We start from the raw sequence: 66,438 nt of genomic DNA on the forward strand, positions 1-66,438 counted from the left end.
CCTGTCGAGCAAGCAATTAGCCTGCTTGAATACATTAAATGTGAGATTTGTATGTCAGCTTGAAATCAAATAACCAGCGGGGTAATAACTCAGCAGCTCGGCGCTGTGTGTTCCACTGGTGATCAATTTGAGAAAAAATAAAAAAATAAAAAAATAAAACATTTACATAATCCTTTATATCTATGCAATAATTAGGATTATTATTACAGAAATCAGCCCACAAGCAATACTTTCCTGTGATCATTTTTTTAATTAGTTTACTTATTACATACCTGGATAAGAGAGGATGTATTGAATTATAGATAATTTGATTCCTCAGTGCTCAAGAGCTCTTCTGGAAAAATGGGAATTACTTATAGTTACTTAGAAAATGAGTGGATCGGTTACGTTGAAACATGTAATTTGTGATTCGTTTGCAGAGGTTACATAATGTGAGTTATGAGTTATTAGTATTGTATTACTGTAATGGATATTTGAGCATATTGTTAATTATAAAACATAATGGTGCAGTGTAGTTTTCCTGTTGGAGGGAAGTTTGTAGTTTTAATGTGGCTGCCGTGGCTGTGCAGTTGCAACGTTCAAATTTAACTCTGAGAGCACTGTGGTGGCTCTGGAGATGATGGTGTTCATTTTCCTTTGTCAAAACCAACACGAGCGGCTCCTTTGTCGGACAAAAATGACATCAATCCTCACGGTGAGCTGTGCAATCTGAAACACCAGGAGCGTTTCATGATTGAAACACAACTCTGAAACTCTCGTCCGCCTCTCCCTGCTTTTCCAGCAGATTGGAGACGGAGTGCCTTGTTTTTATGCCCGTGTCAGTGCGGTTTGATTGTGGATCAAGTGCCTTTCTCGTGGGCATGTCAGCGGAGTTTGAGGCCAGGGAGGGGAGAGTGGAGTCTCTCAAGGCGGCAGGATACGTGGAAACATAAGAAGAAACAATGACAGAAGCACTGGTGAGCCTATCTGCTGTATAATCAGGAACAAATCTGTGTCTTTTGGGGAGGAAAGAGAGACATGCATGTTCAAGGTACAGACAGGCTGACAGGCCAAACAGATAGGCTTTATGTCTGTGTGTGTGCACTCGACAGAACACAGCAAGCAGAAATTTCAGCCTGTGAGTAACGCTGTTGATCCCGTTGTGCCTTACGATCTTGCACACACAGCCCTAGACACGTCAGTCAAAGTGCAGCTTGTAGCACGGAAATTTCCCCGGAGACTGATGACGCACGCGGGTGTGTCTGGCTCTTAAAAAACAAGGACTGGACACTGAAGTGCACCGAAATACCCAAAGTGTGCAGGACATGGTAAGCGCAGTTACCCGCAAAAAAAGTCATATTGAATTTTTATTCACATTTAAAGTGGTTTGTGTGGAGATGAGGCATGACTGTAACTCGTTGCAAGAATAGCTACAGCACAGTGATAGAAATTGGTGTTGCACCCTTCAGATTTGGGACCAACAAACAGAATGACTTATACTGGCTGCTACAAAGTGTTTACATATCAGCAACTTGATTTTTTTTTTATTTATTTTTTTTTTATTCTTGAGGTAGGAAACTATGCAGAAAATCAAAGATCAAAATCAAAACTCAGTCACTGACTTGGGTTTCTCAGTAATGCCAGTTATTTAGTGCCAGTTAATTACCTATCACTGTATAGGGTCTTTATGGTGTCCTTACTTATGTTTCAAAGACTGCTGTGTGATGTAAATTCAGAATATATACTTATGTAAAAAGTATAGACACAAATTTTTATAAAAAGTACATGAATTTGTTTTTATTTTCTGCTACCGATCATGTAACTAAGGTTTAACTTTTGACAAACACGGATTCTGCCTCATTTTGGAGAGCAAATGCAGTGGTACACTTAGCTTAAACATCACTTTACATCTGAGTTTTTCCCTTAGCTTCCTTTTTTGATAAAGAAAAGCAAATGTAAAGTTGTTCTGAAATATGTTATGAATAAAGTATACAACGGTGTCAAACAGCCTGAGGTCTAATTCAGTCGTTTAGCTTGTCTGCTTTACCTCCAACATGTCGTGCCTGCCGCCCTTATTGATCACACAGAGGGATTTTCAAAGTTTTGTAAAGCATGATTCATTTGTAATCAAAGTTAAGAATTAGAAATTTCAAATATGGGTAGAATTGGGTCTACATGGTTCTCATCATCACGCCGCTGACATTATTCCCCTGTTTTCTACGCTTGCTCCACATTTTTGCCAAACGAATCAAAGTTTGTCCTCGCTTCCATTGACCATCTGCAATTCTTCAGTGTGCACCTTTTATTGAAAATCTGGAAATGACAAAAAGTAGAAGCAACAAAGCAGAAGCAAATTCCTCTTCTCATCTTTGTTGACTGGGTGTTTTATTGTGAAAGGTACCACAAGTCGTCATTGGTCATTTGTTCTCTGTAATGGATATGATTTAACATGCAGTGAAGTACAAAAATGTACTTAAAAAAATACATAGTACACAAAAAAGCTATCCAATTACAGTAATATGAGTAAATGTAATTAGTTACTTCCACTTCTGTGTAAAATGGCATCATTTCATTCTGACGACTGGTTTCAAAGATGTGATTAGCCTGGTCTAATGACTGTAGTGTGTTTTGTATTGCGTGCTTGCACTGTGTGTGAGGGCCTGTTGTCGTGTCAGTACGTGCTGTGCAACATTTTGCAGTAATATGACCAAGACAATATTCCTGTACATTTATCAGACCCACAGGTGTGGCCAGTCAGCAGTGGCATCAGTTGGGCAGAAATTGCTCATTGCTTATGGCGGTAAATACCCGTTAAAGAGAAATTCAAACCTGCTCACTTTTGGTCATCATCTAGAAATGATGAATATTTATTGGACTGCAGTGTGCTCCTTCTTGGGAGTGTCTTAATGGGATTTGTTGGCCTTCCAGACTCTCAGGCCTCTCTGTTCAGCATGCGGCAACCTGACACTACAAAGCACAAAACAGCCCTGCTTATGTTAAAGTGCGAGGCCCCGTAATGAACTTCAGTGTGCTGGAGGACATGTAAACAAGTCAACTAACAATCTACCAGGCCCTGCAGCTAGAAAACTGACCAGCCGACTGAGACCGGCTCATTAAGACCAAATTCTGATTGATCTATACCGCTGCCCGGCTCAAATTAAACCTAATGGAGTAAACTGAGCAAGACAACTATCACGTTTGAAGTGTAAGATCTCTAATCAACCCTGATTTATCCTGCAGATGTGTACAAAATCAATAAATACGAGCGGCTGGAGCTTGGTAGTTGACAATGATGTGTGGGTTGCCTTATTAGATCAAATATGTTGTGGAAATTACATGAAACAAATAACGGTGATTGATGGTGAAATGCTCTCTTTAAAAAAACTGAAGTAAGAAAGGTTGCTTTTCTATACAAAATTATAAAAATGAAGCGGTCTTAAAGGGCCAGTTCACCAAAAATACACTCGCTTTACCCCAATACGACGGGGCTGCAAGGCTGTTGGTAGAGCTCAAGCTATTAAAAATTTACATGTGACAAACTCAACAGCAACACAATGACACAGATACCCGACATAATCCAAAGCCCCCGGGGTGAAAAGTTTTGCTGGGAACTATTTCCTGCCAAAGAACACCAGGACACCATATCTATCCACCCCCAGTGAGTACAAATTAGAGGCCGATAGATGCAGTTTGCTGGTGTTCTTTGGCAGTAAATAACTGAGCTGGATGGACATGGCATTTTGGGTGAAGTGCTCCTTTATCTGTCATCTAGCTCATGAACAGTATTAAAAATCAGTTGATAGAATGCAACATATGGTGAGTGTCTCGGAGGATGCTGTAAGAGCCAGCGCTCGGTTTTCGTTTCCATGAGCCATAAAGTTTGATCACTCGCACGCAGCAATTCCCAAGCCGCAAGTCAGGATCCAAAAACGGACCGCAGCCCTGGGTGGTTTGTTTTTGGAAACCTGCATCATGGAAACAGCATTTGCATGTTTCAATGGGCTTCGGTTTCAGCACAGAGCCACACCACAGGTACCTCCCTCCCCCTTCCTCCCTCCCCCAGTGCTGATGTTTTTTTTTTTTTCTCTGGTTTAGTTGGGCCGAAATTTTACACAGCATTTTATGTGCGTAGTCAGTTTCATGGTCCGTTAAAAACCCATTGTAAAGTTTTGCAAAAGGCGAAGGAGTCAATGCTATTATCTTGTTTCTCTGTTCCCCCCCCCAAAAGTGTGTTTTGTAGACACAAGCAGCAATATCATCCAGCATGTAGAGCAGGGCAGGGTTCACACACTCCTTTTTTTTTTTTTTTTTTTTTTTTGCTTTTCCATGACTTTGCCATAAATTTTAGCTAAACTTCCATATCCAAAAGAAACTTTTACTAGTGTTGCCACAATTATATGTTTTAACACTATAGATGTATGTCTCTATTTTGAATATTGTGTATGAACATCCCATGACATATTCTCACTAATTTCCAATGCTAATCAATTTGATTTCAGAATTTTGTTGAATCAAACGTCTTTTTTCTTGATCCTAGTGACCTGCCTCATTCTGCCTTGTTTCCACATAATACTTGTTCCCAGAGAAAAATCCTGAACCAAATGAAACAGCACTGGAAACAAGTGAGATTTTCTCCTCCTGCAGGTAGTTGTTTTTTTACTTATCTTAAGAAAAACTTGATATGATATTAAATAACATGCTTTAACATAATAACAAGCAATTTTTTTTTGTTTGTTTGATTTTTTTTTTTTTTTTTTTTTTTTTTTTGCAGCGGATAAATGTTTTCATGGTTTCATTCCAGTCCAAACCGAAGCAGCACAGTTTGCAATTTGTAGTTTTAAACTGGCAAATCAAACTCTAACAGAGCTGTTCCTGCTTCAGCCAGATTTCCATGTCTTTACCAAGGTCTAGGAATTGTATTTTCAAATTTACTATCTTGTCAAGGCTTTTCATGAGCGTGTGAACCCTTCAGGGTTAGGGTTTCTACACTGAGGCCGGGCCAGAGTAAAACACGCTCACAGCTCTATCAGGGCCTTGAGGATAAAAGTGTCCACTGAATGGCAGACAACACTGTCCCACTAGTGGAAGTAATAATTGTTTTTTATGATTCAGACTGTGTCAGAGCAGATGTAGGTGCTGTTTGAAAGCAGAATGCTGACTCCCCACTGTGCAGCGTGCGAATGGTAAAATAGATATTCTCCGGGGAATGAGAGAGAGAGTAGAAATAGGTTGTTGAGGGGACAAAGATATCACACAGGCACCCAAAAATTAAGGAGGGGAGGAAAAGTTATTTATATGGTGTTATCTATCCTTCTCTCCGCGCCTCTCCTCTCAGTCTTATGTAACTTTAAAAGGGTCCCTGCCTGATTTGGAGGCGTGGAGGGTGCAGCGGAGGCTCTGGAATATAATCTATTTGCTAATTATAAACCAAGGCTAAAGCACGACCAAGCTGCCGCTCGACTGAGCTCAGGGCTGTACCCAGAGGCTGGGGAAGAATTAGCATAGTCTGTACAGACACACACAAACACACACACACATAGAGCTTCAGTGATTAGACCCTCCCTAGATTTGAACAGCAATTAACTGCAATCAGAGCCCTGTCTCTTTGCTCCCGAGAACTCCCACCTTCTCTCCCTCTGTCTCCCATCTCACGCTTTTTCATCCGCATGACAGCCATCACATTTGTGTCTTTCTTGATTATTCTAAAAGCGATCCCTGGATATTTTGAATACCAGTTGCTTTCATTGCTTTTCAACAAGTGTGTCATATTATTGGAGGAGTCTCGGGCGCCACGAGCTCGGAAAAGCTGGGGATTCCTGACAGTGATGTTTTAAAAATGTAAAGGTATCCCCCTCGGCCGCTCCCACTCCAGGCGATGGTAAACAACGTGAGGCTGAAAACTCATCAAGAAGAACCACACAGCCTCTCTCGGTTGAATAATATCCTTTCTCCCACATCGCTCTCCTCTACTCGATCAGTGTTGTTTCCTTTCCTAGCATTTCCCTCTCACTTCACTGCTCGGTGGTCACAGAAATGTTAGCCCGGCACTGCAGATCTGATCCTTGCACTCTTTCTTGTGATGTTGTGATGGTGGTGATCTGGGAATTGAACTGTCCGGAAACACAGCAGCAGCTCTTTGACCCTGTTGCCCAGTTTGTTGTCTGTTGCTGGAGGTGCCTCTTATAATAAATAATGTCATCCTCCAAGAAACAAGCTCTTCTCTACTATCATCAGCATAGGATTCCTTTGGTCTATAACACACCAAACAACCAAATTTACTCCTTCTTAGATGTTTTATGTTACAACTATTAACAATTTAACCCGTAACCCGAGGACGCTCACTTTCCCAAAAACCATAAATGTTGTATCATGTACAAACTGTCATGGAAAAAAGTTTGAATCTCATGCCTCATGGGGAACAAAGGATCCAACAAAAACTCTCAAACTCTTCATCATACTTAATCCAAGTCTCAATTTTCCATTTGAATGTTCGGTACGTCCCGAATTAATGTACTTGCATTGCAAAAGTGCTAAATAAACCCCATTCCTCCACCAAACTGAAGACCAACCTCTGACTTGTTTAGTGGCAGAGTCTTACTCACCCATTGGCTACAGCGACTGACTAAATGGGAAGCGTCAGCATTGCCAGTGAGAGAGTAGGACCCCTGATCAATGAACAAGCCAGAGGCGGGTCTTCAGTTTTAACCGTAATGACTTTGGTCTGGGACGTTTTGAATATATGACTTGAGAGCTGAGGCTTGTTCTACACTGAAAGAAGAGTTTTAGAATATGAAACATTTTCTCGTCCTTTTTTCAAAGTCACTGGTCAACTCCATTCTAACAGACACGGCTACATTTTTTGAACCCCTCGTTCTTCATGAGGCATACAACTCGAAGCCTTTTCCCTCAAACACCGGGGTGAGAAAATGATACAAAATATGTAGTTTTGGGTGAAGAACTCCTTTAAAAGTGGACCATGCAGTTTCAAATAGGAGGTCAAATTGTTATGATGTGGTGAAGAATGAGGAATGACACTCAACTTTCAAAATACTAGAACTTAGAAATGCCTCTGGAGTTCAGGACAACTCTTTTACCCCAAAACACAAGAGCATTTTTCTCTATTGTTTCTGTTTTTATGTACATTTGACATCAAAAAAGTGTTTGATTGATATTATGGATTATTAGTCTCGGCATGAACCTGAGGGGTTTTAGCCTTTCTCAACCTCATCCTTAACATGAGTCAAAAAAGTTATGTGCCCTCCCTTTTCAAACTCCATCATCTTCCTTAAAGTTTGAGACACTATCCTGCAAAATCCCAATAGCTCACCATGTTCCCTCACCTCGTCCCTCCCTCCCTGCTGCCATCTTCTTGACTATGCCAACTTTTAGACCTTCAAACTCTGCAGCCACCTTCCTTCCTCCGCATCTTGCCTCCCTTCCCCCCTTTTTCCACTCTCTCCATCCCACAAGGCCCCGTTCCTCCATCTGTTACCATCTTCCTCAGCCCCCCCCCATTTCTCAATGTCTTCTCCTCCTAACCTCTCTTTCCCTCATGATCCCTCCATTCATGCAGTTTCAACTAAAAATTTGCGTGTCTCCTCACTCTATCCCTCATCCGTCCCTCCTGCGACTTGCCTTCCAGACCTCCAGAACCTCTGCCCTCCGAGCTCATTTCACATCTTCCTCCTTCCTCCTTCCATCTTCCGGTCCCTCCATCCATCCGTTCAACCTTTAAACCCGACCGACCCCCTCTGCCCTGTGGCCATCTGTCTCCCTGTCGCTCTCCCCTCATCTGTATTTTCTAAATCGCCTGTCCCTTTCCATCTTTGCTTTTCATCAACCTCGTGACACCATCTCAGGAAGCAAAAATGAAAAGAGCATTGCTGACAGCACCTTTAGAAAAAGAGAAGGAGTGAGAAATAGAGGAGAATTGAGAGGCAGGGAGAAAGTGTGTTTGTGTGTGTGTGTGGGTGTGTGTGTGTGTGTGTGCGTGTGAAAGAGCGAGGATATGCATGCGAGAGACAAACTAAATGGAGAGCACCAGCGAGAGCAAACAAGACTGAATGGGAAAACAAAACAGATATGAAAAGCGAGGAAACAGGAGAGAGAGAGGGAGCAAAATAAAAAGAGAAAAGCAAAGAAATGGGAAGAGAAAAAAACAAGAGAGGGAGAGAGATTAAGAGAGCGCGAGAAAAAAGAGAGGGAGTGCAAATAAGAGAGGAGAAGAGCAAACAGTGGAGAGAGAGCGAGAGAGAGAAGGTCGGATTAAAAAGTGCTCAGTTGAAACTGAATCAGGGCAACTGTGGATCTATAACCTGCTGAGCTGCAAAGACACAGAGGTAGCAGCCAGATAGAGCATACACAATAAAAAAAAAAAAAAAAATACTATTCCCTGGGCTATCATGCACATATAAACACACACACACAATAACACATACACACACATGAACACACTCTGTTCTCCCACCACGCACAAAGAAATCAGCATTCACTGGCTTATAAAATACATATGTGCACAAACACATTCTGTTACAATGCATAGAGAAAATAATATGACTATAGGGCATAGGGGCTGTGAGTACACACACACAAAATACACACACACACACACTCACGCACGCACGCACGCTCACTTTCGATCAACAGCAAATTAAGCTAAGGGAAAGAAGCATTATCATGGTGCTCACACACACACTCACCTGCTCTCTCTTGCATACATGAGCAGACACACACACACACACACGCTCGCGCACACACACACACACACACACGCACACGCACGTCGACCGCAGAAGTAGTGGGAGAAGTGTGAAGTCATTTGAAATTCTTGGAAAAACAACGTTGCAGTTTTTGGAGGCTGGTGTTGAGGGATGCGCTCGGAGAAGCGGAAGCAGCAGGAGGAGAGCAAAGGGGAGGCGATATCTGTCTTTTAAATGAAACCGCTCCCTCTTTTCTTGCATCTTTCCCAGCCCTCCCCTTCATTTTGAGATCATTTACACAACTTAGATGCCGGGTTTGATATCACCACGCAAAGAGTGAAGGAAACACTCAGTGAGGTCTTGCTATATCACATTAAGGGTTATGTGTTTGAGGCAGAAAAACACACACATATATATATAAGGTTTCGCACTGCAGAAGTGCACACACACACACGACGTTGATTCATTCAAACCCTCACTCTGTTGGTATGTGTGTGTGTGTGTGTATGTCATGTCTCCTACATTTGCCTGTTTATACAGTATACTGGTGGCTGATGCACACACAACTAGGAGCAAACAGTTTAAGTTCAACAAATGGAGATTTACACACACGCTCACACAAACACACACATATACATGTGTACCAGTGGACATGCATGCATGCATACACACACACACACACACACACACACACACATATGCACACGCACATACTGTACAGCATTCGTTGTGCATGAGTATGAATAACAAATAGTCACAGTACACACACACACACACACAGATACAAGCACATACATACATATATACATATATACATACAGTAAGCCTATATAATTGATCATGCATGAGCATGACCACCACAGACAGTGCTCTAGATAAGCAACTGTACACACACACACACACACGCACACACACACACACACACACACACACACTTTAGATATTGACGGAGCAGAGAGGATCAAAGTAGAGCAGTAGTGTATCTTTTTACTCCATCTTTTCTGTTTGATGGTGCAGGCCTTGTGGCGCTCACTCTCTCTCTCTCTCTCTCTCTCTCTCTCTCTCTCTCTCTCTCTCTCTCTCTCTCTCGCTCTCTCTCGCTCTCTCTCGCTCTCTCTCTCTCTCACTGTGTGTGTGTTATGCATTATAATTGTTTGCAAACTTGAGAATGAGTGCAGATCCAGTTATTGATCGAAATCACACAAATAAGCTCTCTGTCTCTTTCTCAATCAATTCCTCCGTCTCTGTCCCTCTGTCTGTGTCTTCTCGCTCTATTTTTCTGTCCTGCTCTTCCAAAAGATATTAGAGCCCAAACTGCTCACCTTTTCTAGTCCTCTCCCCCTTCAGCTGTATGTTACACCATATGCCATTTCTTTTGCGGTTTATCTGAACCTAGCGATCTGCAGCTTGACAAGTTGAAAGTCCCAAGAGATTCGGCCGCAGTGAGGATTTTGTTTGCAGGAAAACTTTCACTTTTCTCTGCTTTTCAGCTCCGCTCCATCCAGAGCACCTGCTTTAGGGAACTGATCGGATTACACGCCTGCGCTATCTTTACTATATGATGCACATTCTGTGAGGTTCACACCATCAAAAGAAATGAATTTAAAACATTATCACCCTCAAATGCGACTTGAAACAGGGAAAAAAAGTCTTTTTACTTTTTATATTTTTTGCTATACTGCTGTTATTGAAAAACTCTCTAGGTGATCGTGTGTGTGTTTTCTGGAATGAGTCAGTTACCCACACTGTTAGAGGCACTGTCACAGAGCATGTTGCAAGCCATTTTGGCCTAAAGTTGGCCTAAAGTTTCCAAGGTTCCCTGGTTTTTACCAGTAAAAACTCTAATTAGTGAACATTTGTACCAATAAAACTCTTGTATAATGCAGTTCTCTTCCAGTCATGTAGGTCTAAATACTATATCCATACAGAGCTTGTATGCATTTTACTATTAGTCATAACTCAATTACAGAAATTTCAGTTTAGTATTTTTATGAATCTCCATAACAGTGTTGATGTCTAGACAATTTCCATCAGTAAAGATGTAATTAACAACTTAACTGTAGGTCAAAAAGAATGAGATTCCATGTAAGTCAATGGCATTATGGATATGTTGCCTTGGTGACATGACTAGTCAAAATTACTGTGTGGATATGTGGACCTGACATTATGACTAGTAAAACCTGCAGTGAAGATAATTTGAATGAGAGATTGCAGGAAAAAAAACATGCTAATGGAACAGGGCTGAACAAGTATTTAAAATATTATCAACATCGAAATATAGCAAAGTGTAAGATCCAAAATGCAGGAGTTCCCTTTTTTTTGGATAAAAGGCAAAAAGTGTCACAGAAAAGCATTATAAATAAAGTATCGCAGTCCTACAGAGATTCTCTATACTAAAAAAATCATACTCACACACGCACATGTAAGAGAACATGTTTGTTTGGTACAGAGCCCAGCAAAAATCACATCATCATCATTTTCATTGATTTGTCAGTGAAATTTTAAAACATGATGCAAAAATGATCATTCGCAATATCTGTAAAATTAATCGCAAAATTACATTTCGTCTATTCGATGTATTTACAAAAGTGAGTGGAGTAAATGGGTGCATCCTTGCATTCCTAAATCTGAGACTGAGGGGAGGCCTGGCTGTGGAGGCTTGACCTATCAATGAACATCCATGCACTGAGGGCTTTTATTGTGGAGGACTATCACTCCTGTGTGAGTGATCAGAGTGAGCTGTGTGCTGCTGGCCCACTTCCATTACAATGGGGTGCAACCTGATTCTGAAAAAAAAAAAAAAAAAAAAAAAAAAATCCCCTTTTCCCTGACATGACTTTTCATAACCCAAAAAGGTTCTGCACGCAGATGTGTGTGTGTGTGTGTGTGTGTGTGTGTGTGTGTGTGATTGAGATAGAGAGCAACAGAGAGTAAGACAGCAAGTGGGAGGTGGAGGGGGGTGGAGGGAGGGGGTCCTCTGGGAGCCTCCACTGCCAGACTCATTACAACCAAGCACCCCGCCCCCCACCCCCCCTCCTCTGGTCTGTAGTGACCCAGAAACTCCATGTGGGTCAGATCATACACTGCACCCTCAACTCCCACTGCTGGCACACACACACAGATAGAATGCACGCGCGTGTGTGTGTGTGCATGTGTGTGTGTGCATGTGCGTGTGTGTGTCTTATTTTACAGCCCATCCTTGCACACCCTCAACAACATATACAGCCGTCTCCCCCCCTCCCCTTCATTATTTTAGTCTTTTCTCCTCACCTTTTCTCTCTTTCAACCTGTCAGTCCCACTCCCTCTGCTTCTGTCTGCATCTCCCAAACCTCTCTCTCTTTCTCTCTCTCTTTCTCTCTCTCTGTCTCTCTCTCATGCCCATCCAGACACTGTACTCCTACGAAGCGTCATATCTATTCCTACACTCTTAATCTCCACTGCCAGCGTGTCCACAGTCCCTTTGAGGAAGGCTTGAAAGACACTGACTGCCTTTGCTGCCATCTGCTGTCCATAAACAGCACTACACCCAGAAACACTGACGAGACAAGTTTGTCTGTAACATGTAGTTTTCACTGGCAGGTCTTAAATAATAGCTAAAAAAAAGGATGACTTGTAGATTCAAATTTTGGATATTAGATTGGAATACTTTAGTGCTGAAAACTGTGTAAAATTTAATTTATCAAAGAGCAGCCAGATTGAGGTGTGGCGTCTTGCCTTTGCATCTGGAAACTGAAGGTTATTTTGGTAACTGATGAACAAGACGGGCTCTTATAGGTATGTGCACTTCAAGACACTGAAAGGGAGTTACAGTTTCTTTTGCATTGTCCGTTGTTTCATGATTTAAGGAGTTTTATTTAATTTGCTCATGAATCATTACTATTTTCTTACTTGAGGACTATGAAATAATGAAAAATCTTTGTGATAAAGAAACTATTGCATTTGCAGACTTCTGGGAAAAGTGTGGACATTAAGAAGTAACATGTTGTATAAGCTTTTTGAATTCTGAAAGACAGATGTTTAATTACGGGGTATTGTTTATGGGAACCTTATTAATCCCATACAGGATGTACCATGGACACCCTGGTATGATACAATGATAAAAATTCATTCATTCATTCAAGTTGTCTGATAATCCCAACACACTGTTTTTCTTTTTTCACCTCAATATTATAGTGCATGCCAAGCTCTATGCCTTTTATGGTTTAAAGGGCCATTTCACCAGTTATACTGATGTAGACGTAATGACACTGAGAATTGGAATTAAATAAGTCCAGCCTTCAGTGTCATTGATTCTCCAAGCACAATTCTATCTCCTGCTTTGGTTCACTAAACAACTAATTGCAATTTTCTGCTTTATTTTAAAAATCACAAAAACAGCCTCATTTGTATCCTATGAAATATTCCACGGACTTGAAAACTATATTTCTCTGACAGTTTCCCTCCACGAGGCTGGGAAAATTAGTTGTGTTGTTTCATTTACATCGCGCCGCTGAGCAAAATTCAACACGACAGGCGCGTTGTGCAAACCGGCGCTCTGCTTGCTCCCGATGTTGTACCAATCGGCTCAGAGCATTATCTCTTCAGAATGCATCTTGCTTGTTTGGTTAATTGTTTGATTGGTTAATTGTTAGTCTGGTTACTTCCTTCTTCGTTTGCTCGGTCGGTCGGCTGTTCCTTTGCTCGTTTGTTTGGGTGACTGTTTGTTCACTTGTGCGTTTGTTTGGCTTGTTCTTTCCGTCTTTACTATAGGCCTACTCCACAGGCATGGTGGCCATATGGTGCATGCATAGAAAAGGCTGTTTGCAGGAAACAGTTAGTGGTAAGTTCAGCGAGGAGGGTTATGTTTTCCCCAGACACTGTGGCTGCAGCCGTTTTGTCGGCTAAGGTGAAGATTTAAAAGCTGATCCCAAAACAACACTTAGGGGCAACTTCAATCCCTCAGTGTTAATTGATGGTTTTGTGTGCTGCGAAGGAAGCTTCTCGGTGTGTGCATATACTGTATCTGTCTGTGATGTCTGCAAGAGAGTGTGTATATATTATATATATATATATATATATATGCCTGTGTGGTTTAATTGGCCAAACCGCAGGGGGGTTCTAAGCAGACTTTTGTGTTTAAGCCTCCCACTAACTGTCTTCTTCTCTCTGTGGGTTCTTGTTAGGGAGTGAAACAGTGATCAACCTGACAGTAATGGGAGGGGAAAGAAAGAAAGAAGGATAGAAAAAGAAAGAAAGTAAAGACTACGTGAGAATTCAGGCATGGAACATAAGATACTGGAGAAACATAACAAGGGGATTTTGGAGGGAGAGAGAAAGGAAGCGGAAAAACAAGATGAAAGGGCTGGGTTGTATGTGTGGAGTAGAGAGAGGGAGTGAGAGAGGGCGAAAGAGGAGGAGGGTCAGCTGCGATTTCCTGGCCAGCAGACAGAGGTAGGGCGGGACCCTCCCCTGGGCCGGAGCAGGAAGAAACACAACAACAACAGCAAGAGTGGAGGAGAAGACAGAGGTGAAGAAATACAGCAGGGAGAGGAGAGGAGAGGAGGAGAGAGGAGGAGAGAAGAGGGTTAGGAAAGTGATTCTTCACGCTTGTCTGCCTGTTACTGTACATTAGAGCTACACACTGACCTCTGTATTCAGGACTATAGAGCTGTGCAGTACCACTGTGTGCAGCCTCCACTCTCAAAAAGGGTTCAATATAGCACCAGCAAGTGGTACTACTAGTGTAACGGCTGTAACTCCCATGATGCTCTGAGTGCAACCATCGCACCAGCACCGACTGTATTATATCTCACCTCTGATAATATGGCTGGGTATCGTTCAGAAATTTGCAATACCACAACCAGTATCAATACCCTGACTTCGATATCATGGCATTTTTCGATATTTGATAGTATTGAAGCAGTTTGGTTTGGTTGCTATTTATTATGCCTCTTTAAGTGCAACTATGCTGTTATTCTCATCACTGTGACTGTGGCAGTTCCTTATTTTACTCTGACCCACCCCTTTTTCTTCCTCAAGTGCAACAATCTGCTCTGTGCAATATTATGCATTAATAGATTTTTTTTTTTTTTTTTTTTTTAATCTTATACTCCAAGTGTCATACTTTTTACTTCTGTGATGTTCATAGTTCCCTTATTCTTGATTAGGCATCCACGAGCTTTCTCCACATTAAATCCCAATAAAGGCATCTTGTATCCTGCATCTTGTAAATGGTTTTTAAGCAGAAACCCCTTTTGGTGGACTAAAGAGACATTTTATAAAGATCTTGTGTGGCAACAAGCTCAAATAATTCTTCATAATACCTTTAAAGAAGCCTTTAAAGGGGTAGTCTGTCCAATCAAACAGTGTGGGCGGGGCTGGCTTTGTCCTTGGCTTTTCTATTGATGTTTGAGTTTCTGTAGGTGGCGCTCTTCTCGGTGTCTGTGTCACTGCTCATGCTAACCACCCAGTTGCTGTTGCTGGGAATGTGAAACGCATCACTTCCTGTGGGCCAGAGGATTTTTGCTAAGCAGGGCCTACCAGATGGCAGATTGGAAACAGTAAATGTAAAAGCTTTCATGTACTGACAATAAGATGAATCACTGGTGTGCTACATCAACTGATAATCAAGTAGCAAGATTTATTTATATGAAAAATTCACAGAATACCACTTTAAATATGGATGAAATGTCCCGAATCAGCACCAGTAAAACCCCTTTTAGTGCCAGTTATTCTGATTTTTTTTTTTTTTTAATTTATTGTAACAACTCACATGGCTCTTTGTGTCATTATGGTTGTACATAGATCCACTCTGCTGACAAAAAACAAAAACAACTTCTTTTGTGTTGCACATCACACAGGGGGTCCTTAGGGTGCGGTTGTCCGCTGTAATGCCTGAATCTACCTGCCTGTCTGCTCCAATCAGGATTAGCGTCCCACAAGCCTGTGCCGAAGCAAAGCATGATGGGTAATAGCGAGGTGGTTATGGACCTGCGGGATGTGATAACGAGACAGACGGGACTCCACGCACACAGACAGATATGCGCACACATACACACACACACACACATAAACACGCAATTCTCACTCTCCCACACCCGATGAAAGGTTGTCAATGTTGATAAATTCTACAATTCTAAAACCAATCTCCAACAAAACGCAGACCCTCCCTTGGTTTCACGCCCACACACGCATGCACGCACACACACAAACACACACACACACACAGCCCAGAGAAGGGATAAATCAAGTGGGCAACATGTCACAGGCTGCCTGCTTTTGTATGTAGCTGGAGGCAGCATATTACACCAAATTGCCAATCACAGAGAGAAATGCAGAGCCAAGGAAAAACTTGTCTTATTAGACATCGAATTGGAAAACAGTTGAGGCTGGCCTTACAGCTTTGAAATCAAATTCTATCTATCTATCCATCAACGTTTATATTTTTAGGGAAACCTCCCAAAATATATCCACAATATTAACTTCAGTAGTTAGAATACCGAAAATGGGAAAATATCACCCCGAAAAAGGTATCATTTTAACAGCTAAATTATGGTCCATTAGCAGTCCTCGGCGTTCTAACATAGCACCTGGCCTGACACGGCAAAATGGAGACCTGCTTTCAGTGAATTAATGCAGAACTGCCTGCCTTGACGTTATAATAAAAAAAAATTCGAAATACGAAAAAATTCATGTTATGCTCCAGGATCACTGTCAAAGCACTGGGCGACCGCCGTGTTTGCATCAAGCTGTGACACAGCTGGGCGTTTTCCGCTGTCTTGTCCTCAGCTGTTTGTTTGTGGGGCTTTTTTTCCTATTCATGTGGGTTGAAATGCGGGTTTCTTGGATATACAGTATACAGTATGTACATGTTAAACTGTGGGAGTCTGCCCAGGAGGGTCTCAGACACAGAGACAGATTTAGCCGCTGACAGAGAATGCAGTACACACTGTAAAGAGCAACCTGGGTGGTAAAATATGACAGAGAGAGAGAGAGAGAGAGAGAGAGAGAGAGAGAGAGAGAGAGAGAGAGAGAGAGAGAGAGAGAGAGAGAGAGAGAGAGAGAGAGAGAGAGAGAGAGAGAGAGAGAGACTTGGAGGCAAAGTTAAGAGTCACAGGGATAAATTGAGAGACAAAAAAACAGTGATAGTGATAGAAAGAAAGAGAGAAAGAAAGAGAGAGAGAGAGAGAGTGACAGAGAGAGAAGGAGGAGAAGGGGGCGGGGGGCATGGCAGCCTCCCAAACTAGGCTATCTGAAACCGCACACCAGCCACCATCACGCCAGCTGACCGCTATTTCCAGCATGAGATGACCCACCAGCTGCACCATGGGGGGAGTGGGCAAGAGAGATAGACTGAGAGAAGGGGGAGAGAGAGAGAGCGAGAGTGAGCGAGAGCGTGGAGGAGATAGGGAATGAGGGCTTTATTTATTTATTGAACCTTTATTTAAGCAGGCAGGTCACTTGAGGAAAAGAAAAAAAAAGTTATTTACGCAGACAGGCTGGCAAGAGGAAATACACCTCTTGAGAAGAGAGAGAGAGAGAGAGAGAGAGAGAGAGATGACCTGTCCCAGTTCTCCGTTGGCGTAAATACACTCGACCCTGCTGCGCGTCTTTGAACGCAACACAATAATTAATTATCGAAATGGAACGGGCTTTGAAGGCCAGCCGCGGCCCGATAATGACTGGGTCTGTCCGTCTGTCTGTTGAGGTGTGTGTCTGTCTGTTGCGGTGCGTGTGTGTCCCACTGTCAGGCTGATGGACCAGTCGAGGTCATCCACTATTTACAAGCTCTATAATGGGAAATAAAACCTCCTTGGCTTCTGGCCTATCCCACCTCGCTGCTTCGGTGTCACGCACGCACACAAACTTTCGGCCTGCACATTTTTAGCCCCGGGTTGAGCTTGGTGGAGCGTTAGCCCAAGGCCAATTTATTCTCCTTTTTCCACACTGAGCTCTGCATATATTTTTACACTGTTAATCCTAAAATTGCCAAGGTAACAAATTTAGGGAAACTTTGGTGAGGCCTGGACTATGGGCACAAAGTTAGCCCAGCATTAGAGGAGTAGTGTCTCCTGCGATAAAGGTGCTAAGTTTTAAAGGATAATACCAGTGATTTTCAATGTTTGGCCTGTTTACTACTACCATTACAATTACAATTTACCTGCGTTCTGCATTGCAACAAACCATTTCTCAAGTCATGAAAGGGCATTAAAAATTTCGCATTTAATCAAAATCCCTTGATTTTTAATTCTATTTCTGGTTGAAACACCAATCTTGACAGAACTGATAACTGGCTGTGCGAAGCAAATGTTTCCCCAAGGACTATTTTCCCTGGTGGAGGGACTGTTTCACTCTGCCCAATTTCAAGTCGTCAAAACACAACAGTGCTGCTGCTTTTAGGAAAACTAATGCGGAGGACTTTGGAATACTGGCGTGAAGAAAGTTTGACGTCTCTGAAAGTTCATTTTCATATCGTAGAGGAATGAATGGAAACCACCAGCTGGATAGAAGTTAGAAATGAGAAGTTTATACATTTTCTAGATCTTACACTCAATGTGCAGGTCCTTCAAAGGTGCTATACAGCATTTTAACATAAAGAAATTATTACCACATTATTTTGAGACATAAGTATGACTACTGACAACAAGACCATCACCAAGGAGACTGGCAGCTGGTACTGAAGTTTACCTGTGTAACACTGGGTGGTGTCAGGTAGGAAGCTGCTGTACTGCTTTACAGCACAAAAATGGATTCTGCTTTATGTCACAAATAGGAAGAGGGTGCTGTTCTTCGAGTGCAGACGTATGGTGTGTCTGAAAATGTGTTCTTATGTGTTCCTGTGTCCACGATACGTTTGACAGCATATTTAAGCCAACGTACAATTTCAAAACAAAAGAACTTGCCTCGGTTGGTGAACTGGAACAAATGGAAACTACAATATCACATACAATCAATGCTTTAGTTTATAGTAGCCTACAGCACCAGCTCAAACAGCTGTGAAAATAAGAGTCATGCACAAAATTCATCTGAAACAACAGCCTAATGATGCGTCTGTTTGCACACCTTCATAAGAAGTTTATTATCTCTCACACAACTTGAGAAAACTGCTCTCTACAAGGAAACAAATGTCATCTTGCCACTCTTAGATTTGATAATCAGCTACAGCAACACCCCGGTCTTAACTTTTTACCAAGAATTACACCAAGAACCATGACGAAGCAGTTCACAAAATACAAAAAGGATATTTTCCCACTCACCGATAGTGCAATCTATCTCCAGATAGTTTCTGTTTGATTTGACAAGATTTCTGCACCTATCAGCCTCTTTTGTACTTGTTCGGGGCTGAAAGATAACAGTTTGCCGCACAATTATCTTTTTCATTATGAACCGTGAACTAACCAAGAGAACTGCACGATTACACCAATGGATCACATCGCAACTGAAACAACATGCAGTGCAAACCTCCCCAAACTCCCCTCAGACACACTAAAGTACATCTGGCAAAGTGAAAGTAGCATGGATAGAGCAATAACAAAAACAATAACTGTAACGGCGCAGAGTGGAAAAAGGTCAGCTCTACAGACACCACAACTTCTTTTACAGGCAGTACACAGAATATAAACATATACCTAGTGGCTTGATTGCAGTTACCCTTGAAATTTATGGCATGAGGTGGTGACAGTCTCTCCTCCCCACAGCCTCCACCTCATTTAGGAGTATCACCACCTATCAGCCTAACTACAACTGACATATACAGGCCTATAGCTGGGGCTCCTGAGCTGTATTCCCATCACTCCCACCTCATCCAGTCCTCGACTGCCAGAACAGTCAGCACTCTTGCTGGCTGGAGTCTGAAGGGGATGCTATAGTCAAAATAAGGGCAGTGTAAGAGGAGGAAAAGCACATTTTTATCTCCTATTTATATTTCATGTGGTGTTCGGATCAATATGTTGCTGTGTGAAGCTGCTCCTCGCTTATTGGAAAAGTTTAGGATGACTGCTGATTTGTTGCCATTGGTAACAAGTGTCCTTGACATTTGCACATCATGGGACAGAGAGGGGTTTAATGAGATGACAGTCACTGCAAAACACACACCACTCTCTCTCCTTCTCTCTCTCTCTCTCTCTCTCTCACACACACACACACACACACACAGGGGAGGCAATTTCAGCTGGATCAATACCTAATGATCTTCCAGACGCGCGTACACAGCATAAACACACACACATACACACATAACCCAACTTTCCCTCATATGCGCGAACACACACACATACACACATTTCATCCCCCTCCCCCGCCCCCCACACACCACCCCCCCAGAGTAGAGAAAGCTTCCTCTCCTACCAGATCGACACTTGATGATCTCTCCAAACTCGTCCTCCACCGCCTCGTCGCAGTAGTCCTCGGGGCGCACACCCTCCGCCATCGGTAACGGGGCACCGGGAATAAAAAAAAAAAGTCAAGTAAAATCCACCAGGGGGGACAGGGAGAGAAAGTGCAAATCCAGGACCAACAGCCGGAGGATGAAGAGAGGGAGAAGGGAGAGCACACGATATGGACAAGAACCGAGCTCCGGGGGGAAGACAGGGGAGGACGCAGGGAGGAGGACCGGGCTGTCAGAGAGGGACAGACGGAGAGGAGCAGGTGTGCAGGGAGGGGGGGCTGGGTGTCGGAGCATTCCCACCTCTAAATAGGGTGCGAGGCTAGGATGTGGCTTCCCGTGGGCCCCTGTCCCTTTTGACGGACGCCATGCGTAAAACCCGACACCCCGGAGACGCATATCAGTCGTCACCCATTTCCGCACCGGCCTCAACTTCAGCGCTTGTAAATAAGAAGTCAACTTTGACCCACAGTGGGTGAGCATCACGGTGTATAAACAAAAATCTCTATGATGTCCACCAGAAAAAAGCCGGATTTCACCGAGCAGCGCACCTTCAACCAGAGCGGAACTGCAATCAGTGAAACACCTGTTGTGTTTTGATTGGACTCAAACCGCACACCTGCCCTGCGTTCCACATCGCATACTTTTTACTTTTAGTATGTACTGCAGCTGCCCTTACAAAGTATGTAGTTTAGTATGAAATATGCATGCTAATTCTTTTTTCCCCTACTAAATAGTATGGTAGTATGAGTATTGGAACGCAGGGACTTTGTGTTTGGCACTTCATGGCGCATGTTGCTCATCCGTGCTGCACATGAATCTAATCTACATTCAGATTTATGCCATCTTAAAAACTGGTCATGTCTCTGCAAAGGAAAAAGATGAGTAAAGTGACTGCCTGTTTGTCCGCCCTCCTGTTGCTGCCCCTTCCCGCTCCATAATGCTTATTGTGGCTGCATTGCACATTTAGTATTATTAGATCCGCTGATATAATAAAAGCATGCACTTTGGGCTACTGTTTCCCAGCTATTCAGAAAGGGGGCTAGGTTTACTGTAACGGCTCCATGACGCACGGCGGGGAGGGTTTATATTATTAGTTTGAGATGTGCTATTATTAGATGGGGTGATGTGATGGACCCAGGCGGTCCTCCAGGCTGGAGTCTCCCGGCTACTCGCTGCTGCTGCAGACCCGGAGGCGACCTGACAACTGAGTGAGGTATTCCAAAATCGGAAACTAACCTCGACCCTGCTGGCATCCCAGGCTGCCGCCGTCTGGACCCTGGAGTTTGTGTGGACAAGGAGAACCGCTGAGAGTAGCTGAGTGTGTGTGTGTGTGTGTGGGCGGACAGGGGGCTGGGGGGTGCAGGGGGCGGGGTCAGCCAGGGACACAGCTGTCTCACCGCTGGAGGAGGGAGAGAGAGCAAGTCACCTGTCTGCCTGTCTGCGCCGCTCAGACTCCAACATGTGGCGTGTGACTGAAGCTGTTGATAGACACGTTTAAAATAACCAAAATAAACATGCTGGCGATTTATTGGCATCGCTCCGCCTCCATGTTTTCATAGCTGACTTTAACCACTGTAACTGCCCTGGTCATGTCGCAAAGCTCTCAAATACACACACACAAATAGATAAATAAAGTGTGAAATATCCCTTTAAGGTCACTATGAAGGTCATTAACTCCAGTGATCCCTATAGCAGGAATCAGAGAGCCCTATAATAGACAGAGCTTGGATTTTGAGGAGTAATATTCTTGTTCAAACAGGAATTTGTATTACTGATGTGATTTATTTTCTTTGAAAAACACATCAAAGTACATTTTGGTTGTTTTGGAGGTGCCCTAGTTTGAAAGGCAGAAATAACAGTGATTTGATTTGATTTGCACTTTGATTGCTGGCCGGTGGCAGTCGACTGAATATAAAGTTTGGAATTTTAGGAACATCAGCCAGTCATTGTTTTTTTTTTTCCTGCTTTGAAGTTAAACAGCTTCAAATGTATCAGTGCATCAGTGTCTATCGATTAATTTTACAAAAGTGTTGAAAATAGGACTCTTTTGTGTCTTGTAGTAAACACAGATTATCAGATAACCTCAAATCAGATGCTGGGTTGAGTGTGGATTCCCCAAACCACAGAAAAACAAGAGAGAAAAAATCCTCAGAGTTAAGTAAATCAGTAAATTGGTATACTGTTCACTGCCAGCTGCAACATGATAGAGAAAATTTTAATGAGAGGTTATTATGCATCGCATTTTATATTATATATTCAAAAATGGACAAGTGTGCACTATGTCCATTGAAAGCATGAGCACAAAGAAATCAAGAAAAAGATGAGTCTGTATCATGCAGCCAACAACTTTTTGTCTGTTGTGAAGGTCAAAGGTCAAGACTGGAGTTTAGCCTGTAAATGGAATAAGAAATACGCCAATAAGTGGTGTTAAATTATATCCACATCATTTTGTTTCTGCTGTTTGTCTTAAGCCCATAGTTTTCATCGCTGACCCGTAGATTGATTTTGGCCACCGTGGTCTTCAGCTGCAGCCGTCTTGGTTCCACAGTAATTACCCATGATCCCACACCAGCTGATTTTTAGAAGGTCAGGGATGTTTTGGTGGGTGCAACATAAGCCCCTTTTATACTTGCATTTATTAGCCCTCTGTTACAGTAAACCCTGAGCTTAGGTTAGCCTCAGTTTGCACCCACACTTATTAATCAAGGCCAAACAGGAAGCCCCGGGTAAAGGAATCACAACTGAAAATCCCAGGTTTAACATGATCATATAGAACTGTAGTTTTGATTGCACAGCAAATATTCAATTTCAACTTTGGATGTGAGTCTGAGTAACAAGATTGAGTCCAAGCAACCCATGCAAATGAATTTAACAGTATCTCTAAATTTATGAGGTACCAGGTGACGTGTTTTCCATTTACTTTTTGGCAGAACTTGTCACGCCACCCGGTGCGAAATCCAGGACTCAGGTACCAAAACACTGACTTACAGCCTACCACAGGGCCAGTCTATTGTATCTTTTGCTATAGAGAGGGATAAATCACATGCACCCTAATCCTCAATGGCAGGTGATGGACAGAATCCAAAATAAGATGGGGGAGTAGAGCCAGCACACTGCTCTGTGCTGCCAGGTCCATAAATTTATCAACACCTGCAGGGCTGAGGAGTTCTAGTCGCACTCCCACAGAGGTCTTTATAAATTAATACATCCTTAGAGTATAGGCAAGAGCGCAGGGCTATTTTTTTCCTCAAGCTCTCTCTGGTCAGATTCGAGTCCATATGCACCGACCTCCCCAGAGATTTTGTGCACATATGAGAAATGCAAATGATAATGATTTGACTCACAGAAATCTTAATAAAATGTACTCAACGTGTTTGAAAGTCCTTGCTCTTCCTGTATAGGCTATGTAAGTCTCCCCAGTTGGCTCTTGGTTGCCATAAATTAAATTGGACAACAGGGGGCAGTATCACCACAGAATAAGGGGTAAGATTATGAATCCCCCTCACCCTGCTGTTAAATAGGCCAGTGAGTCTTGGAAAAGTGTTTGCTAAAGACTTTTCCCCCCCAGGCCTGAGTAAACAAAAAAAGGCGCTGAAGTTTAAGGTGAAAAACTAAATGGAGCATGAGAGGTGTAAATTATCCAGTGTGGTAAATTTATTGTCGGGTAATTTGGAAACCCTGTGTTGTCAGTATCTCTTTGATTACGAGTCGACATGGAAAAAAATAAATAAATAAATGAAAGAAAATACTGACTGTGGTGCATGTTTGGTGTACTTACAGAGATGATCCAGGCTGACAGGGTGGGCTGCTCCTTAACAACCTCACATTCTCCTGCCAGTGCGCTTTTTTTTTCTTTTCCTTTTTCAGGAGCAGCAGCAGCAGCAGCAGCAGCAGCAGGGTGGCAGAGGTAATTTTCACTGCCAGAGCCTCAGTTTCCAATTTCCAGCATCAGCTGTGGTGTAAAATTAGGTCTTACTTGCATACTGAATAATTGTGCTGTATCTGCTATTTCCTGTGAATGAGCAATGAGGGCAGGTGAGGAAGGACTCATTGTTTTTTTCCCTTTTTGGCAATGAGGGCAATTTGTAAAGGGAGTGGAGGCGCTGGGCCAGAAACACATGTAGTGTACAGTAATCCCTGCTTATACATATTATATTGCTATTCATGCAGAATCCAGCTGTTATGTAACTTTATGACTTTATCTTCTCTGGTGGTGATCTGTATCTTTGCTGCAGTGTAGCGTGGACTGAAATCTGCCTGTCACTGCAGCAGCTGTGAGGCATTTTATTTCAAACAGCAGGTCATCATGATGTTATTGTCACTCAACCTGCACTGCAAAATGCCCCCAACGAGTCATGTGATCTCATTTTCAGTCTTACTTTAGAGTCTTGCTTTCTTGCTATCAAGAAAATGACACTTGATTCGAGAAAAGTCCAGAAGCAAGTTGATTAGCATTGGAAAAAAGTGGGATTATCACATCTCACTAGTAGATTTTTTTCCCCACCTTGGTTAAAAAAAAAAAAAAAAAAAAATCTTTTTACACTGAATATGAGACTAAATGACTTGTTAAAATTGAGATTTTTTTTATTTATTTATTTTTTTTTTAGCAGTGTACTTACAGTTGCCCTTTTAGCCAGCTTTGGGTCCTTAGTGGGGCTAATTGTTAAATGTTTAAATGATGTGGATTTGTTTGATGCTGGATATGTTAACTTGTTGTTTTGGTCAAGTGCTTGCATCTGGCCCCGTGGAGCCTCCTCTCCAGCTTTTAATTGGCACCGCTGGTCCTAATTGGCAGGAGGAGTGTTTTTCAGGAGGGGAGGCCCTCAGAGCAAATTAGCCACAAAATGGTAATGAGTACAATCCCTGATTTCTACAGACAGATACGACTAACTCTCTTCCTCAAGCACTCTGGGTACCTGGGATTCTGAACCAAATGAAAGGAAATGTATTTAAAGGAACAGTTCACCCAAATGCTAAATACAAAAAAGAAGACATTCTCTCTCTTACACCCAGAGTAGTCTTTCTATCAGTCTAAATAGTTCCTGTGTGATTTGGTGAGGTTTCCAGTCTCTCCGCACTTGAATATAATGTGCATATTTATCCACTTTAGGAGATAGTTCTTAATAAAACTCTTTACTGTTGCTGTTTTTAACTCTGCTCTGCAAACAAAAATTCATGCTGCCCCCGTTGTATTGAGGTAAAGAGAGACAGACTGGAAACCTCACCAAATCACACAGGAACTATCTGGATGGGTAGGTTGCATTAGGGGAAAATGGGAAAATATATTTTATAGTTTGGGTGAACTGTTCCTTTAACAGTGAAACCCCCTGCGTTGACACAGCCAGTTTCACAACAGAGGGCATCACGGTGTAGTTATCAGGCTGAGTGGGTTTCAGAGCTTCCTGTGCTTGGTTTTGGTCACCATGACGATGGCACTTTCACTCTCGACAGTGCCGCTGCGCTGTCTCCGTCTCTGACAAGTTTAAATAAGCACTCCCTCAAACCTTGAAATGAATGAATGTTGCACTGACTTAACTTCTCAAACATGTCCTGTTCTGAAAAACAATTGAGAAAGCAAAAGCGGCGTGACGGTAATTATAGCAGAGCTGAAGGATAAGAAAACAAAAGAAAAAAAAAAACAAAACAAAACAACAATACCAGAGAACGTGACAACAAAACGAGATAGAGAGGGAGACGGAGACATTCTGTTCAGTGCTTTAATGTGTCAACGTACAAAGAGATAAATGCTGATTACTGACATCTCTACTATGGCATCTAAAACATGCCAACACACATGCACACAAGCGCACACACACCGTCACACTCTCTCTCTCTCCCTCTCTCACACACACACACACACACACACACTTCTGCTCTCACTGTGTCATTCACACACACATACAGGCTTCCTAAATCCCTATGCACATCATTAGACAGTGTTTCTCTCCAGTCTACTGGGAGATGATGCATAAAACAGAGCTATCTCTGTTTGTGAGCCTCTACTTTTCATCAGTAAATTAATTACCAAACAAATGCTAATATCTACGACTCAGACCTGGGCCGAAATATACCAGGAATCGACAGGGCTCGGGTGCAGTCCCAGGACAGCGAATAGCAAGAGGAAAGCAGTAGAAAGAAATGGTAGCTGCATTTTTTTTTTTTTAAACAGATGCCAGATACAGGGGGAAGAGATTAGTCACAACTGCTATAGTAGCCATGCTAGTGTAGATCCATATGGAAGTTACATGGAGGGGTTTTCAGTATAAACACACACACAAAGCAAATAATCTTATTTCCTCAGATGCATGAGGCACTGCTTCATTAAAAATCAAAGCATGTAGGTCATTTTTGAGACTTGTGAAAACATATTAGCGTTGTCATTTAGAATCAGAGGCTCATAATTGCAAACGACGTGACACTGATTTCAGTTCCCAATTACGGGAGTCAGTCATGTGGCACCTTTAACAGTGTTTGTTCATTGCTAAAGGCAGCAGGCATGGCAATTTAAGGTATGGTTCATTTTGCACTCCAAAAACTTTGCATCTTAACGGGCTGTTCTGTCTCATATTCAGTTGTAAAATCTTTTTTTTTTTTTTTTCTTAAAACAAGTGAAAAAAAAAATCTGGATAATCTCACTTTTTTCTAATGCAGTTTCACTTGTTTCAGGATTTTTTTTCCTCTGGGAACAAGTATAAATATGTTGAAACAAGCCCACTAGTCTCAAGAAAATGACACGATTTAAGAAAATCCTGCAAACAACTTGATTAGCATTGGCAGCAATCCCACTGGCAGATGTTCTCTCCCATGTTTGAAGAGAAAACCGATGTTAAGACTGACTATGAGACTAAATGAGTTGTTGGGATAGAGATATTGGCAGTGTAGCTCTGTGGTTTTCCACCGACAGCAATATATTATGATGTTGTACTCAAGTGAAATATCTTTCCACCTCAAAATTGTAATAATGTCACTTTTAATATTGCATGGCAAGTGTACAACACGGCAGATGAGCTGTGTTTGGCTACTTGAAGGAATAAAGCTTGGGCTGCTTGAGCTGAACGTATCTGGCAATGGATGCGCCTCCTTTAGAGATTGTTTATCTGCCTGGCAGGTAAATTGAGAATGAGGCTGCTGAAATATTTGGCCGATAAATCAAGAGTGCTCCAAGTACATCAAATATTCATCATCATTTTAATCGACTTGCTGCCCAGACAGCCTCCAAGGTGGCAAAAATATTCCTTACAAGATAAAATAAAGTAAGAACTGATGTGGTGCTTGTTTAGGTTTTGAAATAATCCATGATTTTCTGGTCACTTCATTGGAATATTTCAACTTCATTCCTATATATTTGAACCCAGATCTGTTACAGTATTAGTGCCTAAGGCTCCTCTACACCACCAAAGCACAGAGACATTTCTAGGTAGCAAAAACACCCTCACTAAGCAGTGATCATACAGTATTAAATACAGTAGTGGCCATATCAAATATCATACTGGCATCATGATGATTTCTATTATGGCGCTTCTCCACTGGGTTTGTATCCGGACTTTTATTTTACCCTGGCGATGAAGTAATAATAAGACACCAAATAATATGTGTTGTTTTTTTTTTTTTTTTGTCCGTGACCTGTCAGAATATCCCGTGACCCACATTCGGATCACAGCCAGCCAGAAACAGTAATTAATCTGTGCCGCACCACAGAAGAAGGTGAGTCTGTGACATCTTTTGACCTGCTCAAACACAGAAGAGGAGGGTTACGTGCTGAAATGCATCCACTGACCCGTGCGGCTGCAGTGAGTAATGGGATCATGAATGCATGAGCCAGTGAGTGCTATTCTCTGTTTTCACTCGCACTCAGTGATGGAGTGATGAAATAAAAAAGTGAGTAAACCATGACCTCCAGTGGGTGATCATTGTAAGGCAAACAACCACCTATATGAGCGAATTCAATTATGCTTTCTTGCCTTTGAAAGAGGACTTTCAGCGGTTACAGCAGTTTGATACAACCCTCGAGTATAAACGCTGTGAATGTATGATGTAAAGGTTTGCGATTAGGTGGCTTTACTCTCCACTGTAGTGCCCACGACGTAAAACTTTTCCTCGACAGAAGCAGAGGAAAGGATTTTATCTGCAGTAAACATCAGAGTTCAGTTCACAGAAAATGAATCAACTTCTGTCGTTTTCTTCTGCTGCCTGCTCAGGGCGTGAACACTGAAATAAATCTCTCCAAAGAGTGTGTGAAGTGCTCGGCGGCTGCACAGTTCTACGTACATCGCCTTTGTTGTCGCTGTTAAGGTGGCGAGGGAAACAGCCTCAATCCTATTTTTGGGTGTTGGCTTGCTTGACAGCTCCACAGTAAATATTTGACAGTGGGGAGTTCAGACAAGCGACACCACGCTGCTTGTATCTCCAAAAGGTAAGCAGGAGAATTCTAATTTTACATTTGACACCCATGCACTTTTGAAATTACAGGATGTGTTTTGAATGGGCCTTCACAGATCTCAAAGTGAGAGAACATATTCAGCACGTCAGACTGTAAATTTACACTTCTGAGGAGAAAAAGTAAAAGCATAAAAAAATGAAGTCTGAAGGCAATAAATTGCTTTGTAACCTATATTTTTTTTTTTCAATTTGACCCAGTATTCAAAATTGGTAAACAAGTTCTGATATTCACAAATAGCTTCTTCCAGATCCAACTTCACAGTGCTAAGGATGGATTGGACCCATGTCCACCACCCATAGGAGAAATACTGTTTCTTTTTTCAGAGATACTAATGGTTTTACTAAAGAAATAAGAATACTTATTGTCTGAATGTGTCCACAGCTCCATTAACACTGATGTTAGACACCGACTGACATTTGTTTTCTCTGCGCCAAGAGCCGTTTGTTAGGCTTGTTTTTTAACTAAAAGGTCCACGCACAGGGTGTAGTTCATGGGGCTGATCCCTGAAATGTAGACAAGCAGACATTCGTTTGGTGCAACTGAAACGTGGCCTCAATCTATCAGCAGACAGATTGAGGCCACGTGTCACTGAACCAGTTTAAGGGATATAAGGGATCTCGAGCCTCAATGGCTTAGTTTACATGCACACACAAAAATGCAACTGCTGCTGATGCTACATGTGAGGCAGCAGTCTGATCGAGGCGTTTATATGATTCTGTATTATGCGGCAGTTCTTTGTAATACTGCCATGTACATAAGACGGGTATAGAGAGAATTATGGAAAGCATAAAGGACCATAGCAGTGATTGTAAATGTTTGACCCATTTTCTACAATTTAGCCACATTTTACATTGCAACAAACCATTTTGCAAATAATACAGGGGTACTAAAGATTTCACAACATATAATCAAAATCCCTCCATTTTCAAATGAGAAGATGCCCAATTTCAAGTCATCAAAAAAACAACAGCACTGCTGCTTTTAGTAAAACTAATGTGGACTTTATTACGGTGATGGAGTACCGGTGAAGAAAGTCTGAAGTCTCTGAAAGTTGATTTTCACATCGTAGAGGAATGAATGGAAACCAACAGCTGGATAAAACGTAGAAAAAAAATGCTATCACAGTTCAAAAATCAACTGCTTGCTTTAGGAGAAGATAAGCAGGAATGTGAAGTGTAAACATTTTGTAGCTGTTACGCTAAACATGCAGAATCACTGGGATGGTCCTTTAAGTCAAAAAACAGAGTTGTTTCCTCTACCTGTGCAAAAACAACAAATTGAATGCCCGCCTTGAAAAATGCATGATAATCGTGTCTTGCAACACTCAAAAAATACTGTAAACTCTGTCTCAAAACACTCAAAAATGTGCTGACTCACACTCGTGCGTTCATGCACCACTGAGTAAGTGTGAAAGACCATCTCATGTCTGAAAATGCCCCAAGGAGAGCAAACTTAATCCACACTTAATGAACCCTCACACCGCTCCGGAGCTCTATGTATAGTATCCCAAACTTCATCAGGAATTTGCATGCCGAGAGGAAGGAACAGCAGTTATGATGACAGACAAGAAAACATTCCAGGAAAGTCAAAATTATATCAGGCTATTGTAGCCTCTATTACTGGGCAATATGCCCACTATAAATTAGGCAAGTGCAATCTAGTTATTGGCTCATTTACATACATCTTCATTTGCTTATTAATTAATGTGTTTATTTTTAATTTTGGCCAACGAACCCTGTTGTGTAAATGTTTAGATCACTAATTGGGTTTTTAATTCACATATTTAAACACTTAATTGCTGGAGCAACTGGAAACTTGCTGCAAAACCTCAAGTTGCCAATTGGGTAAGTGCAAAGGCTGCAAGTGTTTTTTTAATCATAAATAAAATCATAGTACTCCACATATGCTTTTTTTGACTGAGTGCACAATCATTATTGCCTCCTCACATTATAATCACGTTTGATGTGCATGTAAACCTGGCCATTTATAGAAGCAGTGTGTGTGGGACTGGGTGGTGAATACAGTGAACACGGCCTCCAAAAACAGGAAGCAGAAGAGCTGGACCAGAGGTGACAGGATGCTCTGAACCTCGCTGTGCAGACAAACTTGGCTCAATAAGGGAATCGAAACACAGCAGACCCTCCAAGGCAAACGAGCACAGTCCCATCTCACACCTCCGACTACGGCTAATCAATCATGACAGCCGCATGTGCACACCCTGCGGGTTGCCACAGTAACAGACAAGTTGGTCGATAACAGCATATTGAGTGAATGTCCTTTTTTTTTTTTTTTTTTTTTTTTTTTTACCCCCCCCCCAACCCAACCCAACCCATTCTGTCTTTGCAAAAGTTGCAGAGCACTGCTGAAGATTCACATCCCCGAGCGATCTGATCCTCCTCCACATCCTTCCACAAGTTCAAGAGCTGAAAAGGACTCTGAGAGAGAAAAAAAAAAAAAAAATCCTAGAACTCTTAGCAAAGTGATGGTGATGGCGATGCATTTGAAATTTAAGTGGAGCGGGACACTGGGAATTTCATTTTTTTTTTTTCTGAGATGTCTGGAGTCTTGCCCGATGCTTTGATGATGATGCAGATGATGCAGTGCACTCAAATAAAATTCATGTCGTGGTCGAGCTGAGCGTCGGCGTGCCCGTGTGTGCATGTGTGTGTGCGTGCACATGCTGTAAAAGCCTCCCACACGTCCCATCCAGGCTCATAACTCAGTTAGTCATTATGTTAGGTAGTCAGTAGTGAGTAATTAAGCAGAAGTCTTTGCAGTTTAGTTCATAGTTTTGGGACTGAGGCAGCAGTATAACCCTAAACCTCTGTTTCTTTCCACCCAGGCCCTTTCCAGCTTTGTTACCGCGGGGTTGCTGGTTCAAATCCCTCCTGACTGTCCAGCAAGAAAAAAAAAACTAGCAGTAATCTTCAAAAGTCTTCACTGAACCAGTAACCTAGCCCCTCCACTTCTGGCTAACTCACCCACCCGCTCGATCCAGGACGCAGTCTGTGACCTTTGGGGTCGTCGGTTCAGATCCCCATGAGCTTGCCAGATGGTACAACAACAGCCATACACGTTGGAGCGCAAAGAGTTCTGGGGATTGAGGCCAAAAACTAAAGAAAATTGATCCAGCAACTTCCAAGCCCTACCAAGGTCAGAGCAGTGTCATTGGTTCATGTCCCAGTTGGTGCAAAACTGAGCTAGAAGAAGTAGTCCTCTCAGTTCTTGGGGTAAATTGAGGCAATAAGACAAAGCCCCACTCTCTCAACCCTCCCCCAACCCTCACTTCACCCCTTGAACACCTGTCCCAGGACGTATCTTGTGGCTGTAGTAGGGCTGTTGGTGTTGAAGCTGAGCTAGTAGTAGTCCTCGTAGTTCTTGGGGTTGAGGCAGTAGAGGATGCCGCCCCCGAAGGAGAAGATGGTCCCGCCCCAGGCCAGGCCGTAGCCCCAGTTGAACTCATGGTAGATCCTCAGGTTGATGCTCTCGATGAACTTGATGGGGTAGAGGACCAAGCTGCACGCCTGGAGGACAACTGGAAGAGAAGTCCAGATGGTAAATATGGTAGACGGCAAGTGATCGTTTCTAAAAGCAAAAGCTACAGGGCAGTCATCAATAAAAAGGAAATTTCACCCAAATACTATACACAGTATTTTGTGTCATGTAGAGTTTGAGATTTTGAAACAGATGTTTTTTATATGCTTGTCAAAGTCAATCAACTCCACTCTAACAAAAAATGGCTACTGTTCCTGGAACCTTCATTCTCTGTGAGGCATATGATTCAAATGTTTTTTTTTCTTCAAATATTCAAGACAACTTGGGGTGAGTAACTGATACAAATTATACAGCTTCTGGGCAAAGCATTCCTTTAATAGACTTAGGGGACGACTAGATGAGGGAGAAGAGAAGTTATAAATCACAAAATCAATGACTATAGGGCTAAAAAGCTCATTTCTAAAACTCTAGCCAAACAACAAGTATACTTTCTGTAGTCATTCCATAATCTATAATTATTAGGGGTAGCAGACCATGATGCATGCCTGGAGGACAACAGGAAGAGTGGGAGGGGTTATAAATTAGACACTGAGGGCAAACTCTCATTTCCAAAACAACAGCTCTAGGATAAATATGTGACCCAGCGTGGAATAACAGGCACATCTTGGGCGATCTTTCCGCTCGGAGCTTTAAAATGCTAGAGTACAAAATGGGTCAATAAATTCTTTTGTTTGGATTATTAATTATTGAATCCAAAAAGTGCACTTGGAGCAAACTTTTTCTGATGTAAAGTCAACCTCCTGTGAAATTTAATGAGTCCTTGGTTCATGGTGTTTGGTCACACTTACTTTTTTGACACTTTTTGTAGCAGCTGCTACCCCAAAAAAAAAAAGTTTATTCCGCATATATTAGAAAAACAGCAGAAATGAACATTGACTGGGTCGGGAACCAAGCGGCACGCCCAGAGGGGGTGTCATTTAGTTGGGCGTAGTTCATTTAGCACAGATAAATAAAATAAATCAAAGCTGATGAGACGCAGGGAATGAAAGACGATGATGAAGGAGAAAAAGAAGACATCCAAGAATAGATGGGAGGATGGAGGGGTGGAGATGTCGCAACTGGTAGGATGAGAAGGTAAATGTGGGAAGGCTGAGGATTAAGGGGAAGGAGAGGGGATGGGTAGGAAGTGCTGGAAAGGACGAGGGGGGGTAAAGTAGAGACGAACGTGTGCCGAATAGAGCAGTGGGAGATAAACTAATGAGTTAAGATGAGGTAAGGGGCGAAGTGAGAGGAGGAGGCAAGAGACGGGAAGAGTTTCAGAAGGAACATAAGGATTATAGAGGGTGAAAGGAGGACGGAGGCAAGGAAAGAGGGGGCGGGGGGCGGCTGGACAGGGAGATAGATGGTTAAGTAAGGGGGGCTGTGGATGGCAGTAGAACAAAGGAGAACACATCAATCGCTATTTCTTCAAAGGGAATTCATCTTGTGGGAACATAAACAAGCCCTGGCACTTTCCTAAAAGACAAGAAAAAAAAAAAAAAAACGTAGAATGCATAATATCCAAAAGACATGCTAATATTAACACAGATGGTGTGGAAAAACAACCTTAAAGGGATAGCTGGTTGTTAACAGGCCTGTATCTGATTTATCATTCACTGAGAGTCCCTTTTTAGTGCATCCAAAAAGCCCTTGCCTCAGTGTTTGGGTTTTTAAGATATCCGAGGAAGAAGTTGTTGGCGTTTGTGACCCGACATAGCACCAAATTGGCACAATGTGGGAGCAAGTGTGTTTTTGATCTTCACGGGTTTCTGATCTGTCATAGCTTTAAAACGATCCATGAATTATGTAGTTTGAATATTTAATCTTTCAATCAAAAGGGTACATTTTGTCCTTCTGATGTCGGAGTCTCTAAAGTTTAGTGCACCTGGGTTCCTGAGCGTCGCAGTTATGGCACACTTGCCTGATTTCAAATCAATAATACTGAAAAATGACCCCACTTCCCAACAGCTTTATGGATGGGTTAGGGTGGCAAGATATGGTAAATGCAATTAAATTGTGCTTTTTTCATAAAGTTTTCAAATTAAAGTAGGGCTCCAATGCACATTCCATTTCAAAATTTTGCCAGAACTTTATTTTTTTAATATTTGAGAAGATGTTCAGTATGTGTGCTAGTGACTGAGCAAAACTAGGTCTCATCACTCTGTAACTGAAGCAAGAAAACATTATTCTTCAGCATTTGTATTATATTCAAAATAACTGTGATTCTAAGGTGACTGAGCAGTCAAATGTCTATCCACTCCTAACAAAGAGTGTTATTATGCATTTCCCACTCTTTTACATGCCTGGAAACTGTTAAATGTATTTTCAATAATAAAAAGGACTCCCAGTTCATGAGCAATAACATAAGCTCCTTAAATGTCTGAACTATCCCTTTAAGGTAAGATGAGTGTTGCATCTCACTTCTGTGGTTTGGGCAGGATGATTGAGAAAAAAGCGTCCGACAGCTGGGAGCACATCCAGCATTGCCAAATGAAACATTTCATGGCTAAAAAAAAAATGAAATTTTCCAATTATTCCACGCAGTGAAAATGGGAAAACGTGGAAAGTTGACAGTTGTCCAATTTGAGAGCGGCGCTGGCTGGGGAAATTAGACGGACAGGCATGACACTTCGCTCCAACCCTGCTGGGCCGAGTCATAAAAATAGTATTTTCTCTAAATGAGTTTGAGGAAGACAGAAATAGTCTGTTTGTGTGTGTGTGTGTGTGTGCACTTTCTGACATCGCTGTATTTGATTCTACGCATATTACATGCATATTTATATGTATTTCAGCGTTTGTATGCCTTTATAATAAGTGTATAGGGATTACCATGCATGACATGAAGTCAGTTTCCGGTGTGTTTGCACTGCATCTGAGTTTGTGTGTGTGTGTGTGTATGTGTATGTATCAGTGTATTTAGTTTGAATACACCACACTGTGCATCTGTATGTGTGTGTGTGTGTGTGTGTGTGTGTGTGTGTGTACCTGCAGCGAAGAGCATGATGGCAACAGGCGCGTAGAATCGCCGTCTCGTGCCGATGCACACGGCAACTAGAGCGACCAGGAATGACATCAACACCAAGGCTCCACCCCCTAGCAACAGGGCCAGCGTAGCAACCTGCCAGTCTGGACAAGGAGGGCAGAAAGGAGGAGACAGAAGGAGGAAAGGGGGAGGAGAAGGAGAACGGGGGGGACAAGGGACAAAAAGGGGAAGAGAGGGGGATGAGGGAGGAAGGAGAGAGAGAGTGAGTGTCCAGAAAGCAAAAGTTCTTGCATAAAAGAGTATGAAGTAGCATTTAGGGAACATTCATGAATAAATGCAATACAGCGATTAAGAGCTGAAAAAGAAAAGCTCAAGACCTTGGAAATGGGAGGAGGTGGAGAAAGAGAGAGAGAGAGAGAGAGAGGAAGCAACAAGAGAATTATTATTTTTTTATTTCATCTTTTATTTTCTCAGCTTTATCAGTGTCAAGTCTATTGATTGAAGAGAAAAGACTCCAAGCTGAGCGAAGCGTGGGGGAGCCTGAGAGAGGCTGAAGGAAACAGGGAAGGGAGGAAGGATGGAAGGAATGAATGAGGGTGGGGAGGGTAAGGAGGACAAAGATGAAGACAACAGAAGTAAGAAAAGCATGAAAGATGGAAGGAATGGAGAGGAAAGAAGAATAAAAGATGAATGGAAACGAGGAGACAGGAGGGGGATGGAAGGAAGGAAAGGAGTGAATGAAAGAATGAAGAGAGCAAAGAAGGGGAGGAATCAGGGCAGATGAAACAAATGAATACAAATCACGAGGCAAGGAACCAACTAAACAACTAAAAGAAGCCGGGAGGAAAGAGTGGAAATAACACCGTGGGGAATAAAAGGCCAGAGAGAGAGGGCTGGGGCCAAGGAAACAACAAGCGACTGAGAGGGTGACGGCCGATTTCAAAAAAAAAAAAAGAGGAGAAGAAGAAGAGGAAGAGAGGAGAACAAGCAAGCAAGTGAAGAGGCACCAGCATAATGTTACAAGGACAGAGAGAGGGCAGCGTGAAAAGAAATGGCACGAGGAAGAGAGGAGGAGGAGGTGGAGAGGGCGAGAGAGGGAGGAGAGAATGAGATGATGAGGAGAGAGAGAGAGAGAGAGAGAGAAAGAGAGAGAGAGAGGGAGAGCACTTAGTATACCTGAGCTGACAAAAAGCCCCAGCTAAAAAGCTTTGCTGGCATCTTATCAAAAATCCGGCCGCATTTATATATAGAAAGCAGGGTGGCGACACACACACACACACACACACACACACACACACACACACACAGAGTATGCCATACATCATGTCATACTCTAGCCACATGAGTTTTCAGCTGCTGTTATGCCTCCTCTTCCTTTCCCGCTGCTCCTGGACTGCTGGACACACACACACACACACACACGCACACACACATGCACACACACACACACACACTTTCTTGTCTAATTCGTGTGGCCGCAGAGGGAGAAAAGACATTTGACCATTTCTCTAACCTTTTATTCCACCTGTCTGCCTCCACACTGCGATCAGACGTGATGCTGTCAGAGTGGCCCCCTGCTCATGTAGCCGCCGCAAAAAAAAAAAAAAAAAAAACTATTTCTCTGCCACGCTGCTAACACCGGGCACATTTTAACACCAGAGGTGGTATATTACAAAAACATGTTCGTCCTCCCGGAGGGCACCGAAACTTCAAACCCTCGAACTTTGGGATAAAACACCAAACAAGTCAAACATCAAGCTCGAAAAAGTGACTTTCAGTGTCTGCAGTGTGGGGCCATTGAAGCTCATTTATTTTTTATTTTACGGCTATTTAAGTCAGCCACGGTGTGTAAATATGCCCGATACACAAACACGCTGCCGGGGAAATAAAAGGATATGAAAGATGGTTTGTGGAAGAGGGAGATAAAGACAGAGGAGGAGGTGAGGGAGAGATTTATAGAGGGATAGAGAGAGGGCGGTAGAGATGGAAATAAGAAATTAAAGATGAGAGAGGGGAGAGGGAACAATGGCCAGAGGAGGGAAAGAAAGAGACAGAGGGGGGGAGAGAGAGAGAGATGTATGGTGCGATCTTCATCTGCGCTACAAATTACAAATGAGCAGCAAGAAAAATCCTTGTTTATTCTCTATCTGAGCGATGTTAGGTCTCAGATATCTTACGGGAGGCTTGTATCCCCCAAGTTTGAGTGATGCTGGTGATTAGGATGGTGAAACAGGAGGCAATTTTCTGGCCAGTGTAGATAGGCAGTGCTCCCACTCTGCTGCAACAGCCCATCCAAGCTCTATTCAAATGTTTCCTGGCAACTAGGTATTCCTATGTGAAAGCCTTATTTCTGTTCTTTAGCCTTCGACAGCGTTTGATCTGTGTGTGCACATATTTGTATCTGTTTGTTCAAGTGATTACAGTCACCACCTGCGTTTTGTTCCCTGTCTGTTCTTTTATTTTTTTTTTCTCTTCCGTTTGCTTTGTGTATTTTGCAAGCGGCACTGAGTGAAAGAAAGCAGATGCAACTTGACACTAACTAGGCAATAGTGATATATGGTGTATATGAGCATCTGTGGCACTACATCAAAAAAACAAAAAAAAACATGTATTTTATTGTATAATGAGATCTTGAGTACACAATGGCAGTACATGACAATATCACAAATAAAGTTTATCAGAAAAGTTTAAAAGGGTTGAGCTTTGGACCTCAGCTTCATCAATTCATGCACTGCAAAAACTCAAAATCTTACCAAGAATGTTTGTCTTATTTCAAGTCAAAATGTCTTATTTCTAGTCAAAATATCTCATTACACTTAAAATAAGACATGATCACCTAAGAAATAACTTGTTTTTAGACAATTTTCACTTGTTTCAGGCTAATTTTCACTTGTTTCAAATGAATTTTCACTTTTTCCACTGCCAAAATTTTGCCAATAAAACAAGCAAATTTTCACTTGTTTCAACTGAATTTTCACTTGAAACAAGTGAAAATTGTCTAAAAAACAAGTTACTTCTGAGGTGATCATGTCTTATTTTAAGTTTAACGAGATATTTTGACTAGAAATAAGACATTTTGACTTGAAATAAGACAAATATTCTTGGTAAGATTTTGAGTTTTTGCAGTGTGGCCATTCCTCAGGCGCAGCTGCACATCAGACTTAACCAAAATGTTGCCCTAACAAGTCATTTAGTGTCATATTGACTATAAAAATCTTGTCTTTCTTCAAAAAACGTAAAAAAAAAAAAAAAAATCTGCTTTCCAACTTGTATCCAACGCTAATCAACTTGATTCTTGACTCAGTTGTCATTTTCATGATATTAGTGGGCTGATCTGTCTTATTCTGCCTTGTTTCAACTGATTTATATTTAATTGAATTGAAAAAAACATGGAAACTGCATTGGAAACAAGGGAATTATCTCACTCCACCGGCATTTTTTTTTTACACTTGGTTGAAGAAAAACAAGATTTTAAAACTCAATATGTGACTATATGATTTGTTACAGTGTAGTTTTTTTTGTTTTTCTTTTTGCAGTGAATGCAGTTGTCTCTCAGACAGACACATGGCTCCACACGTTGACAAATGACAGCCTAATAATCCGTGCGCCTGAGGCTGATATCGGAAGTGAAGGCGGATATTTCATCACGCTTACCCAGAGACAGCCTGATGCACAGCGAGAGTGCTCACTTAGGTTCTTAAGCATGGAAGAAAGCGTAATGGCTACTAACAACCGGCTAAGACGGCGGGAACCATTTTCAGGCTGTCACAGCGATTCTTCGCCGCTGGAATTCCTCACCGTTTTTCCACCACTTGTTATCGGCATTCAGCAACCTTGTTTGAGCAAAGGTAGTGCTGTAAAACTAATCCCTACTGCTGCAAAACCTCGTCTGACCTCCGTCCCGGTCGGGTCTAGATGGTGATCCTAGATTGGTGAAACTCTCGCCAAAGTTTGTAGCCGACAGAATGTTCCAGACACACAGTGAGGTGTGAAATCTAGGGTTACCATCTATAAATGACCCTCTGCCACTAAAAGTTATTTTTTGTTCACGTTCACTGTCTCCATTGAAATACAGTTTGCTCAAGGTGCTAATGTTTGTCTTCTACTGACTTCCATTCAAACATCTGCTTGTGCAGGAGAGGCTTCTTAAACATTTTACACAGAAGTTCAGAAGCTATCCGCGTTGTAGTCATATAAATAAGTCCTGCTTAACAATGTTTTGTTTGGCTGGTTCCAGTGCTGTTATGTCCATGCATCACAGTTTGCACAGGCTGGTTACAAAAAAAAAAACTTAGCCACGGACACCTATGAGTATTGCAATCTCTTGTCTTGGTTGCGTATTTGAGAGGCAACACCTTTTCTCGAACGCTGGCGTGACAGGTTCCAGTTTTGTCTCGTGCTCAAATTTAAGGGCCTGCAGCTGCAGTGTCAACTCTCTCTGGAGAATTTGGAGACGGCGGAGGAGAGGCTGGATTGGAAGACGGTGTGCAACAACGAGGAATGTGGAAACAGAAAAACAGATGAGAGACGGATGGAGGGACATACAGGGCTAAAGTTGAGCTCTTGAGAGGCTGAGGTGGTTTAATTATTGCCAGCAGGCTCCTCTCACCGCCAGCATCCGCGCCCAATCAAATGTCACCATGACCCAACGGATGACTTGCACAACCAATGAGAAGTAAAAAATAAAATGTCAGCGGCCACTGGGAATAAGCAGGAAGCAAAATTAACTTGAGAACGAAATATTTTCTCATTCACACTCACTATGGTACATGTAACTTGGTAATGGTGTGTCTCACTCAGATTATACTTATAGTGACTTGCAAGTTTCTCTCTCTCTCTCTCTCTCTCTCCCTCTCTCTCTCTCTCTCAATCACACACACACTTGGTAGCTTCAGCTGATGCAAATCTCTTTTTTTTTTTGCCCTTTTCTCTTTCACACACATCTGCACATACCTTATGCTAGATTTAAACTATGCAAAGCTCCCACTTTCTTTATCTCTCACATATTCTGTGGCAAATTTGACTTTTGCAAATCTTTTCCTCACACACACACATGCACACACACTCTATGGCTATGGTACATACCAGCTGCAAAGGGATCCCGCCCCGCTTTCTCTCTGTCCCACACACACACAGTCACACACTGCCATGACGTGACTGTTTGCCATGTGACAGGATTACCACAGTAAAATTGTCTTTTGCTTCACTGTAAAGTCACTTTGAACTCTCTTAGGGTGATTAGGTGCTCCGGTACTGAACTTGAACTTCAAACCAAGAGTACATACAGATACTTCCTTCATGTGATTTTAAACAATATGCACGAATATGTCTGTGTGTGTTAGAGAGAGAGTGTGCGCGCACAGGCTATTCTCATGTTTCAGAACCTGACAAATCTTTCACCTGGAGCGGAACAACAGAAAACCAAAATAAAGGGCAAAAATGGCAAAACCAGTCTACTTCCAAATGAAACATGGCTTACAATAGTTTTGAAAGAGGACAACAGGGAATTAATTTTTAGGGGCATAAAGATCAACTTACTTTATTTCCTTTTATATTAGTTTAGCTCAGCCATTATCAATATCAGAGAGTTCAGCATGGGCATTAAAATTAACTGGCAACCAATCATTGCTTTGAATTTACATAATGAATGACACATATTAATTTTATTTTTACAACTGCTCAATAACTGTGTTTAGTAAAACAGGTAACATGAAAATGACTGTAACAGTGGACAGATAGTGCAAAGAAACCTGTTAAAAATAAGAATGGATTAAAGACATGTACACATTTTTAAGGCACTAAATAATGGCGATGCTGTTTTGAGACTTTCTGAGGAGGTTTGGATACCTTGGTGTAGCTACAAAGGTAGCAGCAAGGCACTAACCCTGCTCAGGGTGAAGGGTTTGATTCCCACTAGGGCTGCTCATGAACTCATGCGACGGCAAGGTGTGTGTGTGTGTGTGTGTGTGTGTGTTTGTGTGTGTGCCGGTGGAGGTATGGAGGGGTAGTTTCCGATCTATTTCCCCTGTGTGGTTACCACAGAGCTGAATGCCACATTATTTCCCACTCCTCATTCAGCCGCTGCAAATAGAACAGGAGTCTCTGGAGGCTTGTCTCACTGAGAGGAGAGATGGAGGGAGATGGAGGGGTGGAGACAGAGAGAGAGAGAGAGAGAGAGAGAGAGAGAGAGAGAGAGAGAGAGAGAGAGAGAGAGAGAGAGAGAGAGAGACGAGAAGAGACAGGGAGAAAACAGAGAACGAAGAAGAAGTGGAAAGACTTGTCCCTCTACGAAAACGAGAGACGGGAGAGGCATGACAGCGGAGAGAGAACGAACGAGGAAGGGTGGAGAGAAGGGAGGTGGAGTACAAGTTAGGAGAAACAGGGGCGAGCGGGGAAAGCAAATGAGGGGAGGGGAAGGGGTTGGGAGCAGCGAGGAGGGGAGGTGAAAGGGGTGACGGGGGACAGGACTGAGCTCAGCGAAAAAGGGAGGGAGCGACGGGGAGAAGGGAGGTTGGAAGGAGGCGCAATGAGGAGAGGAAGCAATTAAAATGAGAACTGTAACGACAGGGCCTGGGGGAGAAGAGGAGATGGGAGTGGAGGAGAGGCTGGAGGAGAGGGAGTGCATGTTGCCAAACAAGAAGGAGAGGAAGGTAGAGAAGGAAGAGAAAACAGGGAGGTAGTGGGGCAACATTTCATTTAAGGGTACAGGGACGGAGAGGAAAGGCAGAGTGATCGATAGAGTGATGGGGGGAAAAGTTTTTTTTTTTTTAGGTCCAATCAATGAAAAACAAACTATCAATTTTCAGTGACAACAAAGCTTGGTGAGTGTGGGACAAAATAAGGCACAACCACAAGTGACCCCACCTTGAATCTGTTCAATTGACAGCTGCCCCACTGTCATACTGTATCTCCAGATTGAGAGGACAGCATATCTGGTAACACGTTGCCATTGATTTTTAGGGATGGAGCAATTTTTTTTTTTTTTTTTTTTTGAGGCTGATACCGATATCTTCCCATCCCTGCTCGCCAATACTGATACCATTACCAATACACGATTTTTTGTAAAAACTGCAAGACAAATATAGAAGCAAAACAGGCTTAGCTTTTCAGATAGGCTTGCCAAAAAATTATTAATTGTAAAGAAAACACCTAGTTAATTTTGTTGCTAATCTGTTGTCATCTAATTAATCTAACAAAAATCCCAAATTTCCCAGTCAGCCAAATCCTGGCAATAAAACGTCTTGGACTGATACTGAACCGAGGCTGAGATCTGCTGATACTCGCTTGCTGACATTTCCTTCTGATTTCATGTCAGTGTTTTAACCGAGCTGGTGTTTTAAAGCTTTATAAAGGCATGACATTCACACCAGCAGTTAACGCACAAACATCATATGCATTTGAAAAACCTGTCATTCCTGGCGTTAAGTGGCCTCGATTAACATGAAACCTGGTGCTGCAGACCCCATCATCCCCCGGCCCTTTTTTCATTACCGCTCCCTCATTTACATAATGAGCATATCGCAAAAAAAGCAATGTATGGCTAAACATGAAATTAACATCAAACTGCAAGTACGGCAATATTTCTTTTCAGTGGAGGCTGTAATCAGATGCGACGATGACACCAGAAAATATTCTTTCAAGGTCAGGTGAATGACACGCATATGGATAGCAAGAGTGGGTCTTTTTTCTCAGCCTTTTCGCTTTAATTTATGTAAATGGCATTGTGTTGTCGTTGTTGTTGTTTTTTTTTTTTCAGGAAAAAAGAAACTGACAAAAAACAGATGTGCTTACTTAACTATTGCAAGCATCAGCATCTGAAATCTGAGTTGTGAGTAAAAGAGAGGGATGGGAAGAGGAGGAGGCAAAGGACAAAAGGTGGAGGAGAGGGACTGGAGAGAGGGAAGCCAAGGGGAGAGGAGAAGGAGAGAGGGTTGGATCAATGAGGAGAGGAGAGGAGGTGTGGAGCAACTTATTCATGTGAGGGTCTGCTTTTGACTCCGGCAGGGGAAGGTAAGGAGGGATGGAGAGAGAGAATAAAAGGAGAAAGAGAGAAGGTTGGCTTCCAGGTGCTCACTGTTACTTCTAAGGGTTCAAACACCTTTGAACAAAGTGTGTGTGTGTGTGTCTGACAGGTGGAGCTTCCCCTCATGTCTGCCTTTAAGGAAATTCAAAGCCGGGATTTCTGCGTGGAGCTGAATAGATCTCATAAACTAAATCCCATAAGCTGGCCGGGGCCTCGCTGTGGAAGTTTCTCCACAGTGTAGCCTTCCCTGTATGTTTGTAACCCTCCATATTTCTTAACCTATAACTCTGCAACCCACACTTTTATATATTTACACAAAATCGAAGCATGTCTTAACAGCCTTGCTCTCCACCTCTCCTGATCTCTGCTTCTCTTTTCCCAACAGGGATGGATAGAAAAGAGCTGTCCTCCCACGCCACACGAATCTATTCCCATTTTTTTTTGTTTGTTTTTGTGGACTCAGATTACAGACATGGGGATTGCTCGCCCATAATACTCTAGACACACATCACTGATGTCAGTGTGTCTTTTTTCCAATTGCGGGAGAAAATAAGCAGGTCTTTGTATTCAAATCCTTGTCATCTACTTCTCTTTAACACCTGAAAAACAACACTGAGCTTACGCTGGTTAGTGCCATCTACGCCTTGTGTCTGCCGCTCCAAGAGCTGAGCGGAGCCGCCAGATCGCATTCACGTCTGTCTTTCTTCATCAAAGCGCAGGCAGTGCTGCATCTTGTTCACCACTCCTCGGAGCCGTCGTTGGAGCGCGATGACAGCGAGGCCCATCAGCCCCGGTCATAAATCTCTCCTGCCAGTGCCGGCGTGACCGAGGTCTTGCCTGAAAGATGCTGATTAAGTGTCCCCTCCTCCGTCTGCGCCCAGGCTGCGTCCTGCTGCTACGCTGTTCAACAAAAAACTTCAGCGGTTGATTAGCTGTCTCTCCGGGCCTCATCTTCGGTCTCGCTGCCCGCTGCGACAGAAGGCAGGGAATATCCACACCAGCTTTTGCCGAGAGATACCTGGAAACCCCACAGCCTGCCTGTGAGGCCAGCCGCTTTGTGTTGCAGGCTCATCAGCAACTTCTTGCCCTTTTTTATACCCGGGCTGGTGCTGGAGCTCTCGCAAAACTGTTCAAAAAACGCTGGTAAAAATCCAATTTTCAGTCTCTGTGAGCTTGCCGGGCAGAAACAAAGGAGCCGGTGATGTAAGGATACAGGAGGCGACGTAGTGTTGTTTATCCTAGCTGAACCGGTGTAAAAAAAAAAAAAAAACAACCATTCTCTTCCATCCTGCGGTGTAGAGTGTGAGGGGAGGCTGTGAGTCACATTTGGCTGACCAGTGGCATGATAATGACAGTCTGTCAAGCTTGTGTCATAATGTCAGTGTAATAGCAGGGGTGTGTTCATGAGGCTTAGGGGCACAGTGTGTGTGATACAGAACAATAGTTACGTTTTGTAACTCTACATCTACAATCAGCCCTCTAAGTCACCCTGCTGATCCATTAGCTGCAGAAAAATTATCAGATGAGAAGCAGGGTGCTACACACACAGAAAATCAGGTTGAATAGGCTCACCCTGATTGGCTGAGCACATGCAGTGTGATGAAGTAACTATGAATGGTTAATCCAACAAAACCCCAGCAGAGGGCTTAGTCTGTGATCACAGAACCAGAGTTACGATGCATAACTCGAGTTACTACCTGTGGCAGTTCCTGTAGGTTTCTATTTTGCACTAAATACAAGTTTCTTCATTTATGTGTCATTCCTCATTGCGGCCCACTTAATTAGCAGCTTCACTGTGCATGGTGGGAAACAAAGGTGCTTTATTTTTGCTCTGACTGAGCTATTACACAATTACGCAAGACAGCACACATTACTGCACTTTGCTTGTTGTCACTGGTGACAGCAGCTTTGATTGAATCCATCACCGATGCCTATTCCCGAGATAAATTTATAGAAACAATTTGCAATGTTATCCACATGAATAAATGCATGTTTTGCAGCCCTCTACCACAAACTGAAACCACACAATAAAGATTCGACATGTACCAATTTCAAGTACAATTTTGCTATATTTGCTGTAACTCGCAATGAAATGGAAAAATTACTTTTTCAGGTATTTTTTTGATGTCAGAACATGCATCTGTTTAACTCTCAGATGCCAAAAGTATTTTTTTCATATCAAAATCCCATTAGTTTTGATTCATTCTGGAAAACGGTGTATGTTCAGTCGTGACATCATGCAGTTCTGTTTTTTTAAGCGGTTGGTGTGGCCAAAAATGTCAAACAATAAAAACATCACATTTTTGAACTTATCACACCCCTCCCATCAAATAAAACTGCCTTTCTCTTCCTAACCAGTCTCCCATGAGTTTACTTTTTTTTTTTTTTTTTTTTTTTTACACCTCTACATGTGAAGCCCCACCCCAATAACCTATTTCAACAGGAAATACATCAAATTAAGAAAGCTGGAGTTTAACATCTATGCACAGGTACTGTACCCATCATGTACACATCTTCTGTCGATGAAGATGTTGATTATGTTTTTATTTGCTTTTGGTGAAAGTGTGGAGTTTCTATCACATATTGCTCTTGAGTTATTGTGTTCACAACAACCTCTCTGCACGCTCACATCACTATGACGGCCTCATGTTTCGCACACCATGAAGCGCGTTATTATTACGTTCAATTTTCCATCTGTGATTGACATTTGTGAATTGGATAGACTTGGCGTGCACAGCAGCCGCAGCACTAAGTCCTGTTTGTGAGCCTGGCCAGTTCAAGCCGCAGTGATGACTAATGTCCATCCTGCTGAAATGCCATTGAGCAAGACACAGAATGCCTGAAGCGGCTCTGTAGCTTAACCTGAGGGAAAGCGAAAAGAGGTTTTCCCTGCAGGGATCAATTAAATAACCCATTATTTTAGACAGAAAATCCTCACAGTAAATGAAAAAGATGGAGTGAATTAAAAGAAACTGCAGCTTTGGTCGGTCTGGGGCACCGTAACAAGCCAAGGGAGTTGGCACAAGCCGGGAGTGATTTATTTTTTAAGGCGGGTATGCACGTGTGTGTGTGTGTGTGAGAGAGAGAGAGAGAGAGAGTTAGGAGCGCACACACACATACTGACACACTGTCTCTCAGCCGCCCTGCCAAGACATCTAATTAGGCAGTCCTGGTCTGGAGTCTGGACGTGTGTGTGTGTATGTGTGTGTGTGTGTGTGTGTGTGCGTGCGTGCGTGCGTAAGAGAGAAAAATACAAAGAGAAAGAAAGAAATTGCAGTGGTGGTCACAAAGTATGTGTGAGAATCTGTGTGTGTGTGTGTGTGTGTGTGTGTGTGTGTGTGTATGCACCCGCCCATGCCTGAGGAGAAGAGGTGGGGAAGAAGCAACAACAGAGAAATCAGAGTGTGACATGAAATATTCAGCTGGGCTTCAGAGGAGACTGTCCAGAAATAGGTCAGCTCAATGCGGTATAGCCTCTTATTGGCACACACACACACACACACACACATACACACACACACACGCTCACTCGCCACACACCAATTACAATACACACCCACATACATTGAGCCACTCAGTCTCCCCTTCTCACTCACACAAACATACACACACTCACAAATCCACACAGCCAGGCAGGAACTCACTCACTTCTGCACACACACACTTCTGCACACACACACACACACACACACACACACACACACACACACACACACACATACACACACAAAATCCTATCCCACCCACAGAGAGGGGAGCAAGAGCTTATGGATTGGTCACACATCAACTCTGCAGGTAGACGAGTGTGTGACAGAGACAGACAGACAGATAGACAGATAGATAGATAGATAGACAGATAGATAGACAGATAGATAGATAGACAGATAGATAGATAGACAGATAGATAGACAGACAGACAGGTTTCGCTGCAGTGGACTGACAGCTTAAAGACCTTTTTAAATGATTCCCTTTAATGTCTCCATGTGCAATTAGCACCAGTGGGCTCCTGGTGTCACACTCAGTAGTAAATAAACCCACATTTGCCTCAATTAGACAGAGGCTTGTGCACTCTGTTTCCCTGGAAACCAGTCCAACATCTGAGATCAGCCCCCCCCCTAAAATGGCCTTATGTTCCTGTAAAATAGCCTTATGTTCATTTAATGTTCATCAGCCTAATGATGCAGATCAGTGTGCACACAGTGACTTTATGTGACAAATATCTGCAGTGTATGAGCACACTGAGGAGAGCAAATCAAGGACAGAGAGAGACACAGAGATAAATATACCTAATTACTATAATTAATGTATGCTTTGTTGGTGTTTCTGTGCCTCGCGGTGATTGCTGTCTGGAGTTCACCACCTGACTGTTGATGCACCTCCATTCCTCCTCAAATCAGGCATTGGCACACAGGCCGGGATCAGTCAACCATAAAGTAGCACTTGCAGGTCCATTAACATTAGCTTTACTATTAAGTACAAGGTGGAGTTTTCAGAATTTCAGCTGCAGTCAGCTCAGCGGGAAGAGGAGGAACGAGATGGGATGAAATTGGTAACAGGGCTGAATCAATTTTAATTTTCAGTATTTTAATTAGGCAAATATTGCATTACGTCCTTTTTGTTAAAAGTTTCATTTTGAGTCCAATTTCATTTCAACTACGTGCTACTGGTGAAACACCTTTAAGCCTCTTCACCTCAATGCCACCTACAATTCAGCCTCTGTGCTGTAATCAGTGTGGGGTTCCCACAAGTCACTGCTTGCCATGATGGGTCTTTGTTATGGATGAGGGGATACAGTGGGAAACCGTCCCAACACTGGCCAGGACAATAGCCATGCAGCATATTTGCTCAGATTCAACAGATTATCCTCCTCTCCTGCACGCTGTGTGCGGTTGACACTGAATGTCCGTCTGATGCTGAGGAAACAGGGAAGCATCCCCCCCGTCATCAGCATCATCACCCCCTAATGACATTCATAAGCAGCTCATTGTTCTCCTGTACACAAAAACAACTACACAGTGAGAGGCTAACTACGCTCCGACACACAGGCTGCCTATCCCGTCCAGTGCGCACGGGATAGGAGACGCGGTTATTATTATTCATTTATAATAAATAACTTCTGCCTTCATCTCTACCTGAGTCCAGCGTGCTGCTGCACTGCCAGTTGTCGGTGCTCGCCGGTTTCCAGCAGGACTCCCACAGGGACAGGTAGTACTGGTCGTCGGCCGTCACCCACGCCGGGCTCATCACTGCTCCCACGTCCAGGCAGAGCGCCAGGAAGACGCACACCAGCCCGACCAGCTTCAGCGGCGTTAGCGGGGAGCTGCGCGCCGCCTCCTCCGTTTCGGTGACAGCAGAGGACATGGCGGCCGGGCCGGGCAGGGCGAGGCGAAGAGGTCCGGTTCAAAACCCGGTAGGATGTCGGTCGGTAGGTCGGTCGCTTGTATGTGTGGATGTAGGCTAGACTATCCCGTCCCGCCGCGATGTGTGTGTGTGTGTGCTCAGTGAGGGTCTGGCGGAGAGATCGGAGCCGCCGCCGCCACTGCGCGCTGGACGCTGCGCCTTTGGCACCTCTGCCGCCGCGCACCGGAGACCTCCGCCGTTTTACTGCGCTGACGTCAAGGCTCTGAGGAATGAGCAAGGAGCAGGTACTACACAGGGTCCTAGACACCCTACTGACAGAGAGAGAGAGAGAGAGAGAGAGAGAGAGAGAGAGAGAGAGAGAGAGAGAGAGAGAGAGAGAGAGAGAGAGAGAGAGAGAGAGAGAGAGAGAGAGAGAGAGAGATCTATAAGGGACCCTCCAAGAAATGCCTTTCTTGCACTGTGCACTGCAGTCTTTAAAACTATTTTCTTAAAAACAAGTAAAATATTTGCCAAGCGGTGGAGGTAATTCCAATTTTTTTCGCATACTTATTTTTTTGTGGTTATGCTGTCCTGTTTCAGGATAACAGGACAGAATGAGTCCGATCAATCCATCAAAAAACGAACTCTGATTTAGAAACTGTTAATGTGCATTTAAAAAAAAGACGACTCCAGTTAGGCTATATGTTTTTCACGATTTTAACTTAAGTAAAAAATAACTTAAGATGGAGATTTTGTTTTTTGTTTTCAGGGAAGCCCAACAATCGGAAGGAACAAACAGAGCGAGAGGGGGTTACGAGAAGCTGGGAGGAAGATGAAGGAATATTATTGTTTCCTCTGCATACTAATGAAAGAGCAAGAGAGATGAGAAAGAGAGGGAGGAGGGAGGAAAGGAGAGGTGAGCAGGTTTCGGGAGGCAGAGCCATCCATCTATTTATTCAGCTGGAAAGAAAAGAGGGATGGAGAGACTGATGGAGAGAGAGAGATGGCCTTGTTTACTCAGCATCGGGACCATAATGAGTGATGATGAGAGAGGAAGAGGAGGAGGGAGGGGAGGAAAACAGATAGAGCGGGGAAGGGCGGGGGGCAAATAGTGAAAGACGAGGAGAGATGGAGAGAGCTGGGATTCAAAGCCTAGAGTTGTGGATTAAAAAAAAAAAATAACCCTATACTTTGATAAATGGCTTAATAGCATCTTTAATTGAGGCACATTTTATTTTCAGGCATAAACATAATCTTTGGCCAACTGAAACTTTTTTCTTTTATCTACAAAATGATGTTTCAATACAGGCAAACAGCAGGGGCTTACTTAGAGGCATTGTATTGCTTTTATTGTTATTATTTTTGATAGTAAATGAAAGAAAAGATTTTGATCCTGGTAACCCATTAAAAGCCAATGAAAGCTGAGCTGAGTGAAATTTATGTTGTTTATTCTATTATAGTATACCAAATTTGTCTTGATTTCTTGATCTGAATTGAGACTGTCCCTCCCACAAGAGAAAACTAAATTAAACACGATATATGGAAGAATCAGCGATCGTTATGAGTGTGATAGAAAAGCTGTTATGAAAGTGAAGTAATCATGTTAAATTACTTTCCTAATCACATAAGCAACTTAATCCAGAGACTTTTTTAATTTGTGACTTTGCTTTCATTCCTTTATTGACACACTGTCGAAGAGTAATGAGCAGTCACACCATTTTTCAAATTTACTTTCTTTATTAACTGACAGATGCGGTTTATAGGGGCTCTCTGGCTTTATTAGCTCAGTGGAGTTGTGCAAATGATGTTGAGCTGATTTAAGCCTTATGACATTTCCCGAGGAATGTACATTCTGATTCTTTCAAAATGTACAATGTCAAGAAGCTGGATAAATCCTTATCTTGACTTCCTCACTGCAAAGAGATGATGAAAGCTATAAAAAAGTCATATTTATACCAAAACATACTCACATACTTTTAATAGTTTGTACTTTCATACATGGTACATCTGAGAACACTATTGCGTACAATTTTGAGCAAAACTGCAGGCTGACTACAACAATGACAAGAAGAGAGTTACGGTTAGACCACTAATAAATACACAGACCACTAAAAAGGAATAAATAATTGAGATAAAGGATTCAAAATATTAAAAAAAAAATAATCCCAAATCATCTTTGTTGGCTCTTTGTCCCAGAGTTCAGGAAGGTGGTGGTCTTGAGTACAAAGGACTTTCTGTATCTCGTGGTCCTGGCATCTGGTCATCTTATGCAGAAGCCAGAAGGCAGGAACTGAAACTCCTGGTGGAGGTGATGGTCACCATCAGACAAGATGGACCTGGCCTCCCTGCCTGCCTGCCCACCTGCTGTCTGATTGGCTGCTGTGCTGGATCCCTGTGATCTTCTCACTGGCCTTCACTATTTTGGCAAGCGCATTCTTTGATTTCTGAGATAAACAGCCGTGCCAAGAGGTGATGGAAAACGTTAGACAGACGATAGACTCAGAGTTAGACTTGTAAAAACGAGGCGCCAGGGACCTGTCGAACTGAAACTTGGCCCGTTTTCTGAGGCAGTCAAATCGTAGCTGACCTTTCTTGCACAACATGTCTGTGTTCCACTCAAAAGGTCAGTTTATTGTCCCTGGTCCCCCCCTGGGGTCAGCTGAGAAAAAAAAAAAAAAAAAGACCCATGTGTAAATCTGTTGTCTCGGTTCAGAAATCTGTGCACACGGTTACAGTCTGCGCCCCTGGATTACAAATCCATTGTCAAAAAATTGCCCTTGAAATCCCAAGTGCATGGTTTACCAAACTGTGGGCATGGACTTGTACTTCAAGGACACAAGATTATGAATCCAAAAGCACAGGGCTCCGTAAGTGTCTATCATGGTGCCTAAGAACTTGTAGGTGGCCACAGTCTCCACTACTTGGCCCTCAATAATGACACTAAGGGATGGAGGTGAATGATGCTCAAAGTCAATCACCAGCTCTTTTGTCTTTGCCATGCTGAGCTGTAGAAAAACACTGTTGCACCATTTTTTGAAGTAGTCAACAGCAGGCTCATGATGTGCTTCATCATCCTGCATTCATCTGCAAAATTCATGTCTGTCCTTGAACTGACCTCGGCATTCAGGGTTTCCCCCAGGATTTTTTGAAACTGTGGTGCTGAGGTGGACGAACCCCCCCCCCCCCCCCCCCCCCCCCCCCCCGGGGACATTATGGTGTGTGGGTGGGGGGGGGGTGTTAGAATGTACTTTATTTACATTGCTACATATTGCAAGACTGTATTATTGGCACAGTGTGCAGCCTGGCTGAGAGCACTTCATCTTTCTTTTTTTTTTGGAAAAAGAGCTCTAAGGCTCTATTGTAGTTCAACTCGGCCAGAGGTGGCCCATTGATGCTGAGCAGCATGCCTTCACCTTCACATAAATACAATTTAAAGTGAGTGGAACTTGGTAAATTGAGAAAAACCAAACCTGGGTGGGGCTTGGGCTTTACTTGGCGCTGATTGGATTTACTCTCGGCGCGATGTGGTGTCAACAGAAAGCAAAGCCGGGCGCTAGGCGTCCCTAGCAACACGGCCAACACTACCAAGCTAACGCTAACGTGCTAGCTAACGTTAGCTAACAGTAACAACACACTTTTTAGTCGGCATTTTTAGGGACGCTAACGTTTGCTTGAGGGAACGTTAGCTAACGCTAACAACAGGCTTTTTTAACAACACGCATTTTGATGCCCCGGTCATGGTCGCGCAACCGCCCGGTAACTTTACAGGAACCTTCCTCCTACTCAGCCCTCTCAGTGGAGACACGGCAGGTGAGAGGGCCGAGCCAGAGGACGTTCCTGTAGCAGCTCCTGCCCCCCAGATACTGCAGAAGCCCCAGTCGCAAGCCATCCACAATCCGAAAAAGCTCCAGCCCCGTCATGTCATATTTGGCTTTGACTATGACTGAACATTTGCTCTCACTTTAAGGAAAAAAATTCGGGATATATATCTTAAATCGATATTCAGCCAAAATATATTAGGATATGACTTTTGGTCCATATCGCCCAGCGCTACTGTCGGTCGCAATGCAATGTTAACATTAATAACATTAGGGTCGTTTTCACAGGCTTGAACAAAAAATGGATTAAACTTAATCTTACTTAGGTACCTTGCTCTCGCCCTTTTCTCTCCCTCTGCTTTTTACCGCCTCCACTCTTGAGCGCGCAGCAGTAGCACAAAGCAGGTGGGTGATAACTCCGGTGCGTTTTCAAAATAAAATTAATTGCGGCGTAGTGTAACATGTCGTGATATTTAATTTATCATTTAAAACTCTGATCATAGTAAGTATATGTGCGCAAATATATGCTATGTGTGTATGTAGGGTCATTTTCATTCATACAATATACTTTAAATTGTGTTAACACCCGGAAAAAAAAAAAAATCATCATTCCCAAGCCGTGGCGGCTTTTATTTAGCCGTGGCGGTGCGCCACGATCAATTACATGTAGCGGAAACCCTGGCATTCATCTCTATAGAGGTTGTAAGTAAAAGAGGATGCAGCCCTGTTATGATCCTGTTAGAGAACTCCTGAGGAGGACTTATTCAAGCTCACCCTCTGTGTCCTATTTGTGAAGAAGTGCAAGATCCAGTCCACAACAACCCCAAACTGACTGTACAGTTTCAAATTCATCACATGAGGCGGGATGGGACTGAAAGCTGAAGATGGTATTGAAGTCCAGCAACAAAACAACAGCTTGGCATGGGTCTTGATGCCCTCCAGGTGTTCAGTTATCTCAGATTTTGAAGTAATCTCTGCCAGATTTTTTCACTTTTTTGGAAAAAAGCCTTGAAGACTAAATGTCTTATTAAGATATAGAAGGAGTTTAGTTAGTTTTCTTTCACTCCCAGAGTAGCCTTCTCTCCTACACTGAAGAAGTCCACTCAATTCACATCTTCCTGAGCTGAGACCGGGGGGTGCAGGAGGTCAAGGAAGGCAGAGAGAGAAAACGAGAGAGTAAATTCAACTACAAAAGGAGCTGGACCAGATCATTGTGTCTGTGTCCTACATAAAGCCTGTGCCCTACAATCCTCTGGAACTTTCTTCCATGCTTCGAAAATGTTTCACGAGCCTTGTGCCAAGCAGAAGCTTTGTGGGGGAAACCCATCTTGCCTTTTAATTCTTGTAATTTATGTTCTGGAGAGAGTGTGAAATGTTTCCACGGGTTGCTGATGACTTGCTCGTGATTTTAAGGAATAAGTGTCACCATTTCTGTAAACAGGGGCACACTAATGAATGCAAATAAACAGATGAAACTGTTTTCTCACACCATGACAGCAGACCTCCATCCAATCAGTGGGAATTTTGATATCTGTTTATTTCAGCTGAAATGTTGATTTTGTTGCTAACATGGTGATGATGAAAAACAGAATTGATGGAAAAGCAAACAAGCTCAGGCTTCAGTACTAATCAAAGACAATGAGACGCCACTTGAGATTGAGCACACTGTCCTTTGTTTCATTATATTCTGCTTTTTGTTAATCAAGACCTTGGACCATTGTAACTAATCTTCTACTTTAAATAATTAAGCACTGTCTGGGTCTAATATCCCATCCATAATCTACCCCCAATGATTTCATTATTCCCATTTTCTTTATCATTAATTGCAGACAGCTTAGTTTGCATGCCAGTAGATTACAAACATTTGGTTAATGTACAAATGTTGCTCTGCTCCTGTGTAAAAATGATGACAAAAAATTGTCAATGACGCTTTTTTTTCAGGTCATAAATGGAAAAAGAAGACAAATATCCAGACATTTTCCGCAGCAAATAAAACAAGATGAAAAGGTTTTGGAGAACAGACCTACTGTTTGAAACAAACATATCTAAGCGTTATGCATGTTTTAATTATACAGAGTAACAGTTCTGCTTTTCTGTGTCACTGCTTTATTTTTGATGTTTGCAACTCAGGTAAACTAACGAGGCCATGTCTTTGTTTTGGGATTTGTTTTTATTTGAGATTGAATATTTGTATTTTGGATAAATAAATTACACATAAAAGGATTTTTATTGAACTAGTGACCTTTCTCTTACTCTCCTACAGTTAAATCTGAGTGTGTCTGCAAGAACAGCTTAACATAATGTCATAATAACAGACGCTCGATGAGAAATGCAAGAAGCTATGAGGGCTGTAGAGCAGTCTATGTATAAAGGTCACTAATAACTAAAACGCATTTGAGTCAAAAAGCCTAAAACTAAATCTTAATTGTGTGTCAACATGAACTCGGCTCTGTTTCGTGGCTCTTTGTGTAGCTCACCCTCTCACACCCACCTTTTGTGTCTGTAAACTGACCGTATGCTCATGTAATATTGATTAAAAAGTGACTAAATCCCAAATATAAATCTATGAAACCTGACATACGAAAATAAATATATCCATTTCAATCACTTTCACTACTTCCATGCGTCTTTTATGTTGACATGGATGGTAAGCAATCCACTAGAGGGCAGTGTAGAGTCAAAGGTCTCTGGGAGGTCATTAACTACGTTGTGACAGGAGGATGGAGAATTCTTTTCTCTACTATTTCTCTAACAAATTTCTTCCTTGTGTGTTGCTGCGCCCCCCGATTTCCAGTGGCATTGCTCTGTTTCATTCCGATCCATAATCTTTCTGAAAACGTGCACAAATACGGATGAAATGAACGCACAGTGTGGACAGAAGGCTCCGTCCGTATCCTTATATAACAATGAGCATAAATGAGCCTTACAGGTGAAAAGGATGGTGCCTGGGATTCAGTGGCAGGTGATGCAGCCAACAGGTGGTGACATCACCTGCCACCAAAGACCAGGCACCCTAATTTTCACCATTAGAGGTCAGGCTTCACAGAGATTTGTATCTGGGGTTTAGTTACACTTTAAACATTCTCCTCCAGTGAAAACATTGAAACAAACCTACAGGGACAGACAAATCCAACAATCAGGTGTCTCTCTCTCTCTCTCTCTCTCTCTCTCTCTCTCTCTGCACACCTGTCAGTCATCGTAATCAACACACCTGCCAGTCATCACCAGTCCCTGTCGGATGATTGCACTGTTCACTCTGTCATGAAGCCTTCAGCTACACCGGTTTCATCAGAGTAATCTCCTTTTATTATTAATTTACTTACTGTTTGCAAGTAAAATAATGTACAGAGAACAAAATGGCTTCTTGAGCACCACAGTGCACAGCTTGGTTTAATGTTTCTGTACCAGTAGGTTTTGCTTGGTGTTTTGGCCTCATATTTTCAAAGACACAAAGACGGGACTGAGTCCTAACCTGTCAAGCTGATGAAGTGAAGGTGTTTGTCACGATGGTGATCCCACCACAGGAGGTGTTCCCGTGTGGCTGTGCAGCCACATGGACTGGAGTTTTGCCAAATGGCACAGCCGTCCTCCCACCGGACATCCAGAACCACTTGTATTCTGTCAGATACCAGCCAAAAGAGGACAAATTACAGTTATACTTCACCGCAAAAGTGTGTTTTTTTCTGTAATTTCCATACTCTGAGTTGTCAGGAATGTCTGAAAATAAAAGCTTTAACTGCATGCCTCATGAAAGCGTCGCTGGGGATGGGTCACAAATTGCTGCCATTTCTTTTAGAATCAAACTGATTGTTGACTTTGACAAACAGCAGCAAAAAGTCAGAAGCAGAAAATGTCTGCTTCAAATGTAAAACTCTCAAACTCTTCATGCAGTGTAATCCAAGTCTTGACTCTCCATTTGTATGTTCAGTCCGTCCTAAACCAATGTGCCTCTGCTAAATAAACCACTTCTAGGAAAAGCCTCATCCATGAGCACCTGTGCATGCCAGAGTGGATTGAAGACCTGCCCCTGGCTTGCTCATTGGTCGGGAGTCCTGCTCACTCATTGGCTGCAGGAACACTTCAGTCAACCTAGTGCCTAAAGGCATTTTCTGGAAGTGATTTATTTATTGGATCTTTTTTATGAGCAGATTTTGGTTCACGCATTCCTTTGGCATAACCTGAAGAGGATATGTTAACTTTTGAATTTCCTTGTTTGTTGTAAAAACAGGTGCAACATAGAAAATGAGAAACTATAATTCACACTGTCAAAACAGCCATCTAATAACACATGGGCAATTATTTCATAGCATAGAGATTGGTCAGAGCTCCTTTTCTCAGCTCTCTCTGTGTGTGTGTGTGTGTGTGTGTGTGTGTGTTCATCCAAACATGTTGTTTTTATAGCACCCAGTGGTACAAATACACATATTTAATTAATCTTAATTAATCTTTTAAACACGAAGATGAGGAGTTATTGTATGTTATCTTGAAAAATACAGTTCCAAACAGAGTCAACATTAGCCAAGAGCAGATTGGTGAATGAATGAACAAATGAAGAATGGATGTATGAAGAGTCAGTGCCCAGCAATTTTGTTTTGTGCAGTCACAGCAGAAAAAAAAAAAAAAAAAAATCTTGGGTCAAGATTTCAATGGTAAATGCAGCTTTTCACCGCATACCCATGAAGTGGCTCCTGCCAGTATCAATCAGAGCTTGTAGATTGTGGCTTTTGTTTAATTATAATTGCCTCTAGCCTCCTAGCTGTTTGTACAGTGGTGCAATGGCATTGTAAATGATACAATTACCAAACTAGTCAGAGTTAAGTATTCTTCAGAGTGGGAAAAAAACACTGCCCTCCCAGTATTGTGGGTTTAAATCTGGTCTGGGAATTATGTTTACTGTAAGTCCTCTCCCCTCCCTCTCCTATCTTTGTCCTTTACAATGAAATCAGGGCCATCCATCAGTCTCTTTTTATTTGTGTCTTTTGTCATTTGCAATAACTCCGACATCACTGATCAGATGAAACTGGGGGAATGATGTATCCTACCACTGTGTTGTGACATTTTCAAAAGTTCATTGATTAGCCAAACGGGGGTGCGGCAATTACAAGCCAAAACAAGGGGGCATGTTTGTTCCTCACTGGCCCAGAGGAGATTTATCTTCTTAAAATCCAGCCTCTCCAGTGGAGCTGCTCTGAGTCAAACAGTGGAAGACGGTCAGTGCACCAGGCAGCATCCAAGGGTGAAGGTGTGTGACTGTGTGAATGTGAAAAAAAATGGCAGGGAAATTCTAGTGGAGTCTGCTGTCATACAACAGAGTACCCGCACAGTCGCAGCCAGAGGTGGCTTCTGAGCGAGAAGGAGACATTACTCAGCAGCTCCTCCACCTGCTCCTCCTGGGTGTGTCGGCCCAGCTGGTCCCAGTAGAAATCTCTGCAGGAGAGCAGGGCGTCCCACCAGCAAAGCTTCTTCCCCACCACCATCACATCCCTCCCCCCAAACACTGTGCAGATGGAGGGCAGAGGAGAGATGAACTCTTGAGATGTGGGAAAGAAAAGATTTTGTCTGGCAGTGACTGGTTCCTGATACCCTGGTGATGCCAGCTAATAAATGTTTTATGTGGGAACTTCACAACCTGCTGGCAGTCTCTGAGAATAAAAAAGAAAACAAGCTTTTTTCAAGCCGGGTTTCACACGTTTCCACGACTTTGCAATTACTGCACAGCAAATTACTATTTCTCTTCTGTAATGAGTAAAGCAACCTTTGCACCTGAGGGGTGGAACTGCAAGACAAATAAAATACGTGTCACTGCAACCGCCCATCTCTTGACTCTGGCTGGTTTCCTGGAATGATATGAGAGTCAGTTTCAAGGAAATAAAAACATCTTAATCGTTCTCTCTCCTCGGGTTCCATCTCATTTTTTCCCCCCAAAACATTTCCAGGCCTGGAAAACATATTGTCAAATTCTATGACTTTTGCAGGATTCAGGAGTCTCCATTTTGCACTGAAGTTCAACAATCATACAGGAAGAAACCCATTATAGAAGAATGAGAGAAACCAATTTCACCACTGACAGTAGATTCAACAGACAAGACAGTAATGCAGCTACAAGGCATATTGTGTTTTGGTAAGGTCACAACTCTTTTTTTTTGCCACTGCTCTCTGTACATACACATAGTGAAAACAGTCCAGGAATCACAAACTTAAAGTTGCAGTAGACAAAGTAGGTTTAGGGGATGTGGGTGCAGCCAAAACTTGAACAACAACTCCTCAGGAAAGAATAACAACTGGAATGCAAGAGAAGCCACAACAAGCAACACTATTAATACTAATCTCCACCAGGATCACCTCGGATTCTTGATGTTCATCTGAGTCGCCTGAATTCCCATTGAGGATCTCAGCACCATCGAGCCTTTCAGGGAGAGTGCGCCTGCTGGTGATCGTCTCAGTTTCGCCCTTGTGCACTCCCGGCAGGAGCAAACTCCACCAGGGGGTTTCTCTGAAAGTACGTATGGATGCAGTCTCTCTTGCTATAGACCGGATTTCCATCCCCAACAATGGCCTTCCTTGCTGCACCGTCCAGCGAGCGCCACATTTGGCAGAGAGGCAGCTTAAAGCTGAGGGGGGGGAAAAGACAAACATTAGACAGAGCTGTCTTGCAGAAACCTCAAAACTGCAGCTTATGCCATTTTTATTATGGTATTTTACAGTCTGTTGGTAATGAATGTTTTCCTGCTGGAATGCTGGATACATATCAGCCAGTAAGCCAGTATGATAAGACAAATTTTCATGATCTCCCTAGGAAAATTCAGCAGCAGTGAAAAATAAAAGGATAAAGTGAATAATAAAATACTATATAAAAAGAAGAAATGGATGTCAACATAGCCAATGAACATTTTCAACTCTACAATATTCAGCATTAAGTAAAGGTGTATTGATTAAAGTATGAAAAATAACTGTCATAGTTTCAGCAGAAATTAGTGAGAAATATGTGCATGACTATAAGGCCAAATTACATCATTTAAGATCAAAATTGCATTCATATTATAGTCATTAGTTAACTTTTTGGGGGGGATATGCAGGATTTTTACAGCACTGGGATTATGAAAAGGTAAAATATACCTAGAACAAAAAAACTAAGCAGTTGCATTTTACGTCTCAAGACCAAGAGGAGCCATAAATGGAAGGAAAAAAAAATTACTATGCCAGACACACTGCACAGTGAAATCCATGGTAGAAGTCCAATCACAGCTATCTACTCTGCACTAATTCAGCAGCAGTGGCCACAGCTGAGGCATCAGTACAGGCAATGTTACAGATTGAATTTTCTTTATGTCATCTGTCCTGTTGCATGCCATCTAATAAAAAAGTGTCATAATTACAATATATATATCTAAAAAAAATCCACACTTGCAGGGTCTTTCTTTTTTTAATAAAGGCTGCTGCAAAAAGCATTTGATGAATGACCTGTGAACCATAAGCATAAGTTTTAATGTCAAACTGAACCAACAGAATTTTCTTGAGGAAAGAAAGAAAGGAAGAAAGAAAAAGTTTAGTGCAAGGTTCAGGACATGGTAACTGTTTTTTCTTCAAGGGTCGAAAAGTTGCACAAATAAATACTGTGGGAGCTTCTTCAGTGTGCAGACAACATTGACTTCTTTTTCTTTTCTTTTCTTTTCTTTTCTTTTCTTTCATAATACAAAGTACACCTACCAGTGCAATTCCCAAGGAACTGGCTGAACCTCGCTGCTCTGAAGTAGTGAAGAACAGACACAACATATTAAATAAAAAAAAAAAGTCTGCACATCTGTGGATTTTAATGGTTACCAATAACAGTAGTGTTCTGAGGGTAACATTACAGGGCCTTCTAGACACAGTGCATCTATTTTGCCAGACAATATTGGTGATTCACAGATGCAGCATAAGCAATATCTTACAATATGAGAGATTTTGCCATAATGGCTTGGTGGTTATTTCTAAATGTTTACTTAAAGTGCTGCAAATCCTGCATCGCCTAGGCCCGAATCCACAGTTATGTAGACTTTATCAACATTTTCTCTGGAGCATTTGAGGTTTTCAATCCAAAATGCAATATACCCATTTTGGAAAAATAATAAAAACTGAAAATCTTAAGTCAGTATTGAGGAGGGAAAAAAAAAACAAAAAAAAAAAAAAACACGGATAATTCTGAACCTCAAAAACAAAACTTTGTGAAAGTAAAGTCCTTAAGGTGACTCATAACTTCAACAGTGACTCACAATGCTCTTTCACTGCATACCAGCAATTATTTTGTCAATTTTTCAAATAGTTGATATCTCATTTTGGTATTAGACCTTCCAATCTGTTTGCCCTTCAAATCAAATGGCCCAGATGCAGTGCCATGCCTTTCCCATTGAGCTATACATGACTAAGAAAGAAGGGAAGAAAAGAAATGCTGCCTTGGAAGCAGGAGACTCTTGATGCACTTCTCAAGGACAGACAGAGCTCCAGATAAAAAAATTTGAGTATTGTCATTTTAATACACACTCACACAGGCTATTGCAAATCCTTTCATACGGCCAAAAACTAATAAAAAGTGACTGAATAGGCAGAACCTCAGGTCTCCTTAGTCAAAAGCAGCTGGAAAATATTTCAGCGTCTGAAAATCATTAACTGCAGATTGGCTGTTTCGGTTTAACTTTATATTTTGTGGATGTCAGAGTCACGCCACGCCTTCTAACATTATAACATATGTATGTAGACCAATTAATGATGGCGCTAATGATGGGGAAAAAAAATATTTGCTGTGGTTTCACTCAGTTTCTCATAGATATTTCAAAATATAGAGGAACCAGTTTGTGTAAGAATCTTTTCAACCAATGACTCTACTAGTCATCTGTTACCCAGTAAAAACTCTCTGTATTTGTTCTCATTTTATCCTAATAATCATTCTGGCTGTTGCTATTAAGCGTTGGGTCATTTGATATGCATAAGTCAGATACAGGGACACCTGAGCAACAGAGGAAATTAAAGATGGAAAGATGCATCTTATTAAAACACTTGTGCTTGAAAGTAAGGCAGTTCAGTATCCAGAAAAATGAATTTTATGACCGAGAGTTGTGACTTCATCTTTCAGATACACATCATCTGGGGCGGGAGAGGAAAGAGGTCACCTTGCTTTGGCACTAGACGGTATCGGCTGCGCATGGCACAAACACAGACATGTACTGACATCATGGGTTCATGATACCAACAAGTATGCCAGATGAATTTCACACCTTTTCAAATGAGAAATACCTTGCATCCAAATCTAAAAAGGTGTACTAATATGAAGTAGACACATCTCAGGAAATATAATTTAGGGAAATCCTGACCCACACAGTCAGCCTGCTTAATAGCCTGCTGGACGGACTTTATACCAAAGATACAAGTCTGAAAACGAAATCCTGGCTGCACAGACTTCACTCAACTCTGACTCGCAGCATTAGAGTAAAGCTCACCTAATTCTATTGGCAGATGTTTGATTTTCTTCACAAAGATGGCTGGAGTACCAAACATTTTGCAGGCATTTATTTTGATGAAATACCTCACGTGCAGTGTTGGCTGCTCTTCATCCCCAGCAGAACCGATTGGCAGTAGATGTTCTGTTACAACACTCCTGTGGGACATGAGGGATGTAAATCTCTGCAGGTTATTTTCATTTGAGACATTGCTCCAAGGATGTCGCTCACTAACAAATCAGTGACAACATAACAATGATGCAATATTTCATCACCTACAGGCCAGTAAAACTGCTGGTTGTTGCAAGTCCTGTCCACTAAATTAAGTTGCCCAACACATCACACAGTGAATTAGTTATTTTTGTTTATTTACATTCTTGTTTACGCCCATATTTAGCAATTAGACAATGAATTAGCATTATGGAGTGTTTTAAGTGAAGCTATTAGTGTGCATCAGTAATGAGGCTAGTGATTCTTCGTGAGATTAATGGCCCACTTGAGGGTCCTTAACAAAATGAATAATGGTCTGAATTCAACATGATTTCATTTGCTAAGAGGTTTAACGTGTTGCCAGAGTGTAAACGAGTGTGTGTTTACCTTTCAGGAAATGGTTACACTGATTCCATTGCTTCACTGTTGTCTCCCTACTTACAATGGATCACACTGGACCAGTGAAGGAAATCTGAACATATCTATTTGATCTATTTAGCCCTCATAGCTTCAAACATGTTTGTATGATCAGTCCACCAACAACAGGGGATGCAAGCAGCCTAATCAATAGTTACAGCATGGCACGAGTACTTTTTGTTTTCCTTCAAGTCTGCAACCACATTTTCAAGATTTAGTTCTTCCTGTTTGCACTTACCGATGAGGAACATTGGGCAAAGTAGCCTTAATATGGAGAACTGAGTCAAACTGAAACATTAGATGCATTCTGACTTTTCATACGTGCATTGGGACACCAGGAGGTAAATGATATTGGCATTTGCGAGATGACGGACATTATCAAGTACAGGTCTTCAAAATACAAATACCCCCTCTCTCTCTCTGCAAGCCACCAAGTCATAACTGCTGGCGTTCACTGATTTGCATGACATGCAGCTGCCCCTGCTGTGTTTGGATGCATTACGGCCTGCTGTGTGAATAAGCACTGTATATTTATGAGGGTGTGGGTGTGTGTGGGTGGACACTGCAAGAAATGAACTGCTTAGCAGGGGACCATGACATCATCTAGGACCATGTCCACACTGTGCTGGGTAAATTTGAAAACACCATTTTGCGGTTCCATTTTTAGACCACTTTCCAAATGCACGCCGTCCACACTGTTTTTAAAAAGCTCTGTCCAAACTACAAAGCCAGAATGGCGATTTCAAATGTACTTGGTTAATTTACTTGGTTTAGTCAAAAACTTAGAAGATACCAAGGCGCTCATCTTATAGAAAAGTTAAAATGCCTTTCCTCAGGAAGTTCATTTCTTTGGCTTGAGGAAGTTCACTTCTTTGGCTTCTAGCCAAAACGCTTGTTTTAATCGTGATCTGCCCGTAAAATAAAGGCATTTTACTTTTCTATAAGATGAGTGCCTTGGTATCTACTAAGTTTTTGAGTTTGATCTAGCCCTAAACCAAAGAGCACCATCTTAGCAACAAAGTCATAAGTTCCAGGCAGCACTCCAACACTTCAGTTTTTTTTTTTTTTATCTGGTTTAGTATCAACATAGCTTAGGGATTTATTTTAAGCTTGTGTAGGTGACTTTTTTCCTTAATAATTTTGATGAAACTAAATGCTCATTTGTTAAAATCCAAGCACCAATCACCTCAAGGAAGCAGTGCTACCTTGTCCAATCACATCTTGTACACACACATGTACAGGCTTGCTTCCCTCCTCCAAAAAAATCCACCTAATTTGCTGTAGCTACAGTGATTTAGTTTAACTTAACACAGAATAGGAGAAGGGAGCTGGGATGCAAAGTCCTACTTCCCCCAATGCATCGGCATCAGAGCTGCATGCAAAAGTGACTTGGGAACAAACTGGATGAGGTACTTAATCTCAGCTGGGTGCTGTTTGAGTTCATATTTTTGAGGAAACTCTGTCCACTCTGCAAAGGTACCTTCCCCAGCTTTTTCGAAAATGCTGTTTTGTTGTTCCGTCCAAATTACAGCAACATCCAACACACTCAAAGCGTGAACAAAAAAGTTCATTTTCCTCCTATACACTACAAAGCCAGACCTTTGGAGATTTTTTTTTTCAAAAAGCTAGATTTTTGCAGGTGGAAACTGCTAGTTTAATGTGGACGGAAGGCCAAAATGGAGCAAAATGATGCTTTCAGAGATTTCCCAGATTAGTCTGGACATAATCGATGTCACATTATTTTACAAAAGTGCCCATAATCTACGCCACTGTCAAGAAATTTCATTTGGGTTTTGAAGAGAAAACAATGGTTTTTTCCTCTACCAAGATTAATATCTTAACAAGGTACATTTTCTAGAGACCAGGCAAAAAATTATAATAAAACTTCAAATGTCTTGACAACAGCCTGAAAAAAAAAAAAAAAAAAAAAAAAAAAAAGACCAAATCCTTGCAAAGTTTGTCATTTTTTCCCCCTATTGTGTATGTGGTGTTGGTTCATTAGCATATTTCATATCCTGTTGCCTAGCGCTTCCAGCTCTCTATCTGTCTCCATCCTCCGTCAGTGGCGGGGACAAGACACAGGTGCCGGCTTCACGAGGAAGGCACACACACCGCTCACTCATGCACAAGCACACACTTTGGTAAACACGTAAACGCATGCCGGCTCATCATTCACCAAGATACACGCACAATCATCAGTCAGCGAGGGTAACAGCTGCTTTGCAAAGTTGTTGTGCCACATTCAAATAAAACTCCACGCAGCAGAATGTCATAAGCTCAGATATGCACACACAAAACGATCTGCTGCAAAGTCATCAGCTGCTCGGAAATGTGTCACACTGCATTCAAATGAAATCACACACACACGCTTCTCCTCCACACACGCACATACTGGCTTGTCAAACACTTGGATGTACACAGAATGATGAATCCTACAATCATCAGCAGCATGGAATATGTAACACATTTGACACACACACACACACACACACTGAGTGATGATTTTCCATGTGTCAGGGATAAAGACTGTTGAGTTTTCATATGGCAGAGTGGGAGAGGATGAAAGCAGAGTTGAGCCGCTTGTTCTTTCTCCTTGTCTCCTCTGTCATGTTCTCCGGGGGGAGTTTTGATAGGTGTGCTCTCTCTCTTTCTCTCTCACACACACACACACACACACATTGAACACACACTCATAGGCGCAGGCGCACACACGCACGCACGCACTGTTCACAGAGAAGTGCCGCAGCAATAATTAGATTTCACTTCAAAGAGCCACACAGTTGTTTCAGTGGGAGACGGGGCTGATGCCTGATTGGCTACTCTGACTAACAGGTGAGGGATTGTGGGTGCTCCAGGAAACAGGACCACTCTCCTCTGCTGCCGCACCGCATGGTGGGCTGTGCAGCTGCGCCAACCCGTGTGACTGTGCAAGCATGTGTTTTAATGCAGAAGTCACTGAAATTTAACTCTCCTGAATTATACCCTGCAACAATTTGCATGCAAGGCTTTTATCACAGGACTCGTGATTGCAGAGTGGGAAGACACACGAGAGGAAGAGCGTGACTCTCAGTTTGAACGACACATATAATGTGCAAGAGAGTGTGTGTGCAATAGAAGAGTAACCGATTACATGAAACAGCGACAGTAACTGGTGAAACCCAGCGATATATAATGATCTATCAGGGCTGCAGATTGGGCGGTTGATAGGAATTCTGTCTTGACATGAAAAAGACACTATATTTCATATTATCTCGTATAAAGGCTGCTTTTTTTCCCAGTGGATGTGTGAAGATCTTTGCGAAATGCTATATGCAGCATGCCTCCCATTCTGCAGATGTCATAAGCTTGAACAAATTCACTCTGGAAACTCAGACAAACTCAGACTTGGACAAAAGCAAAGCTATACACAAACTGCAGGACTGAAATATCCCCAAATAATTCAAAATGGAATGTAATCGAATCAAAATTGGTATCAGACTGAATTCAAACCTTGTGAATCAGAATCAAGTTGACTACGAGGGTCACTACCAGTACTCAGGACTATCAAGTATATTCCTCTATTCTTAGCCGTTTCAATGACCCACACTCCCCTTAGGCACCAATAAATTCATTTTAATATGAAAATGATAGCACTACTCATATACTAGTCTGCAAAATGAGCTGGAATTGCATATTATATCAACTGATAACTGAATAATTTTGTAGTCAAAGAAACCCAGTGGTGTGTGTGAGTGTGTTTATGTTCTGTAGTGACAACTGATGGTGGATATTAGACTAAGTGACAACATTTGATGGAACAATCTCTTCCTTTACAGTCCTCTCTCCCTCTCTTTCTCACACACGTCTCGCTGTTCCCTTCTACTGGCAGGCTGTCAAATAATTTTGTGCGCATTTCAGCCCCTGCTTAATTACTGCCATGCTAATTGAATCCCAGTGTGAGTGATGTATGGGGATAGGAGTCTGTGACAGAACGAAAATGAAATAGTATTAAGCAGCCAAGTAGATAATCCATTTAGGAATGTCTGGGAAACGAGCAGGATTAGTTAATGCAGCGCCATATGGCTCGACTGTCATGCGGTATCAAAGTTCTTTGAAATCTAAAATGTTTTTTTTTTCTTTTCTTAACACTAAGTTCTTAAGTCGCTGACAAACTATG

General features: G+C 42.4%; 1 protein-coding gene across 5 annotated transcripts; it reads right to left on the reverse strand.

Moving 5' to 3' along the window:
• Positions 1–30,761: 30,761 nt before the first annotated feature.
• LOC115375448 (transmembrane protein 47-like) lies at positions 30,762–56,177 on the reverse strand. 5 transcript variants are annotated; one of them, XM_030074859.1, is made up of 4 exons: positions 55,927–56,177; positions 55,655–55,800; positions 35,004–35,144; positions 30,762–32,019 (listed from the first exon to the last, which is right to left on the reverse strand). In XM_030074859.1, exons 1-4 carry the CDS (start codon positions 55,929–55,931, stop codon positions 31,841–31,843), a joined length of 471 nt encoding a protein of 156 aa, XP_029930719.1. In that variant the 5' UTR covers positions 55,932–56,177; the 3' UTR covers positions 30,762–31,840. The 5 variants fall into 5 exon arrangements, 3 of the variants coding, with proteins under 3 accessions (XP_029930719.1, XP_029930702.1, XP_029930711.1); XM_030074842.1 differs by lacking the exon at positions 55,927–56,177 and adding an exon at positions 48,157–48,693 and having other exon boundaries at positions 55,655–55,796; XM_030074851.1 differs by lacking the exon at positions 55,927–56,177 and adding an exon at positions 48,157–48,696 and having other exon boundaries at positions 55,655–55,796.
• Between the last annotated feature and the right edge of the window lie 10,261 nt (positions 56,178–66,438).

The sequence above is a fragment of the Myripristis murdjan genome, chromosome 2 (assembly GCF_902150065.1).
Source record: "Myripristis murdjan chromosome 2, fMyrMur1.1, whole genome shotgun sequence".
Taxonomy (NCBI): Eukaryota; Metazoa; Chordata; class Actinopteri; order Holocentriformes; family Holocentridae; genus Myripristis; species Myripristis murdjan.

Excerpts from the sequence above, each read along its gene's own strand:
- LOC115375448 (XM_030074842.1), bottom strand. The coding sequence starts at position 48,385 with ATGTCCTCTGCTGTCACCGAAACGGAGGAGGCGGCGCGCAGCTCCCCG. Across the intron at positions 35,145-48,156 it reads CAGCAGCACGCTGGACTCAG|ACTGGCAGGTTGCTACGCTG; the intron begins GTAGAGATGAAG and ends CTCCTTGTCCAG. Across the intron at positions 32,020-35,003 it reads CATCATGCTCTTCGCTGCAG|TTGTCCTCCAGGCGTGCAGC; the intron begins GTACACACACAC and ends CTTCTCTTCCAG.